Source organism: Lytechinus pictus, chromosome 12, assembly GCF_037042905.1.
Source record: "Lytechinus pictus isolate F3 Inbred chromosome 12, Lp3.0, whole genome shotgun sequence".
Taxonomy (NCBI): domain Eukaryota; kingdom Metazoa; phylum Echinodermata; class Echinoidea; order Temnopleuroida; family Toxopneustidae; genus Lytechinus; species Lytechinus pictus.
The window spans coordinates 15,633,659-15,705,747 of record NC_087256.1 but is presented as its reverse complement, the minus strand read 5'-3'; the positions used below and the strand labels follow the sequence as shown (position 1 = coordinate 15,705,747).

Here is a 72,089-nt window from a genome sequence, read left to right as displayed (position 1 = left end):
GAAATGTGTTTTGGGGTCAGTTTTTCTTTCGTACTCTGACATTATTAGCCAGAGGTATGTTGGTCATCCATTGCATGGGAGATTGACTTTGATTGGAGCGTAAAAGAGCTAGACTGAAGAGGCCAGAGTTGGCTTTTGAGTTTTTGAGACATGATTAATGACATATGGTGGGAACCCAGCCTGCATGTATCTGAATAGGTCAGAATCATTTCATGTTTTTGTTATGGAAGCTAATGGTCGAGCAGGGGAGGAGGGGGGGGGGGGGACTTCCCCTAAAATTTTGCATTTACATACCTCCATTTTATGTATACTATATTGACAAAATATGGGAATTCTTTCAGCCCAAATAGAAAGGTGAGGGAGGAGCAACTACTGTTTATACACAAAATATTCAATCTTTTTCCCAAAATAAGACTTACTTTCCACTGAGGCCGGAAGCAGGACCCTTATTGTATGAGTTAAAAGAATGGTTTGCATAGTCATCTGCCATGGGGTGCCAGTTATCCATTACAAATGTAGGTTGTATTGGTGCTGCTCTGTTAGAATATCAATAAATTCACATCATCAATCATAAAAAGCAAAGAGGCAAAGTGTAGCTCTGGGACTAGTGGGTGCATACATGTATGTTCATGTGAACTTGATAAATTGAATGTAGAATCAATTCCTCTCATATTAAGCACTATGAGCTCTAGAAAATCTATAATCATGAACAATACAAACTGCATCCAGATCTCTAATACATTCTTATTGGAATATTAGGATTATAAGAAATATACTATAATCATAATTGAAAAGACTTTGGGATTGATAATATTCAGATTTTTCATTCATTACATAGCTGTCAACATTAAGAAATTAAAATCTGGACAACCAATGGCCGGGGTCCAGGTGACGACCAAGCCCCTGCGGGGTTCAGGGGCGGAGCCCCATGTGGGGGTCAAGAAGGCAGAGACCCCTGAAGCTCCTGGATTTGAGAAACTTTAACCCTAAAAGGACTGGGCTCTTTGACATGTATCGAGGACTGGGGCATGAAATATTCTATGGCAATTTTTCCCACATTTTTTGTCCACACAAAATTTCAGTAATCAGGATGTCTTGATTTTGATGTTTTTTAACTTAAGAATAAAGGGGGGGGGGGCGAGGAGTGTACAATGAAAGAACTGACATTTTTTTCTTTTGATATACATTTGGGCAAGTCCAAGCAAAATAATTAGTGCTTCGATGCCTTGACTGCAGCCACATGCCGGGTATAGTGTAGGTTAGGGCAGACAAATTTTTTCACACGAGACTTGAGCAAAAGAGGGAAATAACAAAACAGATTTCTATGCACAAAGAAAATAGAATAGAACAAAAATGATCCCCATCCTTTCTGATTTTTCAATGTGGACAATTGCCTCTTTGGAATAATCTTGGACCACAGTAATAAAGAATTGCATGCAAGTACGTAATCAGGAAGTATTTTCTTTTATAGCCTGAAGATAAAACTGAAATACATGTAGAAAATATGTCAAGTCAATACCAAACTGAAAATTAAAAAAGTGATTTAAAGAACTAGTAATATGTGAAATATTCTTTTAGAAAAAAAGGAAAATTAAAAAAAAAATATAGGCCCTTTCATGTATTGCCGTCTAACAATACCTGTATAAAAATAAGTGTTTACTTTTGTTAAGACTTTATAGATGTTGCCAGGCGGTGCTGCCAAATGGTGCTACAGTATGTTGGAAATTTGCAGCCGCCTGACACCACAGATAAATTGTCCAAGATAGGTGGCAAAGATCTATATTGTGGGATGGCAGTACGTAACAGGGCCTAATAAAATCTTTTTTTTTTAATGAGACAATCTCAAGATGAAATTCCATGATCTGGCAAGCCCGACAGACCTGCACAAATCACCAGTGCTAATTTCATACAGCTGAGACTGAAGGATTGTATTTGAGAAAATAAATATTTTACAACCATCAACACTGGAACAAAAGAAAAAAGAAAAAAATTATAAATGTTGTTGAACTAGTCTTCATGAAATAAAACTTGCAGTAAAGAAAAGGAATAATTTGGCATTCAAATTTTAGTACATAATTACTCCAAGTGGAGATCATGACAATCTGAAAGAAACACAAAAACAAATTTAATTAATTTGTAATTTGGGCAATCCTGCTGGTAATCAAAATGTCAATACGTGGAAATGGAAAGTTACAGCATATTTTGAGACATCTACAATACATGTAGCTTTTTCATTCCTAAAGGCCCATGCCTGATGTCTTTACTTATTCTATGCTTTCCTACTGACAAGACCACTCTCTGGCAGCTCCCACTTTTTATTTCAAGAAACAAGAAAAAATGTATTATCCAACAAACTTGTATGAGAAAATGTGGCGAATCTGAGAATCATAATCATGATTCCCCAACATAGATAGGACTTTGACCAAACTGAATAGAAAAGTTTCTTTTTTTTAATGGCACTAAACGATTGGAGTAAAATATGTCATGATCATGTTGGAGAAAAGCAATTCCCATGTATGTACTCTCAAGGCCTTTGTGACGAGTGTCAACATCAACATTTTGCAATTTTCATAGAATGCTTTATAGCCTGCTTCACTGAAGTTCAAATGGCTAATCTGACTGCACCAACAACAGGTTATAAGATATACTCGTTTAGCTGTCCCAATTCTCCAGATAATGCACATTATCCTTACATGTGTATGCATGTTGCTTCCCTTAGAAACCTTGCATAGTTGCAGACACGTACTTATTTCACCACGTATCTCACAGCCTCAGATCAAGTGAAGAGAAGCAAAATGGCCAAGTCCCCTCCTTTTTTGAGGACCTCTATTTTGCTTGTCAAATAATAATGTAGACTGGAAAATGTCTCAGATTTTGGTGAGCTTCAACCTTTATTTTTTGCTATTCATAAAATTTACCCCCCCCCCCTTTTTGCAATCTGTCCACCCCAGCTTAGCATGTGATTGCACATCCCATTCACAAACAAATGGAAATTTTATGGGACCCACGGAGCTCTCTGCACTGTTCTGCTTAATGGGGGAACAAATCACATACAGTAGGCCCTAACTATCTGCCTCTTGGTTTCAGATACATATTTGTGCTTTATCTACATGATGACAGTGAATATGATAAAATAAGTAGGGACAGTGACTTTCCTTGATCGCGGAAAACGGACAGAATTCACGGAAACAGCCTTTTGACACGAAAAGTGGTTTTTCAAACAGAAAATCACGGAAAACGTATTTGTCCTCAAAATGCCCAGTGCATCAAAGTAATAGTTGCAAAATTTACATTGTTTACCGTATTTTTGACAGACTTTCCATTTCAGCGAAACTCAATTTGGCAGGAAACAAGAAACAGCTGGCCACGCAATGCATGGGGTTAATATGATGAAGTCAGCGACCGATACGTGCATGTATACAGCCATGTACATGTACCTATCAGTGCTGTTATGATCAGACAATGTTTGGTCGCTTTACACTGAAATAAGCGACCAAACATCATTTGATTATAACAGCACTGATCGGTTTATATAATAATCCTCGAATCCAAAATGTCAGATACGCGAAAATCGTCAACTGCTTTAAACTATGTCCAAAAAGCTCCCCAAATTATCGATAAAATGTCTTTCAACCCTAAAATCATGCTAATTATGTGAAAAGTGAAGATGAATTCATGTTAAATGCTTTTCAAAAAAAAAATTTTGTGCTCGTAGATCTCTTCGATTAGAGTGGATTCTAAAGTGTCGTTTGTACAGTGGCAGATACAAAGTTTGCCCAGCACAAGTATTCTGACATCGCTACTCAATGCATAATATTTGTATTGATCTCTATGTAAAAGGAACTGTCACTTTTTCATGTACAAAAAGTGTATGGAGAAATGGAATTCCATTTTCAGACATGCTGAAATGGAATTTAAGATTTTATGAAACGGAAAATCACTGTCACTAAGAAAGACGAAGCTTTCTTCAAACATATAACAAAATGGGATGTTTGTTTAATAACGTGCAAAATGTCAATCAATGCTTGAAAATCTCTAAAATATCAAATTTTGTACTTTTTAGTAGAAACATTTGGATACTCTAAAAATCATCAATGTTGAAACAAAGTAATATTTTCCAAAATTGGATTAAGAAAAGTAAAATCGTAAAAAAAGTAATAAATGAAGATACGATTGTTATCAGTTACAATGAATTAGTGATGCAATATGGGTGCAACGATCCCTACCTCATAACTTTCAATAATTGAATAAAATCCATTTGGCTTCTTGCATCCATTGGACTTTATCTGTGAGATCATCAAAATTATTTCCAACATATTTTTCAAAGGCAATCAAGTGAATGTACAAATTACATAGGAAATGATGGGTAAGCATAGAGTATTTCAACTGAGCATATTAAAGTTAATTTCCTTAAACTACTCAAGTTATATTTTCACACCAAATCATTCATAACATGTGTTTTTAGTTTTCTATTTTCAATTCTTATTTGTCCCCAAGTCAAAGGATTTCTATGACCTCAATCAGATAGAATTACTTGTATTTAGTTTACATGTAGCATGACTGAATAAGAAAAAAAATTGATGTTAATTTTCAAATGAGATGATTATTATTCCATCCATGGAACAAAGTGATGTAAGTTCTTTTACGCCAGTAAAATCCATGAAAGAGAAATGACCATCTAACGAAATAATTACAATGAAAGGGCACATTGAACAAGGCTGATCCATCAGTTGTGAGCAACAATAGTTTCGCTTATTTTTCACAAAACAGTTATGCACAGCTCAGTGATATGCAAACAAAGAGTCCATGATGTCCCTCACTATTTCTTTTTTCATTGTTTGAATTACAATTACTAACTACCTCATAGATTCGCTCATTTCCAATTATTTAAGGAAACATCACTGAGAATCACGAAAGTTTCTCTTTTCTTGCCTCCCCCCTTCTCAATGGTCCACATCCTCTACCATCTTGATCTTTTATCTTTAAAGGAAACCAAAACCCAAGAAGAGAAGCAATCTTTTTAAAATTGTTCCTCTCATTTTACTCTTCCCAAGATTGCTTCTCTTCTTAGGTTTTGGTTTCCTTAAAAATAATCTGCACTGACACTCGGGCAACTGTGTACTCTACCTACCAACAGATTCGAGCACAGGATTTTCCTGAATACACTCACCACAGGTGTCCCCTTCATATCCTACTGGAAACAGCTTATCACCAAATACAGCTTGCCCACCAGCCTCTCTGGCTCTGAGCATCAACTACCCGACCTGGAAAAGACTGTGTCACCACACGACTTTCAAGAAACAAGACACTGACCTAGCTGATGCCATCCAGGAAAAGCACACTCTTGCTTTTTTGAAAATTTGTTCAATTCTCCCAAGCCCAAGCAGACTGTTCGCCCCTGGACTACCTTCACACCTATTGCAGCAAGACTCCGTTCCCAACTCCTGACAGGCACCTACCCAATACAACACAGGCTGAATTTCAGGCAAGTCTCCAAATTCATCATATTCGTTTAGACAAACTCCCAAGTCAATAACCAACCTTCGGATAACCGCTGATCTTCAAAGATCAGGGAAACAACAGGAGATGAGATGAGATTTCATGAAGTGAAAATGGTGGAAATATCATCAGACATATTTCATGGCATGTTGATTGACTTTGCCTAGCCCTAGTGTTTGTTTCTTTAATGCTTTTGCTCTGGCTTTTCTCACCATCTCATATGAACGATGGTGGGAAGGAATTGGTGCTAATGCAGGTTAGCACCAGCCGACTGCGAGCAAATTTCCCCCACCAGAAATTGTTTGTAAATGTCATGGCAAGCCTCTCAGTCACATTTTGATGTCAATAAACAATATATGCCCACCAGTTTCCCACATATCGCGATCGGGATCACTGTATTTCGGCTTCAATCTTGACATTATCCTTCAAATTCTAAGTCAGACATTGCTTCACTTGGCTTCGCCGTATAAATTTTGATATGGACGTGCAAGTTAGCGACCAAAAGATTTACCTGCAGCAGCTCACCAGTTTATTCGAATGATTTTGGTCTCTAACTTCAGTCCAAGTCCAAATTACAGCAAGCCCAGCGAGGTGCTCACTTAGAATTTGAACGATGACGTCGAGATCAACTTTAGGCAAAGCCGAAAAGGCGATATGACCGGGGGGGCCTTACATATTGGTGGTACGGGGACGTGCCGCTTTGATGACCCCCTTTTCAGACCTAATATTAAGTTCTCAAGTTACTCCTAATGACAAAAGTTCAGTTCAGAAGCTGCCCAGCCCCGCTCGCAAGACCCCTGTTACGAAACATCTCAGTTCCCCAGCCTTGCCAAAAATTGTCAAGCGCGAGAACAGTAAAGACTGAAAGAGATGCACGTACGGCTTCGCAACTTCCTCCATATAACTACTGCTTTTCACACCGTCCGGTATATATTCAGTTCCAAAGACCCCGCGTACTTTACCCTTGTACAGTAGTCAGTTCCTTAGATCCCCTTTTCAGAGTTTTGTGAGGCACACCCCCATCAAAAAATAGTTTGAGAGCTGAGATTTGAGACATTCGTATTTATTTCGATCACATGCTCTTGTGTCTGAAATAAAAATGGATTATATCAGGATTAATTCTCGAACATCGTCATAACTCATATTCCACAATCTTTCCTAACAATCGTTATATCAGCATTGAATACCAATTTAAATGACGATCCAGAGAAAATTACGTATTTATTCCCATCAATTTGGAGCTCATTTTGGATCCAAATACACAATCTCAGGCAAGTTACAGTGCTCTCCGCTGGTTGCACTTGTTTGCTGGCGCTGGCAAGCACGCCTGTCGTTTCAGGAGAGGGTACGGGGCTGCGGACAGGGCTGGTGTGTGCGAGTCTGGACTGCGAATGCTAGTTGGCTCTGCGTGATTCATGTCTTTAATATTGTTTCATTTTAAACTTATATGTTGTCATCTGCAAATATCATTGTTGAAGATATTTTGGGAAGAATTCCGCTTTGGTCCCCGGCCTTTTTTGTGTTTTGTGATCATGGAAACTACAAACGAACTTTGCTCTGTCATCTGCTTGTGCAACGCTCACCCGGCCAGCGCATACCGTCAGTGCATGCAGTGCGTGAATAGCGCATCAACGCGACGGCCGGAGCAAAAAAAAATTGACTCGATTTCCCTGCCTTCAAAATTCAATGTATCGAGCGAATTAAAGCTGACGAACACCGGTTTTCAAAATAATTGATACGACTCGGGCTTAAATACAGCCATTCGCAATATATGGAAAAGCGGTGGGCATTTGGACCTAGGCCTTTACTAAAAATGTGAATGAGTCAGAGACTTGCCATCCATGGCACGAGGCATGACTGATCTGGGAACAATTTCTGAGGGGAAATTTGCTTGAAATTGATAGTGCCAACTGCCAAGGCAAGTAACTTACTCAACCCACTCATCCTACGAACGAGGTTATAATATAACCTCGTTCTCGGCTGTATACCTCTCTATTGTTAAAATATACATTGGTCATTTTCCCCCCATCTGTTGCCCAAAGCATCGCGAATCAGTTCATACTTGAACTGATCCGTTGATGTAAACTGTTATTTTGACAGATATGACTTTAAATTAATAAATATGATATAAAAAATGAATAAAAACTCACCGATTTCTCAACGTGAACCTCATCCAACTGCCTCCATTACGTCTATTGTGTTCGACAGTGACAAATCGAAAAAGAAAAAAGAACTCACGAAACCATAGAGGCTCATCAACCCGTTTGGACCACTGACCATTGATGTTTCGACGAAACTTTGCTTGTAATGAATTCTGGTAAGGAAGTCTTGATAGCCTCAATCAAGACAAATTTGCAATTTTGTTTCATGTTTATACAAAGTCAAAAGTGATACTAGTAGTTGTGAAAGTGGAATGAAATAAGACATTTTTGTATGAAATAAAAAAAAATTAAGGAGAAATTCAGTTGTTTCGATTTTGTTAATTTTCTGTTATGGGACTCTTGATGAAAAAGCCCCTTATTCTTTTCTAATTAATGAACCTGACGATAGAAATACTTTTCACAAAGTTAGGCATTAATTTCCAAATTATTATGTAACAGAAATTCAGAATAACAAACTTTACTGTGGGTCTAATCAGGGGAGAATCCAGGATTTTCCAAAGGGGGAGGGGGTGGTTTCTTTTACAGAAAAAAATAACAAGCTCCCCCCCCCCCCCCCGTGAAGGAGATTTATGTAACGAATAATTTCACAATTATGATTTGATTTTGATTTATTTGATTTAGTTATTTATTTATTATGATAACAGCTCCTCGCTATACAGTATGAAGTTTCAAGTTTGTTTTCATTGATTTAAAATCCTAACCTAAAGGATTTTCATTAAGAAATAAATAAAATAAAAAATCACTTACCACAAAGGCCTATTTAGGGGTAGATCACAATTTTCAAGGGGAGGGCGGGAAAGTTTCAAGTTAATTTAATTGATTTCAAATCCAAACATAAAGGATTACAATCAAATGAAATTAACAGTACAAATTATCAAACAAAATGGATACAAAATAAATGTGTTCTATAGGCTTTCGAGGGGGTGGGCACGAGCCTGATGTGCTCCCCATCCTGGATAAATAAAAGAAACTCATTAAAAAGAATTGGAACGTAATTATGTTCTGTTTTATCACTTTGTCTTGAGTTTCTTGCCCCTTCCATTCTTTTCACATTTCAGCCTTTACCCATATTAATTTCAGGATGGTACAAAATGTTGGCTTACAAAAGTGATATGATGATGAATATTCCATAATAATATGAAAAATAATAGAAAACCAAAATAATAATATTAATAATTAACCCTTACAATGATAGTACTCAATAAAAGAGAGGCATCGGGGATCGAGAAAAGAAGCAATAACCCCCCCCCCCCAAAAAAAAAGGCATCATATTTCCTTTCAGCATACGACAAGATACAGTTCATTATAGAATAAACTAAGCTGATGGCGCTAAAATTATTCTGATGTATAAAATAATAAAAATAAAATATTGTGTGTCAGGGGAGAAAGAGACTACTATCGCTGGATCTTGGATTTCCGAAATAGAAGCATCACCGGAAACAGGTATCTGTGGTGAGAAGCATTTTTATACAGCTTTGTAGAGGACAGTGGTGTGGTCGCTTCCGTTAGCTTTCTTTAATTGAGCACAAGAGGGCGCGTTACATCCTCTACGTAGAAGTCTATGCGCTGCTGAGGATCATGACAAATTTCATCATACATTCTGACGATTTACCGAAGAGTCCTCGAATAATTGACAAGATATCGTTGAGTCCAAGATAAATTCCAGCAACAACGGAAGGAAGATCAACGTTTGGTTCGGGGGGAAAGACTGGTAAGTCAAACTCTCTTACTTTTACATTTTTTATCACAAATTTTGTCTATGAGTACGCCTCACATACCTCTAGTCCCATCCCTAGACCAAAAGCTTCGGTCTCTGTTATGTTGGTTGTTCAGCTGAACTCCGTTGGCTTCACTCACCAAATACAGAGACCGAAGTTCTAGCGCGATCTGTACAGGGGACTCAATGGCCATATGTTTATGTAGTTAAGATCGGATAAAACGGGGAAGTGAATTTGCACGACAGCCGAGGTAAGTCACTGTTTTTGTTCCTTTTAACTTGATTTTTCTCTGTTTTTTGGCAATTAATGCCAAGAGGGAATATTAATTTGCATTTTGGTCGCGTTAATTTTCAAAATTTTTATTCATTAAAGACAAAAATTGAAGAGCCCCGACGGGGGGATTTTGCATTGCAAGTCCCCTAATGGTGGCTGCACGCTAGCGAGCCGTCTGTGTATGAGGAGAAATTACAAAAAAAAAAAAGTTAAAAAACTCCTCGAAACAGACGGCTGCCAGCTGTCTAGTCCCATCCCCTACCTTTTGCTGTTTGGCAAATGGTCGGGGATGACGAGTGACTCAACCCATGGCATGAGCCATGCCCATGGTGGTCATTCTTTATTTTTATTTTAGTCTTGTCTCGTCTTTACTAAAGACAAGTTCTGTCGTAGCCTAATGTTACTGTTAGTTACTTAGAAGTTAGATCCTAGGCCCTAATAATTGTCAAAAAGTTTTGGAGCGATCTTACGTTAGACCTCGACCTAATTAAATTCAAGTAGGCCCTACAATTAAGTTATTTTTAATAATAAACAACAGTTTTCAGACACTGTCAGAAAATCAGCCATGTGCTTGGCCTATGCCTGGCAAATATCAGTCCGATTATCACATACTATCAGGAATACACACTATTATACTATAGTCTAGCTACATTGCACACACTCATTTGACACACGACGTGTTGTTGACTTTATGTGCACGAGCACGTGGCCTACATACAGACTTGTCAACAACAGCACATTCGCACACAGTCACAGACTCACAGACACAGGCTCAAAAAACATCGTGCGATCATAACCTGGTGACATGGCATAACCATTTGCATACATTTCAAGACATGACAGCTACCAATCATGATTGCACAGCTCACAATAATCAAATCATTGAAAACCTGAAAAAATATAGGCTTTCCAGCCTCTAAAAATGCATTATTCGGCATAATTATTAAGTTCACATACGGTACCTTGCCGTTGGTGATCGGTATACAGCTGCATAGAGATGTATACTAATTACGTTATTAGTATATATCTCTATGCCGCGCCTATGGTATACAGTGATTTACAGCCGCCGCAAAACTCAATTCGTTGAATTGAACGAGCGCGCGCGCGATAGCCGTGCCGTCAAAATTCCGACCCGTTCTTCATAGCCAAGTCGACCCAGTCAAATCATCTGGATTGGGTGTCGAATAGCTAAGGGGGCCGGAGTAAATCTTTAATTAGAAAAAAAAAACCAGGGGATCGTTTCAGTAACATTTTCGTCCTACAAGTTGTCAGGTCTGACAACTTTTCCTGGGGGGGGGGGGGTAATCAATCTTTTATTAGAAAAAAAAAAACAGGGGAGCGTTTTATTCTCATTAACATTTTTCATTTCCGCCCTACAACTGAGTACAAGTTGTCAGCAGTTCTGACAACTTTCCTAGATTTTAATTGGTTGACAACTGTCGGATAAAGTGCCATGCTCCCCCGATGGATGAGTGGGAAAGGTAAACCCAGAAAAAATAAGTAGTCTCGATAAATACTGGTATAATGTAAAGATGGGGTTGACCACCAAATAATTTGACAAAGAAAAAAATAAAGGAGAAAAGGCGGAACCAAATGGAGAGCGAAAGGGGTTAAATGTGATATATTCTAAACTATTTTGTCAAAATCTGTCACAAGATTAGATATTTGTTTTAAAAGGGTCATCACTTTCGCTCGCTGTATATGCAACACGGGATGCAACACTGGGCCCTCATTTTTAAAAATATTTTTAAATGCATTATTAAGCCATTGAAATGGACAATGCCACACGGTGGTGGAAAGACGTGCCAACAACACACAATTTTTAGTACTGTATAGGCCTAGCTATATACGACAGTCTACGCTCTTGTGCACTATATTCCACAAGTTAAAACGATATAAATATCTGTTAAAAGCTGGTTTGTTTTCTCTCAAATCAAACTCCAGTGTATCGGTCAATGGAAGTATAAGAAAAGGAAACCTATGATGGGCAGAAGCGCAATGAGTTCCGAAAATGAGAATGCACGACAAGGCAGAAATGAGGCTGCTCTATTTGAAATATCGCGACAATTTTACAAACATTACCTTCTTAAAAAAATATTTTAGATTGTGACATAGTCCTAATATTAAAAAATATTTCCTGTTTCCTCGAAGACAAATAAACTTCTGCTGCAGATATTACCATCGGGAATACAGATCGGAGCTCTTTGTTACCAAGATTGAAGAGCGCCACTGCACTATACGGTAGAGAAAGGGGAGTTCAACGTGACCATATATTAACATGAGCAGAAAAATACAGAATGATATTAGTGAAGGTTTAATGAAAATTCATCAAATAATATAAGAGAGTCATGAAATTTCATTTTTGTTTTGTTTTGTGTTTGTGATGTCATATGCGAGCAATTTCCCAATTAGATCATGTAGGCCTAATATAAATTTCATAAATTCTATGTTTTTAATGGAACGTGATGAATAAAGCAATCTTCGTATACATGTTGGAGAAAATTGACTCAATTTAAAATCACTTTCAAGTGTTTCTTCAAAGGACAAGTCCACCCCAACAATTTGACCAAAATCGGATGTAAAATAAGAGAGTTATGGCAATTTAAAGTTTCGCTTGATTTCACATAAAACAGTTATACGCACATCCTGGTCGGTATGCAAATGAGGAGACTGATAACGTCATCCAATCACTATTTCTTTTGTATTTTATTATATGAAATATGAAATACTCTAATTTTCTCCTCATTGTCAAGTGAAACAACGATTAATTCCTCCTCAACATGTGGAATTAGCATTACTTAATACTATATGGTTCAGCCAAGTTGGTCCTTCTTGTCAAATATGTAAAAAAATGAAATATTGTATAATTCAAACAATAAAAAACAAAAGAAATAGTGAGTGAAGGACATCATTGGCTGTCTCATTTGCATGTCACTGAATATTGTGCATATCACTGTTCTGTGAAACATAGCGAAACTTCAAAATGTCATACCTTTCTTATTTTATACCCGATTTTGATGAAATTTTCAGCGTTATGCTAGTTTGATTTTTCTGTAATTATTCGAATCAAAATCTTTTTTGGGTGGACTTGACCTTTAAGACTTGAATTTATTTTCAAAAAACATATAGTAGGCCCTACTACACGACATGTATAGAGGGGCTGTTCGTCTGTGACGTCATGAAATCAAAAGTTCAAAACTCCTTTATTATTTGAAGGATTTTCATTAAAAGCCAGTATTTTCCCCTAAATTTGTTTTTTATCAAAACCAACTTATCATTACATAAGGGTGTCTCTTCAAAATCAGCCAAACTATACGATCATGATTATTGCGCGCGTCATAAATGATTGAAATACAAGAGCTATTGTTACGTCAGAAGCTGAAGTTATTGGCATGGTAGGTACGTTTGTTGTCACTTGTCATGTCCTCGTCGCGTCATATCCGATATCCCAACAAGATTGTTTTTATTTTATTTCTTCAGAATTCGGGGCCCGGAGTAAGTGAGTGCGGACGGTTACTTTAATTTTGCGATACACAGGTAAAGTCGCGGTTTCACATTATCAAGCAAAACCAACGACAAACATATAATTTAATACATTGATTTTGTAAGAAAAAAAACAGGAATATATATATATATATTTTTTTAAAGAGATTTTTATTTTAAAATGAATAATGAAACAACCTTGGTGCTTTAGTAACACATTAATTCCCCTGATTTTATTAATTTTTCTTTTACAGGACTATTATTATTATAGTGCTTCATTAAAAAATTGTTATAAAATTTGTATATAATTTCACATGATCAAGAACGTGACGTCTTGATGATTGGTTAAGCCTTTTCTATTCGTATTTGGTAAAAAAAAAAAAAGGGCCCTTCATGTGAAAACCTGTATTACTTTGACAATTGTATTGAGTTTCCCCGGCCAATAATTTCTTCAAGAAAAGAAAAATTGCAATAGGCCTATAAAGCATAAGCCTATGGTTGGAATTGCTTCCTAGGGGTCACAGGGATCAGAAACTTTTATTTACAAAATATTTTGGTTGTTTGATATGTTAATATAAACGCGAAACTTAAAGCTTGATATCATTATCTGCTCGTTCGCCTACGATGATATTTTTTCCTTTTACAACGACGAAATGTCGCCATAAAAATTCCATTCTGTTTTGCATAATTACAAAACATATTTTTTATTAACAAAAGAGTATAATACTCTTTTGTTAATTAGAATTTACGTCATGTCGATTGTGATTTTTTTCCTACAAAATTTATATTGCCCTATTTTTTTCTTATATAGAGTTGATTAAAAAAATATCTATTGAATTTTATTTTGTATCTATTTTTTTTTTTTTTTTTTGGGGGGGGGATTTTTGTGCATAATAGTCATGAGGACGAGGGGCGAGACACCTTGATCGTATCCATGGTATAACGGAAACGAAAGTTTGATGTCCATCTTGTTGTGCGAGACTTTTTATACCTTATTTCGATTTCGGGAGGCATGATGCGATGATGTCACAAAATACCCTTTTTTAAATACAGCACTTTTAATCGGGCATTTTAGCAATCACTTCGCACTACGCAGATATTTTTTTGTCAAAAGCCCTTGATAGCTTAAAGCAGCCTTTGTCGATATCGGTGAATCAAAACACCATGCAGTGTCGTCCTGGGCCCTGGGGAGCGTTTCATCAATATTTTCATCCGACAAGTTGTCTGATCTGACATCTTTCCATGATTTTGATTGGCAGAGAGGCACTGTTCCTATGGTAACTGTCGGATAAAATGGGACTTGTCGGATAAAACGTCCGACAAGTCCTTTCATGAAACGGGCCCCAGGACTCTGGACAAACGGCGAGCAAACTGTCCGGTCCGGATTTTATGACGATGTGCTGTCCCGGCCGGTCCACCAAATTTCGACAATGACCTCTAATCTGTCCATTATGATTTGATGGGTATTGCAGAAAGGGTATGCGAAGTGGATACTAAGCTGCAACTCTAATACCATATCTTCTCGGCGGCGCGGAGCACGATGAATACATCCACAACCAAAGTGATGGGAATCTGTCTAGGCCCTATAACAGGGGGGGGGGGGGGAGATGTCACTCTATATGAATACCAAAGAGATGATGAATACGCCCATGCAGTGTAAATTTGCTTGGTCCAAGCAGTTATGATTTCCACTGATATCGATGGGACCTATTTCATTTTGCCAAACCTTAAGCAAATTGTGTGTAAAGGACTTTGTCATGCTCTATCCATCATCTCGTTAGAGGTGATGTCTCCTTGCTCTATCACAATATGGTCATGAAAAACAGAAAATTGATGACGTCACACTGGTAATATCCTACCTGAAAGGTAGAAAACGTATATGAATTTCGTCATAATCATCTCGCGTCATAAGGAATTTTCAATTGATCGATAATCAATAATGGCTTTCTATAGAATTATTTGCAAACTTTATTGAAAACTTATATTTTTTCTTAGAACAAATACATAAACTCATAAACATATTTCATTTAACTCTGAGAATTTTTTTAAATCAGCTTCTCACAAAGTTAAACGATCCCTTTAAGCATGCAAATTGCCAAAGTTAGTTGCCCGTCAGCCCGGGCCAATCTCCCTGTTGTCAAAGCTAAAATTGATAACATCTATCGCAGATTCTTTTATCACCCGGTTTTATCCGAAGGTTTATTTTATATTCTTCGACATTGAAACATTGTTTCGATTGTCAGAATGTTTCCGAAAGTGAAAAAACAGTTTCGTTATTCCGAATAGTCTGGGAATTGTATCCTGTATTTTCGTACTATTGTACCAAAAATTGTACCTTTATCATTTCATTTTAAGTAATTTTCAGACTATCGAATTTTCGGATTAACCAACTTTGTTTTATTTTCTGACTACCTTTCAAAGCATTATCGGATTAGGGATTCTCCGGAATAACAAACCCTACTTTCTTTTCGGAATAACAAACCGTCGGAATAAAAGGGGGAATAAAACAATGCACAAACATTTTCCGCAAATTTCGAGCAAAGAAAATAAGTTCATAAGTTTATAAAAATTTATTTCCACATTCGTATACATAAAAAGATGTCAAAGACACCAGTACATAGAAAACTTACATAATACATCAGAATACAAAGCAGACAAATGGACAAAACAAAAAAATAGTAATATATGTCTAGAATGTGGGGGAGCAACAAAGGTCAAATACCTATCAAAGTTGCTCCCAGAGTCATATGGTTAAAAAAAGATAGATATAAACAAAGACAAAAAACAAAAATAAAAACAATCACAAATAAATACTTAAAAGAAAGGACCCCCCCCCAAGCAGGCATTCTAAGTTGTAAATGTGAATCTTTTCAGAATAAATAATTTATAATTACGTTTAAATGATGCAAGTGTGTTACAAGCTTTCAAGTTGTATGGTACACTGTTCCAACATTTAGGTCCTGAATATTTTATAGTTGTATGAGAAAAGTTATATCTAAATAGGAGACGCATACTACATGTAATAGATGACCTAGTTTCATATCTGCGGGTCAAGTTTTCAGATAAAAATATATCATTGAAAGTGTCAGGCAAAGATTTTTTGAAGTATAGAAACATAAAACTTGCTGTTTGGATTTCACATATTTCTGTTACTCTCAAAATTCTATATAAATGGTCAGATGATAAAATGACAGAGGTAAAAAAAAAATGACAGGGGTAGCTAGGCCCTATACACGCACATTGTAATCACTATGCAAAACCCGTGAATATAAAGTGTCTGATTTGAATTTTACCTATCTCATTTTTACCTGGCGCCGTGTGTAATTTGTGTGTTTCGGAATAATGAATATTCGGATTAAAGAGCTCCGAAAGAGCCTTTCTGAAAATGATGCATGAACTGGGCCTGCGTATCAGACTAGCTATTCAGCGATTCACGTGGGAGCTCGCGTGCAGGGGATAGAATTGTGATCCAATCAATTGTTATTTCAGCTACGCACCAGTGATCATTGGGGATGACTTTAATATGCTTTGCCCAAGACGTCGGTGTTTCTTTATATTGTCACATAAAATTCACATTACGTCAATTGAGTTGAATTCCATATGAAAACACAGAATATATAGATACGAAAGTGGATGTTGGATTTAAAGATATCAAAATCATAGTTGCAGTTCAGGTATTTTAGAGAAATTAGTCTGGAAGGTGGACGTTGATCTTTTATATTTACCCGCCGTTTTCTTTGAAAAAAATCTTAATCGTTCTCTTGTTCTTTTAAATAAGTTATAACATATACTACGTTAAGTAGAGAAGTAGCCGTCCGTCATCGTCATGATACACCCATCATCACCACCCCGGCCCCAGAACCAAAAGCCATATTACCGGGGCCATATAATTGAACTTCTGAAATATCGAGTGAATTGAAGACTGCGAAAATAGACTACTCTTCTACCTTCGATGACAGTCGACTTCACTGCATGTGTTGACGGACATAGTATCTGCATCCCTCACGTCATCTTGTGTGGACGTTTGGCTTCCATCCTACATGACCATATGAAACTCATCCGTGTATTTTTCATATTTCTATCTCCTCGTTGCTTGTATGCATGTCTGGCTCATCACTTTAGTGGCTCTGTTAATCTTCAGGTTTGTAAATTGACAAATTATTAAATATGGATTGGTCAGAAGATGTGTTTACTTTGCCGAATACACTGTATCGATCCTAATACTAATAGTATAGTACGTCAACGCGTCGATAACTATTATTTTGTTATAATTTAGTATCTTCTAGAGTTTTGGTCAAATGTTACTTCTTTTTCCAATTCGGTAGGACAAACAAACAGGATTTATCCATTGTTGATAAATCCCTTTCAAGGGTCTATTACTTATTTTCGTACATACTTAATTGTAAATTTTACAGGTCTACTCTGTACTTGCGTAGCTAGCAGTAGCAAGGTCTATCTCGACTCTAGCTCATATGTGCCCGCAGATCAGTCATCAAAATTGTTGAAACTCAAGATTTTGATGGCATTGCTGCATAGAATAGAAATATGCCTAATTTTAAATCTGATAATAGATTAATAAGTGTCATTCATTCTTAATCGGAGCTCGAGAGCGTGTTATTATTTCCGCATTGAGTGAAATCTTCAGTGTGTACATTCTCCAGTGACTTGTGTATAATCATTTGCTAGTAGGTCCATGGTATAATGCAGACAGACGTACAGCTATGTAAACCTGGACTGTATATCCTGGCTTGTTCGTGTATAATCCTTTGTTTTTGGCTCATTCATCCTAATTCTGGCTCAAGTTCCAACCTACACTGACAATGTCAATGTCATTCCAAGAATTATGATTTAGGCTTATACAGTATAATATTACCATCCTGTATTTTCGTTCTCACACAGCTAGACGAGCTACCCGCAACTGGCGCAAGCAAGACATATGCAGTAGCAGCTAGCAGTATACATCTGAACTGGTACATTCCGACCTACTGCATTTCACCGGCAGGAATAACGAAACTTAAAATCATTAATCTTGCCTTTATATATACTAACCAAAGATGTCGACCGAAGAGGTTGAAATGGAGAAGAAACTCGATCTTGCCAATGGCGCGGAGTTGCATAAAAATGGAGAAAAGAACGCACACACGGCAGAAAATGGTGGCTTACCCCCTGTCGAAGTCAAAGGTAAGAATATTCAAATTATCAAATAAAAACCCCAATATAAATCTTTCGAATTGTAATTGTGAACTTTCCTATATTCGATCCATTCCGTTTTATACCAACATCATCGAATAAGCACAGGGCATGGAAGTATCAAGTTGAAGTTAACTTGAACAAAAGCTGTTTTCACTTTTACCTTGTGCACATATGATCCTAGTTAATCAAAGGACAAGTCCACCCCATCAAAAACCTGATTTCAATAAAAAGAGAAAAATCCAACGAGCACAAATCTGAACATTTCATCAAAATCGGATGTAAAGTAAGACACGACATTTTTAAGTTTCGCTTAATTTCACAAAACAGTTATATTCACATCCTGTTCGGTATGCAAATGAGGTGACTGATGACATCATTCACTCACTATTTTGTATTTTCTCCCCGTTGTCCTGTGAAACAAAGTTTTATTCCTCCCTGGACATGTGGTATTACCATTGTTTTAACATTTTAAGGTTCAGTCAAGTTGGTCCTTATTGTCGAATCTGTAAGAATTGAAATATTGTATAATTCAAACAATGAAAAACAAAATAAATAATGGGGGACATCATCGACTCTCTCATTTTGCATGTCACCGAGTTGTGCATATAAATGTTTTGTGAAAAATTCTAGTAAGCGAAACTTTAAATTGTCGTGTATATCTTTCTTATTTTACATCCGAGTTTGATGAAATTTTCATCGTTATGCTTGTTTGAATTTTGAATTTTCTCAAATAACTTTTTTTCTGGGGTGGACTTGACCTACAACATGTCAGGAAATGGTTATTTAACTTACTTACATTGAAAAATTACTCAGACCTGTTGTTTTACTTTCGATCCAACCGTGATTTGTTAATTATTATTATATGCCAACTTTGTCAGCAATAGCATGACACTCCTTTCATCGTATCATGTTCATGCAGTAACTTATTGTTAGTGATGGAGATTTATCTTAATTTTGGCATGTATATAGCTGGTATGATTTATTATTTATTAATAATAATTCCATTTATCACCCAAACAGCAAAACCGACCTTTTCTGGTGGCCTTTCTTGCATAAACACAAAATGAACTTAAATATCTTATAATCCATCATATATGATTTGTAAAAATAAAAACATGTCTGAGGGCAAATTCAATCCATCATGGATGTCAATCGGAGGCATGTGTGAGCTAAAAAAAGCATCTGCAATCAATAGCAATAACTTATGTTGTACTTTATATACATTCTTGTAAATTGTCGCGCATATTGCATGTTTAGTGAAAAAGAAATATTTTTATCTTCAAGATGTTTGGTTAATAAGAACATTGTAAACGGTGATAGCAGACTATATAGATCGTATAATAGTCCTTGTCCTCTATTTGAAGTATCGCTCAAATCAATTATTACGTAATACTTTATCTTTTTCTCTATTATGGTGTATTGTAGAGGGATTCCTCTATAAGGTATTATAATCCGCGGTATATATAGGCGACGATTTTGGTACATTGACTTCACGTGCAGTGCATGGTGACTCTTAAAGTTGAAAACAAAAATGAATGGAAAGATAAACGTATAGTAGCCTTTGAAACAAGATAGCTTGTGTCAATACAGAAAAATCAAAGAAACTTAAGATCAACGAAATATGACCATTTGAAGTGACATCACACATCTTAATTTGTCGCATTGCCAATTAGAGGATCTTCATAGAATTCGTGATCGCAATATTCAAATGGTCATAACCTTTTCATTATTTGTCCGATTTTTCTCAAACTTTCTTTGATCTTATTCTTTGGTTTTTCTGTTTCCACACAAGTCCGGATTCTTGTTTCAAAGGTAAGATGATTTCTCCCTATGAGAACGAAGTCTGAGAAAATGAAATACCGTTGATAGAAAGAATAGATAAATGATGGAGAATGGAGCTAATATAGTGTTGAATTTCTGAAGTGTTATTGGTCCAAACACGGAGAAGTGTGTGTGCAGCGCTACTGGCTTGGATTTGATAATTTCGATTGGATTATGCTTTGTGTTGAAATTGATTTGTTGAATGCGGTTCATGCTGCACCCATTCGGAACAATAATACTAAGACTTTGGTAAATCCTTTATTATTATTGTTTTTTTTTGGAGGGTAGGATATTATATTTTAAAAGTAAATTGAAAGTCACATTTCTACAGCATGATTGGAACATAAAATTAAGAACTTCATAAGTTCATATTCGTGCATGTGAAATATACAGTTTGTTGCCAGCATACATGTTAATGACAGTGTCGCTATAGCTTCGGCCCATAGTTTACGTCCTTCTCCCTTTTGACATCGTCATGCAATAAGTTGGCCTAAACCCAAAATGTTGCAAACAATCGATGTTAACTATTAACTTATCGAAATACGGAAAGGACTTGACGATGATTATTGATCAGAATGATCCTCGATCCACTTTATGAAAATTTTGTTTAGTTCATTCACGATGTTCAGATTGTCATATCAATTATCAATATTGTATATAAAAAAAAAAGGGGGGGGGGGCACACGATATGATGGGCTGTGCAGTCAGTGTAATTTTAAATGTATTTTTTTACGGGGAAATAAAGAAGTAAGGCATTAAGACAAGGCTGGGTATTATTAATCACCCGAGCTTTTGCTGGTCAATAAGTTAATAATTAATGAAGATGCTGATAATCACCTCTCATCTCATATCCTCGGTTTATTTAGGATGAGTATGCAGGACGTACATGTAAACGGGTAACCTTGCATGCAAAGAAGAAGGGGAGAATAAAAATCGGTGAATATAAACCATGCTATAAATAATAATGATAGTAATAACGCAGTTCTTGTATATAGCGCATATCACATTATGTCATAACGTCCCTATATGCGCTTCCAAAGGACTTGGATATTATTAACCTGGCATTAGACCCGCAGTCTTTTACAGCGCGGCATTTCAACGAATAAATTCCTGCCAGGTACCCATTCATCTCACCTGGGTTAAGTGCAGCATAATGTGGATGAATTTCTTGCTGAAGGAAATTACGCCATGCATGGCCGGGATTCGAACCCACGACCCTCTGTTTCAAAGTCAGAAGACTAATCCACTGGGCCACAACGCTCCACACAATAAACTATATTAATGGTGAATAAAATGATATATGGTCGAAGGACAATCAATGTACAGTACATGTATGTCATCTTTTGTATACCGATTTTACTCTAAAATTCTCCATATGAAAGTGCGCATCTGTTATACGCTCTTCCTATATAGTTCATATTCCTGCCTTTTCAGCAAATAAAATCTATTCAACAGTTACACCATAGTTATGTTGAAATTCAGACATAATTTGATAGAAACTTCACATCTATTTCTCTGCTATTAATGTTATTATTATTTTTTCAATTAGAGATGAAATTACAATTAACAGCTGAGCATTAAGACATTTTGTTATATTTTTATCCTTATTTGTACATTCTGCTTTAAATTTCTGAGCAAATATAATACGAGCATTATTTCAAAATAGAAAAATGGTCAGAAGAGTAGAAGTTTAGTACAGTAAGTGGGTCCATAAACTGTCTTTCCGTCTACTGTCTACTGCTATTACTAAGTACTACTACTACTACTACTACTACGTCTACTACTACTACTTCTGCTACTATACTACTACTACGACTACTACTACTACTACTACTACTACTACTACTACTACTACTACTACTACTACTACTACTACTACTACTACTACTACTACTAGTACTACTATACTACTACTATTACTACTACTACTACTACTACTACTACTACTACTACTACTACTACTACTACTACTACTACTACTACTACTACTACTACTACTACTACTACAGTACAGTTAGTGGGTCTATATGGATGCTATATACTACCGCTACAACTACTATACTACCACTATACTACCACTATACTACCGCTACTACTACTGCTACTACTACTGCTACTACTACTACTACTACTACTACTACTACTACTACTACTACTACTACTACTACTACTACTCATACTACTATATAATACTACTACTACTACTACTACTGCTGCTACTCCTACTACTATAATACTACTACTACTACTACTACTACTACTACTACTACTACTACTACAACTACAACTACTTCTACTACTACTACTACTACTACTATTACTACTACTACTACTACTATTACTTCTACTACTACTACTACTACGTCTACTACTTCTGCTACTATACTACTACTACTACTACTACTACTACTACTACTACTACTACTACTACTACTATACTACTACTATTACTACTACTACTACTACTACTACTACTACTACTACTACTACTACTACTACTACTACTACTACTACTACTACTACTACTACAGTACAGTTAGTGGGTCCATAAACTGTCTTTCCGAATTAACAAAATTAGTCGACATTCGAGTAATTTTTTGTCTCGCCTGCATAGCAGAGCGAGACTATAGGCGCCGCTTTTCCGACGGCGACGGCGGCGGCGGCGGCGTCAACATCAAATCTTAACCTAAGGTTAAGTTTTTGAAATGACATCATAACTTAGAAAGTATATGGACCTAGTTCATGAAACTTGGACATAAGGTTAATCAAGTATTACTGAACATCCTGCCTGAGTTTTAGGTCACATGACCAAGGTCAAAGGTCATTTAGGGTCAATGAACTTAGACCATGTTGGGAAAATTATTTTCAAAATCTTAACCGAAGGTTAAGTTTTTGAAATGACATCATAACTTAAAAAGTATATGGACCTAGTTCATGAAACTTGGGCATAATGTTAATCAAGTATTAGTGAACATCCTGCTCGAGTCTCAGGTCACGTGACCAAGGTCAAAGGTCATTTAGGGTCAATGAACTTTGGTCAAGTTGGGGGCATTTGTTGAATTACTATCATAACTTTGAAAATTTATGGATCTAGTCCATGAAACTTGGACATAAGGTTAATCAAGTACCACTGAATATCCTGTGTGAGTTTCAGGTCACATGACCATGGTCAATGGTCATTTAAGGTCAATGAACTTTGGCCGTGTTGGGCGTATATGTTAAATTACCATCCTAACTCTGAAAGTTTATGGATCTAGTTCATAAAACTTGGACATAAGAGTAATCAAGTATCACTGAACATCCTGTACGAGTTTCAGGTCACATGACCATGGTCAAAGGTCATTAAAGGTCAATGAACTTTGGCCGTGTTGGGGGTATTTGTTGAATTACCATCCTAACTCTGAAAGTTTATGGATCTAGTTCATAAAACTTGGGATATAAGAGTAATCAAGCTTCACTGAACATCCCCTATGAGTTTCAGGTCACAAAACCAAGTCAAAGGTCAGTTAAGGTCAATAAACTTAGGCCATGTTGGGGTAATTGTTGAAGTGCCATCATAACTTTGAAAGTTTATGGATAGAGAATGAATGAAATGTGGACATGGGTCTTAAGTCACCGTTCAAATGTCATCTATGGTCAATGAACGTGGTATTATATCATTATATGAATGGTGTTTTTGTGAATGATTATTTTATAGTAGTTTTCAAAGTTAGCACTGCTGCTATGTTAAATTGCGTAATGCAGGCGAGACTGCCAGAGGCGTTCCACTTGTTTATCAATGATTTGGCTGATTTTAACAATTTTTTACCTCGGTCGGGCATATTTTTAATTTTACCACCAACAGATTGGTTAATATGACCAATTGGCTTTTTGTTTTTAGATGATCTTATATGGTCGACCCATTTGCGGATCGGGGAGGGGGAAGGGGGGCATTTCCAGCCTGTACCCCCAATTGATAACTTTATAAAGTATTTGTAGTGGAAATATCTGACACAATCAAGTGAGGAAGTTAAAAAAAATCTTTTTGTTCTTTTTTGTTATTTTTCATTTGCTTGCCATTATTTTTGTGACATAAATATATAAATCACCTTTATTCGGGAGGGAATCCCCCTTTTTTGCTTGTCAGATTATTCGGAACAAAAATGTACCCTCATCGACAACATCAAGAGAATATGTTTGTTAAATTTGTGGAACAAATTATTAACATCTCCCTCAGAAAACTACAATTGTTTACTTATGCAATGAAGAAATGGAAAATGACCTACTTTTTTCACGATTGCTTACCCTCCCATGCATGAAGCCCTGCCCTATAATGATGGATGACGATGAATTTTTCATTCAAACTTTGGAATGGAAATACGACGCTATTCAAACATAAACAAATGTACTGCAAATAACTCTCTTTGTTTCCCCACACCCCATGTCCAGCAAAATCTGTGTCGAGTTCGTGTCTTTCAGAGCAGAGTGAGAGAGAGAGAGAGGGAGAGAGAGAGCGAGGCCCAGGGGGATTTTCGATGATTTAATTTTTATTTAATTATCATTCAACCTTTTATAAATCAATATTTGGTGTCATAATAGCTTTCCCCATAAAATCGTGAACTTTGCTCTGTCAATCGCTGGTTTCATAACTGAGGAAGTAGTCTTTTCTGCAGCCGCTTAAATCCGATTGGATCGCAGGAGCTACATATATATATATATATATATATATTATACAGATATTGCCTACCTAGAGTTTGAATATAACATTTCCTCTCCCCGACGGAGTTATATTTTTCCCAAGGGATCATATTTTGCCCGAAGCGCGCAGCGCTGAGGGAAAATATTATCCCGAGGGAAAAATATAGCTTCGGAGGGGAGTTGAAATGTTATTTATTAAAACGATAGACCAGGCAATATCTGTTATATTATATAGTCTATGTGGATTCGCCATCAGAAATTGCATTCATCATCTGGCTCAAACCCGAAATTCTTGCTACAGCTCTGATCCATCTACGTCATAATAGATTTTGTTTTAAATACATCAAGCGCGTTCTTCATGCAATCGACGCGTTAACATTAGCGCGTACATTAAATAAACTACCTTGTTACGCAACTTGTATGCAGCGAGTGACGTCACCTTAGTGAATATAACGCCGCAATTGAAAATACAACGCAGTATATTCCCTGAAGTGACGTCAAAACCTAGAATATAACAAATGCGATCCTCGCAGCTATGGTCACGTGATGGCGTATTGACCTATCACTGATTCGAATCTACATAACCTATGTAATATATATATATATACAGTATATTGGCCTCGCCTCATCTCATTATATATACAGTATATATATATATATATACTGTATATGAAGAGCTCAGTTGCAAAAGGGGTTAGGTCCATTTTTCATCAATTTTTTTTTTGTCTCAATGTATAGATTTTTAGTAGCTCTAAGATGATACCAAAGAAAAGATAAATTCCCATTAAAAAGTAAATAAAAATGGCAAAGAAAAATCACCTTTTTTTCAAAAGGGGTTAGGTCCATTTCAGAATACTTTCAAAAATATGAAGACAGGTAGATTTCTTTTATACCCAATTTTATGTTCACATGGTAGGGTATCATGAAAATTTAGTTTCGCATAAGAATATTGCAATACATGTACGGGAGAATAAAAAAAATGATTTTCTGGGAATGGGCCTAACCCCTTTTGCAACCAAACTCTTCTGAAGAGCTAATTTGTCAAAAGGGGTGAGGTCCATTTTTCATAATTGTTTATAGTTTTCTGTCTCAAAATCTATAGATCTTTAGTCGCTCTGATGATACTAAACAAAATTTGAAATTCACATTAAAACGTGAATAAAAGTGGCAAAGAAAAATCACCTTTTTTATTCAAAAGAGATTGGATTCATTTCAGTTTGCTTGCAAAAGGGGTTAGGTCCACAATGATAATTTTGAAAAAATATATAGAAAAAAAATGGAGACAGGTAGATTTCTGTTATACCAAATTATATGTTCACATGATAGGGTAGTACATCATGACAATTTAGTTTCTCATAAATTACAATAAGTGAGAATTACACGACTTTTCTCGGAATGGTCCAAAGTGGACCTAAGCCCTTTTGCAACCAAACTCTTCATATACATAACAAAAAGTAAGTCCCCCCTTAAACAAACATCCATAATATCCGAACCACTGGGAGTTTTTAATATTTTTTTTTTACATGAGCGTTTAGGTAATTTTATAAGCTACACTCTGAAGGAGTGTTCCGGACGTATTTTATGTCATGCTTCAGTGAGCACCGCCAGAAGGCAAACTTAGTCACAACTCACAAGCCAAATATCATGACTTTGATTCCACTTTATTGGAACGAATTCCACATTCTCATCATTAAAAAGAGTCGGAAGGCTTGTAAAAGGTACTATCTGAAAGACGATACAACTTCTTTTGCTAGATTTCACGGTTGTATAAACACAAATCAAAATTTGCTATAATTGGATTTTTTACACATTTCTATCGATAGAAATGATCAAATATTATGACAGTTATTTTGGGAAGAGTATCTTCAACAATATTCATCATTTCACGGTTCAATGAACATTTAATGAAAACAAAAAATACGATTTTCAAATATCATAGGCAAGTATATTGTTTCATTTTGGTAACTGAATTATCTTTCCTCACCTTTCTCAATTATGTTCATGACCAATTAACATGCAAAGGCGTTTAATTAAACACTCACACTTGAATGAACATGTGGAATGTAAATACTGTAGCTCTTTTTAAGGCCCGGTGTCACATGGGGCGTATCCTCAATACAACAGCGTTCTCACTTAGCCCCAGCTCGCGGATCAGACTCGCCTCGCGAGTAGTAGTAGCAGTAGAAGTAGTATAGTAGTAGAAGTAGTATACTACTACTACTTATACTACTATACTGCTACTGCATGCTACTGCTACTGCTGCTACTACTGCTACTACTACTACTACTACTACTACTACTTCTACTACTACTACTACTACTACTACTACTACTACTACTACTACTACTACTACTACTACTACTACTACTACTACTACTACTATACTACTATATATTATCACTACGGAGTCATATGATGGGGGAGGGGAAACAACTTGAAGATGCATGGCCCAGACCTTCTTTTTGTCTCTGAAATATACTCTTCTTTCTTCCCCATTTTCCCTGCGACCCCCCCTCCCCTCCTCTGCCCCCACCAGGCCCACTGCTACTACAATTTCATGCATTATCTGTTTGCGCACGTGCATGTTAAGTGACACCCTAACCAAAAACACAGGTGTCATGACAATTACCGAAAAAGATTAATCGATGACTCGGTACGTGCACGTTGGCTCATTTTAATTCTAATGGCAACTCCATCTAACTGGATTGTTCGTTCAAGATTTGTAATAAGCGATGGTAAGTCACTGATCCTATATTTATTGCAATACTTTTGGTTGATAAAACAGTTCCCGTGACCATTAGTGGCTGTCCCCATAATATCTATTGACAGATTGGGGTCAGTGGTAACTCGAAATCTTCTAAAATATTCTACTGCAAAATTGCACGTAAAACTGCGCTGCCATATTCCTGTGAGGTGACCTTCCTTTTCTATTGACATACTCGATCATTTGAAACAAAGCATTGTTGTATCATGGAGCTATTACTCCATGGTTGTATCATTATAGCCTATAGATTTTAATGGCTGTCTACGTGACAGATACAGGGTGGTTTCCTAGCTGAACTTGCCAACCTGATACCCCCACGATGGATACCTCACGTATGATAAATGGACGCATTTCAAGTATATGCTGCATTGTGACATAAGATCCATATTTCATCTGTTTGCATGATGATCAGAGAAGATGCATGGAGGATCATCGTCCTCATGTGCTGAGTTGAACTTCAAGCTCAGCCTGCATGTAGATTAAACAATTTTTAAAAAGTCTGATGTTTTCCGCTGTAATTTGTGCACCTGTGGAGCTTGTTATCGGCAACATATTTATCATGAGCAAACGATTTTTGAGGGGCTTTTTTAGTAGTAGTAGGAATTTGTTTATATTGATCAATCTCCTGGCGAAGATAAAATCGACATTATTTGTTGTATTAATATTATACATGCACCTGTCAACTTTTAGAAATGTAAAATCAGGACAACCAATGGCTGCATGGGGTCCATGGGCAAAGCCCCATGCGGGGGCCAAGAAGGCAGAACCCACCTGAAGCTCGTGAATTTGAAAACTTTAACCCTAAAAGGACTTGACTATAATTTGAGATGTATTGATGGCTGGTGCGGGAGGGGGGGGGGGGCATTAATGGGTCGATCAATAGAGATCCCCCTTATTAAACACTGCAAACTTTTTCAACCTAATCAGAATAAGTGATCTTTCATTATTATGATTGGGGCGCATAACTGTTAATTATATTTCTCTTGCTTGCTTTCTTTATTCAGATACATGTATGTCCTGAACCTTTTAATGTTAATATGTGATGTTTGTCGAATATACTGACGAATTATGTACATACAACATGACAGTGGCATAATGGGCCTATAATTGAGGGGGCACAACATGGCTTAGGCCTTCGTGGGAAAACTTCTTTAAAAGAGTTGCGAGAAAGAGAAGCGATCGAGCTAAAATGTTTCAATTTCTTTATGAAACCTATTTTTAGGACACATTTGACAGAGTAAATATTCAAACCCCTTTATCATTCCCTTTCTTTCTTTTCCTCTTTCTTTTTTACCTTTTCCTGGTCATATATATATATTTTTGTGTGTGTGGGGGGGGGGGGGGCAGGGCCAAGCAAGGCTCCCATCTTCAGCTTTACGTGACATCACCGGGCCCGCCGGTTCGGCTCTCTTTCTCTCTCTCCTTTGCATCCGAATGGGGCGTATTTTTTTCTCTTCCCTTTTTTTTTAAATTCAAGTAAACTTATTACGAGACATGCCTTTAGATAATTAATGTTTAGTTGTAATGTTTTAAGATAACCCCGGAAACTTTTCGATGAAGAACAGAACAACGAAGACCTATAAATCTATATAACCTATATAAATTTCTCATTTTATGACTGCATTAACTTGAAAAATTCAACATACCTTTGGTTTTAATAGTCATGATAGTCACTCATGGCTATAGTACGTATAGGTCCAGGTCTACTGTGTTAGCAATAAAAGCATTTAAATCATGGATTTGGCGTTGGGGGGGGGGGGAGGGGGAGGGTTGGTTCATTACAAATTTCAATGAACTAGGGCTTGCAGAATAAGGATGAGAGTCGGTGCAAATAAGGGAAATTTCTTGTTAATTACATGTAGAATTTCAGATGGCAATAATAAGCGACATTTAAATACAATAACTTTATTACTTTACATCGGATTTTGATCTATAATTTCTATGTGCATGTTTTTTTTAATTTATTCAAATCAAACTTCTCTGGGGATTTTTTGTTAGGGGTGACATTGACCTTTAAATTGCGATGTAAAGAATTAAAAAGTTTTCATGATTACTTCTCTGAATTTGAAGAAATAAAAAAAGAAAGAAAAGAAAACTAACCCTCTACGAAAAGTAATTGGTCAAAACGAAGAGTTCACCAAATAATTAAAATGTACAAGTGAACTGGCCCTTTACCATGATATATCAAAGGTAATTGGTTAAAATCGAAAAGTAAATAGTCAGTTTGCTCAAAACGATGCAAAAAAAAAGGAGAGGAAAAAAACCGGTAGTGTACACGAGTAGAGCAATACGCCCCCTCCCCCGTGGCAGACCCTGGGATGTGAACGTCCCACAATATCTCCATGCTTAAACGTTGGAAATAAAGTGAATAACAAAGAGAAAAAAATTTGAGCGAGTAAAAGCTATCCCCAACATGCCCAAGGTGGCAAATATTGGGTAAAAGTGCTCCATGAGGGTAATTATGTGTCCAACCAACATTGGGAATTTCTTTTGGGAATTTTCATTTATCCAGTGTGATGAAAATTTTACCCATTCTAAAGTAATTGCTGCTTTTTTCTCTCTTTTTTTCCCTACTGGCCAATATGCTTCTCGCATTGGGTAAAATACTGCCCCAAATCGGTTGGACACATAATTATCCTCGTGGTGGTAAAAAATTTACCCAATATTTTTTACAGTGCATATACCCTCTATTCAACATGACTGTGATTGAAAGGGGTAATTTTTTAGTTGTTCCCCCCTGCAATATATCCTCATATATTAGATTTTTGTATTTATTTTCATTTATCTATTTTTATTTTTTTAATATAGATTTCGCCAATGTTGTATATTACTGCAATTTATGAACATAATTATTAAAGGACAAATAATCTGTCAATATGTTGCCCCTTGCATAATTTCATAGAGTTTGAAACACCACTTATTATTTTGACATTAATTTTTCATGTTTTTTTTTCATTTTAATATCCTTCCATCGTGTTTATTACATGAGGCATGCAGCTATGACCTCGCGTTGCTACCAAATTCTACAAAACTATATGCAATGCCGCATTAATTATACCAGATATAATTACAAATCAGTAAATATGGCCACTCAACGATCGAATAACTTGTGAAACGAATATGTCTCTTTATTACGCAGCGTGGAGGGGGGGGGGGGGGGGAGATGTGCCTATTGAAAAACATGTCGTTTAAATTCCAGCTAACGGAAAACTGTGCAAAGGTCGCGATCATAAATTAACCACATCACATACCTGTTATGACATTGGACTTTCACAACCGGTTTGCCAAGTACATGTACGTGTCAGATTGTACGCTTCGTGCTATAGACTGCATCATTAGGAGGCATGTATGTTGTTCCTTTGGAAATATGAACTTATCGTGTATATTGCCTGCATCATGGAGGCGTGAACGTTATGGATACGGTACTTGTATACTTTGCTAAGTTATAATTTCTTTAGTTTTGCTTTTCTTTTGTAAAATATATCAATCAAATTTGTTTCAGTTTCTATTTTTTTCCTCATAATGTACTCATTGTCTGTTTTTGTTTTCAGAACTGGGTTTGTTACTGTTGTTTTTCATATTTTCTTTTTCTCTTTTCTTTTAAAATATTTCCTCGTTGCTCTTTCTCTTTTCTCCCTATCCCTTTAAGTACGCCTATATGTCTCTTCCATTCAAGTGTTCTCCACGTATTCATGCACTTGCGTCACTATGTAGTCCAGATATAGTTCAACTCATTAATTTCTATGTCATAGAATTTATTGTGCACGCGATGAAGCTTGCATGTATTTCAATCATTATTCGAAGTATTTGAGCAATTTTTTGTTTCTCGAAAAGCATTAGCTTAGACCTATGGGGTGGTAACGTTGGGGATATTGATTAAGTTGACCTCTTTTAATACGATAGAAACTGCTGTTGAACTCTCCTCATTCCCTTTTTATTATCTTAAAAAAAGTAATATGAGATGTACATCATTTGAATTGATATGTATATTGTATCTCTGTATCTCGTCTGATTGATTTTCATTATTTTTTTTCCGGGGGATGAGCAGGGGCGGATCCAGGAGGGGGCCGAGCCGGCCCCGGCCCCCCCTATTTTTTGACAACCTGCAGAAAAAGTGTACTATAGGAAAAACACTAAAGAAAAGTAGGAAAGAGGTGTCATACCCAGGATGTGTAATTTACAACCTCGTAATGGCCGGCCCGACCCCGAAAGGAAACAAGAAAAGGGTGAGGGGAAGAATTGGAAAAATAACTTTATATAAAAAATTTCGCTCGCGCTTCGCGCTCGCATTGCCTGTGCCAATGAATCCCATTCAAGAGGATTAAATGACACTTATATATCCAGATCTGAAATCAATTTGCACACAATATTTTAGCTCGCACATCAAGCTTTAATTATTTTGTTTGTTTTACACAAATTGTTTATATCAATATTTTCAGCTCGCGCTGCGCGCTCGCATTGTTTGATTCATGAGTTACCTATCCTCTTTGGAAATTCTTACCAAAATTTGTCAAAATGCTCCTTTATCATGTCAGTATATAAAAAAATTGAGCTTGTGCTTCGCGCTCGCATTTAATTGTTTGAGACACACAGCTTTTTCTGTATTTAAATAAAAACGCGCTTAGACTGTCCAGTTTTCAGGTCGGAATATAAAAAAATTTGAGCTCGCGCTTCGCACTCTCATTATTTAATTGGTGATACTTGTATCCTCTTCATTAATCACTAAAAACAGTCCTAATTGAGTCCCTTTTCACGTTACTATGATAAAATTTCAGCTCGCGCTTCGCCCTCGCATTGTTTAGTTGGATACTTATCTTTTTCATGATTATAAAATCTCCTCAGAATCTTCAGGTCTAAGGACATAAAATATCAAAGAATTTGAGCTCGCGCTTCGCGCTCGCATTATATATTAAGACCACATGAGATACCTTATCTTGTTTATAACAATACAAACTAACATATACTTAAAACTTCAGTCTCTAGTTAGGACTACCCCCTGAACCCCCCCCCCACAAAAAAAATCAGATTATAGCGGCCAATCGAGAAAAATGTTGATGAAAATATATTTCGGCCCCCCTATTGGCGAAAGCTGGATCCGCCCCTGATGAGAGCCCCTTTCCTTCACAGACATTCCTCAAAACTCTGGCACTGTTTATAAAATATGTTATTGATTTTAAGCAGTATTTGATTTATTTGAGAGTGAATCTCTTGCAAATATTTTTTCTAGGATTTTGATTTCAGGATTTGTTATTACTTCATGTAAGCCATTATGAATCCGGATCCTGAACTTTATTCGTATAGGATGTGAACATCCTCTCCTTCAACTTTAATGGTAACGAAAATTTCCTGTTAAAACTCTATATTCGCTTTTTCATTTCTATAAAAAAAAAAATGCAGACACCTATACCCATGGCCGGCGGAGCAGATGATTATCTTTTGTGCATGGGGGGGGGGGGGGGGGGGGGGAGTCGGGACATATCTTTGCCCCCATGCCTATTAATACCACAAAACCTCCCCTGCGATATCCGGCCTTTGGACAGGACATGCGTATAGGGGGCGGGGAGACTGTTTTTTAGTTTTAAGGCCTGATTATTTTATATTTTCAACCAGTGAATACAAACATAAACTGGCTTCATAAATTTCATAACTTCATAAAATATGATGCATCATAATAACTTCATAAATAATACATCAGGGTACCGGTAAATAAGTAATTCATAAACATATACATATACATTTATAAATTAATCCATTTATTTTCCAATTCACTGATAGAAATTAAGAAGTATAATACAGAAAAAAATAATAATTAACACACCCGGGGAGCGTTTCATCAACATTATTTTCTGTCCGACAAGTTGTCAGATCTGACAACTTTCCTTGATTTTGATTGGCTGACAAGCACTGTTACTATGGTAACTGTCGGATAAAACGTCTGACAAGTGCTTTCATGAAACGCTCCCCTGGACATCCCACACACAAAAAATAATGAATCCTTGTCCTTCAGGTCCCCTCCTTCCCCACCCCCCTCCCCGGCCCCGCCGTCAGCCGCCTCCCCTCCCTAAGACCATGGACCCAGATAAGCCCCCGCAAAGTACATGAGGAACTTACAAAAAAATATAAAAACCGAAACTTTAGAATCTGCAGAAAACAAATGACACAACACAAACCTATATTCTCCTATCCCCTAAGCATATTGCTTCCCCTGTAATACTTAAATATTACCCCCCCCCAAAAAAAAAAAAAAAACGGACAAGAATAAAAAAAAAACTGGAGGAAAGAGGAAAGAAGAAATAGTTACATAGTTATGGGGGTATCAAGGTATCCAGTTCAGAAATAAAAGGTTTGCGCCTTACCCCCCTATCAAAATACTTTTCAGTCTAGTTCTGTTAAAAACAGTCGCATCAACTCTATCTATTGAATTATCATTATTTTGTCTTTCAGATACGATTGATAAAACAGGACAGAATGGAGTTAAATCTCATGAACCTTTCGAGGCCACACCTCTGTACAAGAAACAGGTAACTATATTACTTTTCATGTATGAAATATCGGGAGACTATACACACATCCCTATAATTAAAAGAGGACGATTGGAGAAGAATGAAGAAAATATAAAAAGAGGAGCATTTACAGCAATGAACTTGGTCACACAACCTTTTTGTGTAAACAAAAATAATCAAATTTTCAAATTCAGAGAGAAAAACTTTGTCGCACTAAGATCACATTCCGCTCTTTCACACTGTAATTTTTTTTTCGTGATTTAAATGATTCCAGTGAAAAAAATAATGCTAATGATGAATTTTTAGCACGTGTGAATCCAAACTAGAATCACGAAAGCTATAATCACAATCACGAATTCAAATTCTACTCCAGAGGTGACTTCCACTTAAGTTGAACTCAAATTACGTTACGAATTTTCCATGTGAAAGGTCCGATGATCCTAAAAACGAATTCCAATCATCACTACAATGGGCCTTTTTCACACGTGAATTTTGAATCATCATTGTAATGATGATTGCTATTGTAATCGTGACTGATTAGCGTTCGTGATTCTAATCATGTTCTAGTTTGGTTTCACACGTGCTAAATATTCGTCAGTAGCCTTATTTTTCACTGGAATCATTCAAATTACGTTTTTTTTACCGTGTGAAAGGTCGGTAAGATGATTCAAGATTTACGTGTGAAAAGGCCCATTGTATAGATACCTATTACTGTACCTATTAAATTACATACTTAATTGTTGTTAGTTCTCTATTTCATTAATCATCTTTTAGATGCAAATATCCAATTGTGATTCCTTTTTAAATGCAAAATTATGAAATTGAGTGTGTATTCCAATTGACTGTAAATTTGTTCTTTATCTTTCGTATTGACATAACAAATATTCACCTATTTTTTCTTGAGAGGAGAGATAAAAACACTTCAAGTTGATTGTCCGTTCACTCTAATTGATTATCACCTTTCATGATAACTTGATGATATAAGAGGGAGAGAGAGAGAGAGAGAGACAGAGAGAGAGAGAGAGAGAGAGAGAGAGAGGGAGAGAGAGAGGGGGGAGACTCCCTTACACCATATGACCCGACCGAATTTATTTTTTCTGTTTTTTTTTTCTTCCTCATAGCAGAGCGAGACTTTAGGCGCCGCTTTTCCGACGGTGGCGGCGTCAACATTGAAATCTTTAAATGCCTCCTTAACTTAGAAAGTATATGGACCTAGTTCATAAAACTTGGACATAAGGGTAACCAAATATTACTGAAGATCCTACCCGAGGTTTAGGTAACATGACCTAGGTCATAGGTCATTTAGGGTCAGTAAACTTTGGCCATGTCGGGGGTATTTGTTAAATTGCCATCATAACTTTGAAAGTTTATGGATCTAGTTCATGAAACTTAGACATAATAGTAATCAAGTATCACATCGCTGAATACCCTGTGCGTGTTTCAGGTCACATGACCAAGGTCACATGTCATTTAGGGTCAATGAACGTAGTAGGCCTATTGCTCATTTACTATGTTATGAATGTGATTTTTTTGTGTGTGATTCATTATTCTGTAGTCGTTTTCAAAGTCGGCACTGCTGCTATATAGAATCGCGTAATGCAGGCGAGACTGCCCGTGGCGTTCCACTCCTTCCTCCATAGGCGGATCCAGGGGGGGAGCCCGCCCCTCCCCTATTGGCGGAGCAAAAAAAAGAAAAAAGGGGGAAAGAAAGAAAAAGAAGGGGAAAGAAAGGAGGAAAAAGAAGAGGAAAAATAAGAGGAGGGAGACGAGTGAATAAGATAAGGCCAGGGGAAGACTTTGAAAATGATTTTAAAATACATGTTTCATGTCACTTTATTAAATTTTCGGAAAGGAATATCGTCAAGTTTCATATCGCGCTTAGGAAGAGGAATGGGAAGATAGTCATCATTTTCATATGTGCTTTCCACATACACTTCACAATTTCCCTATACACAGTGCTTTAAATAGTGCTTAAATTTACCCTTTTCATACCGGAATATCAAATGTATTCAGAATGCCCATATTCTGTCTAACTCTAAAACACGCGCACACATGTTTTTTGAGATATGCAGCTTGATCTTTATTCAAAACGTGCTGAAATTATCCATTTTGCGCTCGCTTTATTAATGTAGGAAGATACCAAATTACCCATCCTTTTTCATGATTTACAAAACATGAATAGTGTCCCATTTTTAGGTCTGAAATCTCAAATTTTTTCTGCTCGTGCTTCGCGCTCACATCAATTGTTTAGTTTTATACCGTTTATTTCAAAAAGTGCTTAGAATGTCAATTTTTAAGGACGCGATGTCAAAAAATTTTCAGCTCGCGCTTCGCGCTCGCATTATCTAAAAGTTGAAATATCATGTGTATCGTCTTAATGGCAAACTGCAAATTGTCCTTAACAGGTCCCTTTTTGATCAAGCCAGAACCCATTAAAAATTTCTGCTCGCGCTTGTAGTATTAGTATACGAATCTTGTTCAGGTTCATAGAAATTGCCCAGAATATTCAATTTTCAGGAAAAAATACATGTAATTCCAAAAATTTTAAGCTTGCGCTTCGCGCTCGCACTGTTCAAATAGGGCTTATGAAATTATTACATTTTTAAAAGTTGTTTTATAACAATAAAGTTAAAATATGACTGTTAGGACATCGGCGTTTTGGGGAGAAAAGAAAAAGGAAAGTGTGAAATATAGGCCTAAAATTTTTTTAATGTGATGTCAAAATCTATCACAAACTTTGATTTTGTTAATGTCAAAAATTTTGCTCGCTCGCAACTTCTTATTAATTTTACGCGATATGTCGTATCGAACCCCCTCAAAATTTTTGGCTCATTACGCCACTTAGACAACCCCTTCAAATAAACAAACAAAAATCAACTTTGAGCGGCCGATCGGGGAAAATATGGGTGAAATTTTTTTCGGCCCCCCTATTGGCGGGAGCTGGATCCGCCCCTGTTCCTCTTCTTGTTATCATTATTAATAATACATTTATTAATAATATTATTATTATTATCTTCATGATAATTGTCATCATCATCATCAGTCATTTTCCTCCTTACCATTACCATCTTCATCAATGTTAATAGGAATATTTGTTCTACATGATCTAGAAACATTGTACTGAGTAGGAGAAATAGTAGATATAATAGGAATGTTTAAAAGAGGAGAGGGAAGAGAAGCAGCTATTGCAGCTGAAGCAAAATTACGTCGATTTCTGAAAGGCGTTAGATTAAATTTCAGTCTTTTAAATTAATGTAAATGGAATCCTCAATTTTCTATTTTTGTTTGTCTAACTTTGCAGGCCTCATCTAGCGGATTCCGTTGGGACGTAATAGGATGGTTGATAGGCATCGTATTCATCACCGCCCTATTGCTTGCCATGATGTTCATAGGGAAATCCAGGGGCTGGGATGCCGATGCTGGCTACTGCCACAACGAGAGTGAGTCATCACAGGAACGCTTCTTGCCAGAACCTTACATCGAAGAACCTGGCGTTCCAGGAAGATATGGATCTGGAGCCTCGGCAAGATGGTACTACTGGCAGATACCTCCCGAAGAAGTCACAGCTTTGACCAGAGGCATCATGTGGCTATGTTACGTGACCCATCAGTTATTTGTATGGGGCTGCATCTACTATGCGCAAAGGTTTAAGACGGTCTATCCCAATCCTCTAGATGCCAAGTACTCCACCGACATGAAGAATTTTAATTGGATACCACTGATAGGCAACATGGTGTTCCATCTCTTTCATCTGGGACAGACCCATTGGACGTACGACGCTCTTGCCCAGGACGTGTCAGAAGCTAGCTCTCAAGGTTCTGTTATAATGCTGCTTGTGTTCGTCTTAATGATAGAGTACCGGAATCGTGGGATGGCATTTGGTTGGCCTTCCAAAGATGACACCAACAACATCAGCAACAAGCTCCGACTTCCTTGGGGTCCACAGGAACTCATACGTCGTTACCATGGATATGCTTTCTCCTGGGCGGCCATCTACACATTCTGGTATCATCCTATGGAGAACACAGTCGGTCATGCCCTAGGGTTCACACATACCTGGTTGTTCATGCTTCAGGGAAGTCTCATGTATACGCAGTTCCATCTAAACCGATACTGGCGTCTTCTCCTTGAAGCATGGGTCATAATCCATGGTTCTGTGGTCGCTTGGCAAACCGGAGGTCCAGCTCTGAATGGCACATCGCTGTATCCAATGTTCATGTTTGGTTTCCTGTGGATCTTCACGATGACCCAACTCTTTGGTCTTCCAATCTTCAAATACATTCCCCGTCTGCTTTGGTTTCTTCCATTCGTCGCCTATATGGCCGTGGGGATCTACATCTATGGTTGGGTCTTTGTTGATAAAGAAGGTCGCTACTGGATTCGCATGAATGAGATGATCCGCATCCCTGCAACGGAGTACCTTTGCGTGATCATCGCCTGGCTTGTCATGTGGTTCTTCCTCTGGATTGAAAAGAAAGTGAAAGCAGACAAGATCAACGAGCCTTTCCAACCACCTAGTATAGTCAAAGAGATCATGTACCTTTCAGGGGTAGTCTTCACCTACGCAATCATGGTCACAGTCGCCATTCTCATCCAAGCCTTGGACGTCAAAATGGACTTGATAGCCCTCATGGTCATATTCGTCATCATTTTCACGGTCGGTGTTGCCGTGACCTGTATGCTGCTTAAACAAATCATGCCACCTTATGCCGGGGACTTGACAGACACAAGCAACAATTCAAGAGTTTCTCCTACGTTTGACAATCCTGGTTTCAAAGTGGATGAGAAGAAGTTTTGAGATACATGTACCTTTTGACATAGTTTATAGACTCATGTTCAAGTTTGCAATTGCAATATTTCGTGTTATCATAGTGTGTTCAAGATTAAAATCAACCATATCAGACATCGATCTGAACAATTTCATTTTTATATTTTATTGACCCACTTCGACAAGAAAGAACAGTCCAGAAATAGGTTCATTGACCATTGACCAATGTCAATTGGATTTTGCATGTAAATAGCAGGCAATAGACACTGATATGTTACAAATTGGCTTGCTCATTCTAATAATTTGCCCTTTGTAATTTATTAATTTCAATTCCGCTCTATACACGTCTGAATTTGTTGGTAATATGGTATATTATGGACTGCCTTATAGCTGGAGACACAATCATGGGTGTCGATTTGTGTTTAATATATATATATACATAAGTAAATTCAGAGAGAAAAACAAATTGGTCATTGTGCGTATTAAGGCCACCGCACACCTTACGACTGTTCGCGATCCGATTTTGGAGCAAATCGCATTTTGCTCATTCTCTGAAAATGTGAATGGAACATATCATTTTATTTGAGGTTAAAATTAATTGAAAGAATAGTAATATGACCATTTTGAAAGATTGCAAGCCTTTATTTTGGAGTAAATGCCAAATTAGTTTCAAATCGTAGCCAATCGTACGACTGCTATGGCGTCATTACGACTAGGTATTAAATTTGCTTTTATTCTAAGAAGGATGATAGCATAGTCACAGATTTGAACATAGGTATTCGTACGATGATTTAGAACATTACACAGTAAGATATTCCAAGTCTCAATATTAACATCAAATTCTACTACATTTTATTCTGAAATCGGGTCGCAGTGTGCGGACACCTTTATACGACAATCAATGTTACCATTGGTAACATACGCCATTCCCCCACCTTAAATCTGGAGATTATATCCCCCACCCCATGATCGAAACCCTCATTGAATGGATGATAACACACCTGAAATATTGGGGGCGATATATACCCCACCCCCTCCCCGGATCGACACCCATGGACACAACATAATATTGTCCTGAGTAGACTCGTATGATAAAATATTGCCCTCGTCCCGACTCTGAGCAAAATTGTACGGATGAATCTCTCAATGCTCTTCCATATTAAATTATGATAGAATAATTTATTATAGTAATCGCTATTTATGATGACAAAAATACCTCATTATATGACAGAAATGTATTTTACACATATTTTAATGATTGATTCGGTTATGGCGATCCTGGTAAATACGACGATGCTGGTGTATTGTTTGTAATAATCATTGTCTTTACGTCAGGTTTTCACCGATGGTGCGCTTTTTGTTGATGAAGTGATTATTTAGCCTTATTTTTCTATCACTTACCGATTTGAATACTACTTCATGAAAAATATGCAAATATGATCACTATTGTGTTTTGGTTGAGATTACAATAATTGTCTTTCATGATAGTCTTGCTACAATATTTTTATCAATTTGAAAATGTATATATTTAATTTAAGATGATAATATTAAACAAAGAGTCATTATTATACACATTATCAGTGTATTAATTCTCTTCATTCTGCATAGAGACTGTAGAGCTATAATTGTAATACATCTACTGCAGTGGCGTAGCTAGGATTTTTTTCCTGGGGGGGGCACTGGGGGGTCCTTGCTTTTTCAGGGGGGGCACCATTTTTTCCGTTGTGTGTGTATGTGTCACAAGGGCGGATCCGACTTTCGCCAAAAGGGGACGGGGGCCGAAATTATCTTCACCTATATTTTCCCCGATCAGTCACTTCTTAGTTTTATTCTTATAAAACAACATAACTTGATATAATCTCATAAGCCTTATAAAAAGTGCGAGCGCGAAGCGCGAGCGATTTTTTTTTGTTACTTTCATGTATTTTGTCCTGAAAATTTAATATTCTTGGCAATGTTATGTGTGATCCTGAACAAAATTCGTATGTAACAAGATGGTTACTGCGAACGCCAAGCGTGAGCAGAAATTTTTATTAACTGTTGTAGCATTATCGAAAATGGACCTGTTAAGGACTGCTTACAGTTACCCACGAAGACGGTATATATTTCAATAATGCGAGCGCGAAGCGCGAGCAAATTTTTTTGACATTCCGACCTAAAAAATTGTCATTCTAAGCACTTTTTGTATTAATAAATGGGATAGCTATGTAACTAAACAATTGATGCGAGCGCGAAGTGCGAGAGGAAGAAAATTGAGATTTTAGACCTAAAAGCGAGACACTATTTATATTTTGTAAATCATAAATAGGATATAGTTAATTGGGTATCATTAATTATGCGATCGTGAAGCGTGAGCAGACAATTATTGATATTCTGATGTGAAACTGGATAATTTAAGTACATTTGATATAAAGAACATGCAGGCTATCGGGCATGTTTTAGATTTAGACCTAGAATCTGGGCAGTCTGAATACATTTGACCACGCAGCGTGAGCTTAAAAATGCTGATATGTAGACTATAAAAGGGACATTTTACAGCTAGAGCACTTAAATTTGTTAATGAAAAAATGATGAAAGCTCGATGTCCGAGCTAAAATATATTTTGTATATTGACATCAAAACTTGCTCCATATCAGCCTATTGAGCAAGATATGAATCTCATCGAACATGCAATTCTGGCGCGAAGCGCAAGCAAAAGTTTTATATAGTAACATGAAAGATTTGTTTTTTTTTGCAAGTCTTCCCTTCACATTATTTCATCCACTCGTCTTCCTCCTCTTATTTTCCTCTTCTTTTTTTTCTTCTGTCTTTCTTCTTCTTTTCCTTTTTTCTTTTCTTCTTTCTCCCTTTTTTTTTTGCTCTGCCAATTTTTTTCAGGGGGGGCACCTGGGGGGGGGGGGGGGGGGGCACGTGCCCCCCCAGGCCCCCCGTAGCTACGCCACTGATCTACTGGGGACCAGGAACGATTTTTGAAGAGGGGGTGCTGGATTAAAAAAATGACAAACCAAAACAAATAAACCAACAACAACAAAATAAAAGGGTTTTCCACAAAAAATGAAGGCGATACTGGTCACACACAAAAAAAAGAAAATGGCAAGCAAAATAAGGAAAATGGGGAAAGAGCACCCCGCTTCCCATGGCCTTGTAGGCCTAAATCAATGCTGTTATACATTAAAACTTTAAGCACTGCACTCGATTGAGTTTGGTGGTGCATGATTGGTTCAAACGAGAGAGTGATTCATAAAGATTTCTTTCAGTGATTTTCAACGACAAAAGTTATAAGCTAATGGGAATCCCTACATCTACTTCGGCTATATATATAGGTACATAATTATAATCTGACCCCAAAATCTGACACAACTTCATGAAATGCTTTCCAGGTAAACGTTGCTTTTCAGGACTTGCCATATTATAGACAAATTCCACGCTGACACCTCGAGTTTGATATCAAATTACTCATAGGCTCAAAATATAGTTTAGGCTGAGTGATAACTGTATACTAAGGAAGAGAGCTAGATCAGGGAAAGAACGAGACAGTAAAGCTATATGACTAGGAGAAGGGCACTAGCGTCATATTGTTCAGAGGGGAGGGGGGGGGGTGGTGTTATATTGTTCCATCCCCCACTTGAATATTAGATTAATTGAATTAATTAATCAATCAATTAATTGATTAATTAATTTATTGATTAATTCATTAATTAATTAATTGATTGATTGATTAATTAATTGATTAATTAATCAATCAATTCAATCATTCCTTCCTTTTCTCCTTCCTTCCTTCTTTCCTTCTTTTCTAAGTAATAAATTACATATCTATACGTTAAACAAGGTATTAATCACTTGTTTGGGCAGATTGTGCCAGTTTTTAGCCGAGATTGTTGTGCAAGGCCAAGGGCAGTGATTTTGTACCCACCGTATCCAAATATTCGGATACGGATACATTTCCTTTTTTATTTGTTCGGAAATCTATCCGAACTTCTTATCCGACGTCGGCGACCGAAATTCGTTCACAAATTCTTCGAGTTCGACGCAAAGTCAGATCGTCCTGTATTCATGTTATAGGGTGTCGAATATCAGTTTGGCACAAACTTGTATTTCTGATGTATGCCAATAAAGTAAGTAATGACTGAATTAATTTTACTTTTCACTTAGATTATGCTTGGAAACTTTAAACTTTGTTTTTGTCTTGCGAGACACTGCAATTATTAATATGAGCCGTTGTCCCACCCATTGAAAATCGTGTATGTATTGACTATTGTTGTATGACGGGGGACTTAAGTTATGATTCATAATGAATACTACTAGTCTAAAGTAAAGCGGACCTACGCACTTTGTAACGTTAGACAGGAATAACCGTTGTTTCTTGGGATTTATTTAACAATTTGGCCTTATCCTGAAATAAGTCGCCTCAGGCTCAGCTTCTCGTGTATGTCAGTGTGTGTGCTCTCGTTAACAAAGTCAGTGTCCAGTGCAGTGACAATGCAATGGGTGATTTCAAGTTCGGTGTTCGGTGTTGGTGTTGGTGTTGAGAGCGTAAAAAGGCCGCTGAACCGAGCTCCAACACCGTGCTGGGTTCAGAGGAATGATACCGATTGCGTTATCGATAGCACATGACGTCACGCCTCTGCGCTGCGCTGCTAAATCATCTCAACTTCAGTCTTCACGCGAGAAGGCTCGACGACGAAAATGTAATCGGAGAGAAATGCATTAAATTCTCATCGTACAGAATACCAATGTTTTAATTAATTCAAGAATTCGAAAGAGTGAACATTATTCTTCATCAAAATATATACAACTCAAATGATTTGTACTCATCTTAACTGTAAAAGCTAATTTTACGGGGATGTTTCATCGTGTTCGCCGCCTGTTCACGAGCTTGAGATTGCCAACACCAACACCAACACCGAACTTGAAATCATGATTTTCCCAATCCCTGGGGGTTGGTGTTGGTGAATGGGGAAATTGCACGTAGATCGTCAACACCAGCCGCAGTGCTGGGTTCAGCAGACGACATTTAACACCAGCATTCAACACGAACTGCCGGAAATACGTCATATTTTCCGAGGTCAATCCCAACACCAGCCTGATTTCAAGTACGGTGTTGTGGCTGGTGTTGGTGTTGTCACAACACCAACACCAGATTTCAACACCGTACTTGAAATCACCCAATGCCAAATGGGAGAGGAAAGAAGTCACCACCGCTGTCGCTGACGAAATACGGCAGTAAATGGAGTGGTGACTTAAACCAGGATAATGCCAACAATTTCTGACATTTTACTATAAATCCCCATTCACTGACGGTTGTGCATCAGTGCGAGCCCGCATCAGTAGAGGCGCACGGCCAATATGGGAGACCCTCCAATAGGGGAGACAATCTCCCAAATTGGAGACTTGCTTTGCAAAAGGACAAAAGAAACAACACCAACAAAAGCATGTTTTTTTCCACCCAATATTTTGTCTCACTGAGGTCAGAAGCCCGTTTGTTTTGTGTGTGATTGACAACAAAAATCCTTATCAAAACAAAAGTAGACGATGAATTTTTAAAGTAGATGGTGAAAAGGGGTAATTTTGCACGAGGAATCTGCTTATCACATTTATATTTGCCGCCAGGGTAATCCTTTTGCAGCAAATGTAAATAAAGGAAATTGGTCTCCAAAACTGGAGACTGTCTCTGAAATCGGATACCCAAATTCTTTACAAAAGTCTCTGATATTGGAGATAATCTCCCACATTGGAGACAGTCTCCAATATTGGCCGTGCGCCTCTACTGCGCATGTGTCGCCCAATTCCACCCATGGCTACATCTCTGCCGCCGACTACAGAATAATTGAAGGCACGGCGCATTCAATAAATAACGTTACTTTATGAAAAATGAATACGAGGACTTAAAGAATGAAGTCCTCCTACGAAACTTACCAAACGATGTGAAGTCAATTCCTCATAATTTGATGAATATCCCTCAAAATGCGTCATTTAAGCGTTGATTTTTCTTCTCGTTGACAAAATACGAAAGCCACCTTTCTAGCTCTCAAATTTTTCGTGTAATGAGCGAAAGAGGGCGCGCGATTTATCTTCATATCAAAGACACTACAATTAAAAGACTAGACACAAAAATTATCTTACACGTAAATCGATGCAAAGCGGTTATGCGAAGTCGGCGAAGTGTTCAATCTTTTTACTGTAAAGACTTTGGTGGAACGTTAATTGACAAACGAACGGTAGCACTTGCAGGGCTTCGTTCAAGGTACATAGAATTTTCTATATTTTTTGTTTAATTTGTCATCGTTTTGAATATTTTCCAAAAAGTATCGTCAGCAAAAATAATAAAAAAGTACGTTTTTTAAGTTATTGCATTTATTGGGGTCTCTATTTTATCAAACAATTATTGGAATTGCGCATACAATGAATCATGAATCTAGTTTGAAAAATACCACCAAGCTGAATTAAGGTTGTGAACTGTATTAGCGCCACCAACGACCTTCCTTTTATTTCCGTGGAAGAGACGTGCGAAGCCACTTTCCAGGCGGAGGTAAGCGATTTTGCTCTTTTTTGTGTCCTTTTTAAATTAAAAAAAATGTAAAAAATTGAAAATGGAATGCTTTCTATCAGAAAAAGCCCTGGTGAGTAGCGGAATGGGTTTCGGCTAACATCATTCACGTTATGAAGCGATGTTAACGACAACTCTAAAATCCACTACAAAAACATGTTGGTTGTGCGAGGTTCGTATAGCATATACTAACCTCGCAATAGTGTGAGTGGCCCAATTCAATTCGGGCCTAACAGTAACACACTCATCCAGGATTCCAGGAAAGCGAACGATGGCCAATGCGTCTCAAGCCGATGCATTTTAAGAATTTTTTAAATGAGATATGTAACTGTAAGTTGCAAATGAACATTACAATTATAAATATACAATATATTCAACAAACATTTGTGCAAAATTGCAAATGTGAATTACCGGTAGTAAAAAGAGAGATTAGAACAAAATATATTGCAGAAAAGCTGAACATGTCAAAATAGTCTAATCTTGGGCATTCTACTGTACACAGTAATTGGAAAGAGAGTTTATTTGGCTTTTAATTGTATTTTTGTCCAAAACCAGAAGCCAATGCGAACCATTCTTCAGTTCAGACGTCTTTATTGTACCAACAGCAGCAGCAAGGCTAAAAGCAAATTCATTTTGTTTGCTGGAAGGAGAAGAGGTCAGTTTAATACAGGATCACTTTTGTAAAAGACGTTTTGTGTTAAACCACTTTGATTGGAGAAAATATCAGCAAGAGAATGTGATATGTTATCAAATGCATAAAACTAATTCCTTTCATGATGACGATGATCCTCCCTTTAACATAGACCTATTGCTCCTCATAAAATAGATAATTCGGAAAATAATGGGACCATAGTTTTTGTTTTATCAGGACAAGAATGTGTGTGTGTGTATTTGAGTTTTGTCAGACGTGTATCAATCAGATGTGATTATTTAACGTCTGGGACCGACCTTTAACGTCACCATCCGAAAGACATGACCAGGGCTTGAACCTCTGCATCAATTTGTAACTTCCCCACAGCTTGGATTACAGGCTCACGCCACAACGCCCAGGGCATTGGTTGTTGAATAAAGTTTATAAAGGATATTTCACTTAGCAAATTACCATGAATCAGTTGTTTCCATGTTTCAGATATTTATTTTTCCTTCCCTTTTTAGTTCAAATTGCGGCTCTGACCACAGTTGCTGTTGGGTAAGTCAAATTGTGAAAAAATTATAAATTCATCGCCAATAATGCAAGTGGTAGATAGATCATATTATTATATGCCATGATAGTGTGGTTTAAAGATTTTAAAGTTTTCTCCAATTCTTTGTTTTATCCTCAAGACTTGTAATCCACATGATGGTTGTTTGATAAAAATCTAGTGCTCTATTTTATATGAAATGTGTACTACTTATGTTGAAGTTTTTTTAAGTATTTGCAAACATATTTTTGAAATGTATGTTTATCCCATATTTCTTTATTTTTAGGAGTGGCCTTCTGTACATTGAATGGCTAACCTTAGATAGGGCTGTCCATTATAAACCAGATGCAGTCCTACCAGAGAGAGGCAGTGAGTACATCTATGTCAATGCAGCAGTAGATCGAGGTAATAAATATTCAAGTTATTGTAAGTTATTTGTTCTGCTCATGTTTATAAAACAGTTAATTTCATAATGTAGCAATATTAATTCCACATGTTTTCATACATTGCTGATTACATTACGTTTTCTTTTTCTTATATCTATGATAAGTATTTGGATACGTACCAGGGCTCAATGGACAGCATGGTCAGAGTTGTGGTGGTTGAAATATATTTTTTTCTGAATTTAATTTTCCTGTGCAAATCTATAATTTGCTTTTCATCTCTATTCTCTATAAGTTTATTATTACCATAGCCGCTGCTATGTAATCTGCACTTAATTTGCTTGTTTTCAATTATCTGTATCCTTGCAGAGTTCTTCTTTGTTGATGTTCATTAAAAGGCAGTTTCATCTCAGTTTGCGGTGTCCACCTATTTTTGGGAGTCTCTACTATCCACAACATAAAGCACAGAGCTCTATTCCCTTAAATTACTCCCATGAATATTTATTTGAATAATTGTTATGTGACTCTGAATTACTGCTTTCCTGCCAAAAATATGCAGACTACCCCATTAACAGACTAATTTGCATCATTCAAGTATGGATTACACAATGGGTCAACTCGTCCCGAGATTGTGCTTGAAAATATGCAAGTGCTAGGATGTGCCCACTTTTCTATGTCATTAGCTCACAATATAGTAATTACTGTGCAAAAATTCGAGTATTACTTGAGCTTAATTCATATACCTTTTCGGCTGGCTATGAATAATAAAGCTCAATTCCATGCTCTTTTTTATTTTCCAGATGACCTTGTTAAACAAGTCAAGAATAAAGTACATTGGAGAATCAAGGCTTTGGAATACATTTTAGAAGATAAAGAAACAGAGAATGGTGAGTATGTCCTTTAAAGTAAACACCAAACTTAAAGGGTAGTGGTCTTTATAGGCTGATGGTCATGACAGTCAGAAGCCATGTAGTAATCATCCTCTTTTTAACCCTAAAAGGGGGGGGGGGGCGGATTCCGCCCCCTCTACATTTTTCACGTTAAATCTTCCTTGCGAAATTTTTCAACCGCGCCACTCGCTGACTTTTTGCTTTTAAATCTCGCACAACTTTTGAGACCAAATTTGCGATGCCTGGGTATGCGGTTACGAAATCATTATGCAAGTGCATGTCAGACCCAAAATTACTCAAAAATGTGAATTCATGTACAAATCCAATGCAAATTGTGTATTTATCCAAACTTCTTAAATGGATCATTATTTCTACTTTTACTGATTAAACTTAATTAATTTGTCTTGTTTATGATCAGAATTAAGTCTGCATTAATTTCCATCGAAAAAACAGTAAAAAACAAAAAGTCGAAAAACACAGAAATACATAAAAAATTTCAAAGCAATAAAATACATAAGAAAAAAATTGCGATACCAAATTTTTTTTGAAGTACATTTGATCAGGTTCCTACAAAGAGTATGTGAATAAAAAATTAGCAGTTTTGGGGCCGTTTGATAGTTGATTAGAGCAAATGTTTCATTTCATGCATAAATTAGCATAATTAATTCAATAAATGAAAAATAATTTCAAAATAATTAACCAGGCAGCCTTTTAGATCTTACTGCACACTACCACTGTGCAAATTTTGGCAGCGATCGAAGGCCGAATTTGATCTTTTTATAGTTTTATAAATTATTCCATGGGTAACGCGCATGCCAATTTTGGTAAGAATCGCGTGATTGACGGCGTCTTACGCGTCAAAATAGCACAGTCTATTTAGGGTTAAGTAATTATTGAAGTTGAAGAAATATGATTTTGTGGTTATCATGACGAAAACCTCCATTTGAGAACACTATACCCCAATTTCCCTCAATCAATTCAATTCTCCAAGTACAACAAACCCACTGCCCCAAGTTTAAGTATCAAAACACCTGTTTCTTGACCTCGGTCCGAAGATAACACAACAGCCCGAGCGCAAACCATGCTGCCATTTTATTTACTTACTTTCCTTATTTCAAGGTCGATTTTCTTCGTTTGAAATTGAAAATGGACTAACATTGGATTTCTGAATACAATATGCCTTTGAAAACGTGATTAAATATCGAATACAATAATTTCATTCCGAAGGTCCTACTACAGGCAGAGAAGTCTTACGTAATAGCACAGCTGTTGTTTATCATTTCGTCCTTGGCTCAACGCTCATTTACTGGCCTGTGGAGGTTAAAATTGAGACAACAGGGATTTCCTGGCCAAGAAGGGTTTATCGGGGCTTGGAAATATTATTGAGATTTTCAAATGAAAATTGGGGTAGAGAACCGCAGTTTGCAATCTGAACTGCGGTCTTTCTCCAAACGGGGGTTTGACGTAATGATTTTCTCCATTAATTCAAATTCTCTGACAGTGCTGCCATTTCGTGTGCCAAAGTTTATCTCAGGAGAGAAGAGCCATGTGTGGAAGGACCCAAAGTCACTGTTGAAGAAAGCTCAATCAGGTGACAGACTGGAACGACTTTTAGGAGTCGCTGCCCTCTCAAAGAAACACACGTCTTGGCATGGTAAGGTCACTATTGCTATACTGCATCATTTGGTGTACAGAAATTTAATTAGGTTTAGGTCTATGCATTTTTTCAGCATATATCATGTAGGTTATACATTATATATGTAAAGTAAAGTTGTGCAAAGTCTGGCGAATTTTACGTCAAAGAATTAGGGAAAATTTCTGAAACCACCAATATTTCTGCCAGTTTGATTATTTATAATAGAAAAAATGTAAATTTATGAGTGGAAAAATTCCCGACAGATTATAAGTAATTTCCTCTTTGTCTAATTTACTTTTTTGATACATGTTAATAAGAACTCAATTACAACAATGAGAAATGATAATTGATAATAATGGGAATGCCACTGTTACAAAGGGCAAAACCATAATTTGTTGTTATATACTCTTTTGCATATGGTCATGTTAGTGAATACAGACTTCAATTAATCCTAAGAGTTTCCTTCCATCATTTTTGGTACATAGATGCGGACTACCGAGCTATTGCACAAGCATGTGATTCGAGGACCCTGATTGGCTTAGCTAGATCACCTGACTGTGATCCAAGATTCTTCTTGCCCCCTCCTCCTTTGTGTAAAGAGCAAGATCAAAAGGTGACATGAATTCAGTGTCGGTGCAAAATTATAATATTAATAATAGGTCCATTTATATAGCACAGTTACTATGTGCATAGTAAGTTTTGATATCATATTATTACCCCGGCCGTAGCTGAGCTGCCATATTGGTGCTAAAGCATCGAGAAATAAATCCTACCAGGTACCCATTCACCTCACCTACACATCTAAATTATGAATAAAGTCCCAATTTATTTTCAAGATACTTTATACTTACGCTAATTGATTCTGATTTTTTTTTGGGGGGAGGGGGTTTGTTAAAATGTTTTTCTATAATATTCTTTTAAATTTGGTACTAATTTTGTACTCTGTAATTTTAATTGTTAAAAAATTATCACAATATAGAGCCATATAGCAATCAAGTACTATTCTTGCCTTTAATCAGATATGCAATGAAATTATTATCAATGGTAATGATTATGGTCTTGTGCTCATTTTCATCACATGGAGCTGGCCTGTGGTGGCTTGCCCAATTGACCAATGTTCATAGTTGTGTTTTTGACGTTCATACTTTACATAACTTTTTATTAAGCCATTTATTTTTCTCTGCCCAGGTTTCTATAGAGGCAGCTTTTACAAAGCTGTTAGCCTCTCTTCCCAGGAGTAATGTCGATAGATGCACTCAGTACTTCACAATGGCTGCTATGCAGCAAAGTAAAAAAGCCTTGGCAGAAGACCAGGTCAGTACATTTCAGTGAAATACATTGAAACAATAGATGTGAACAGTGAAAGAATTGTTTGGTTTAGGAGTTTTATTTCATCCATTAATCAAACTCCATGGGCCAAATGCCTGTAGAAATCCCTTGTTAAATCGTTGGCGTAACAGTGGGGAGCGTTTAATAATAAGACTTGTCAGACGTTTTATCCGACAAATTCAGTAATATCTGATAGTTACCAAAGTAACAGTCAGACGCCTTTGCTACTTGGCCAATCAGTGACAACTATCAAGGATAGTTGTCATTTGATAGTTTTCATTTATCAGATCTGACTTGTAAGCTCCTCATAAGTCTCCATATAATATAAATATAATAAAAAATTCTGGCTAAACCATTTTTCAATATTAGGGGCTACTTTTCACAAGCTACTGCCTTAATCTGCAACATTGGATAAGCTTTAACATTGCAGCGAGTGTGGATTTTACTGGGCTCTTTTTAAATTTTATTTTCCAGGGCTCTATTGAGCAGTTTTGGGGGCGATTTTGCACCCAAGCCCCCATGCAATTTCCCTGTAAAAATTTAAGGTAAATCCAATTTTATTGTAATTATGTTAACCGATTTGAACATGTTTATTTTATTGCAGACTGGTTCTATTGTATTTGGAGGCAATGCACTCTCCTTTGTTGCTACCTTGAGTAAGATACCGGAGGAAGCCCTGGACCAGGTCTATCTTTTGGCCCTCATCAGTCATTCAGAGGTAGGTCTAATGTTACCAGTCTTCTATTTCCTAAACAAACGGCACATTGCATGTTCCAGTCGTGTTCTGAAAATATAATTATGAAATTTTGTTTAGGTCCTCTCTATGATAAACAAAAAACTCTATTTATAATTGGTATTAAATTCATTATTTCTATTCAGTAACAAAAAGAAGGATGAGAAGAAGCAATGTATTTAGTTTGATTAATGGCTTAATCAAATTTACTTCTCATGATAAGACACAAACAGCACAGAATCAATACAGTCAAAACAATGAAATGCAAAAAAAAAAAAAGGGAAAAAAAATGAGTAATGGCATGTGAAATATGGGGAAACCAGATAGCTGTAGAGAGCTTGGATACGGCTCATTTCAGTATGTCGTAATGATGCTTGAAGAAATGAAAATAATTCACAAAGTTGCAAAAATGAGGAGATTGTATAGCTCATGTGAAAAAATACTGCACAAAGTAGTATGACTTTTGTAGCTCCTAGCGATACTCTAAGAAAATCGATTCAATTTAATTTGGTTCTCAGAGATTAATGTCTGTATTTATATTCACATCATTTGCAGCAATTGTGACTGTCCCATGTGAAAATCTGATATACTGTATGTTGGTACAATCATATTTCCTTTTGCATATTTCATGTTTTCTGATATGAAGAAATGTCAATACTTGTAATTTGCAATACAAGAATACCAAGATGTTTGTCAATTTCACTCTGTTATGTGACCTCACCTTAGAATTTTGTAATGTACATCTGTCCTGGGTTAAAACCTGTTGTATTATTGTAATCGGTCAGAATTGATTTTATCATTGTTGTTGACAAGGTAAGCAGCCATTGTGAGGAGATTGTAAAGCTAGGAGGTCTTCAGCTTCTGATGAGGGTCTATCAAGCCAGGGAGAACAGTCCAAAGATCCTCTCACATGTCGCTCAAATCATTGCTAATCTTGCCACCAATCAATCCGTCCATGACAAAATCATTCAAGCAGGTCAGTTATGTAGTAGAGGATTTCATCTTGATAATCTCTTCTTTTTGTTGAGTTATTAGTGATATGCATGCTTGTTGTTTTGAAAAGAAAATCATGAAATGAAATATCTCTTGCATGTTTTATTCACATTATCAAGTTGCCAATCAAATTGTCTGCTTGTGGTTCTGGATTTAATTCAGAAAATCACTTCTTCAATTTCTTTCCTTTTCTTTTTGCAGATTGATGAAGGAATGTGTTAAGAGAAATGTTTATATTTCCTTAAAGACATGGAATTGAATTGATTGAATCGGATTTGTTGTTTGCTCTCAATTAACTCAGTGAGCGTAGAGAAAGACCAAAATTGTATTATATACAGTACAGTTCTATCATTTACCAATATAATATATATTATCAGATTGAAAGAAGTGCTTCTATCGCATTCCTGTAAACAATTGAAACACAAACAAATTCTTGCTACGGGGAAAGATTATTTTTTCAAGATTGAAATGATTTTTTTAATGATTTTTTTATATATTCTCTTCTCATAAGAGCTTAGATCTTGAAATTATACTGTCGTAGTTCTTCTTCATTTTGCATCTCTATTATCACTCTTTTGTAGGTTGGGTTTCTGTCCTTGCCAAGTGGATTAAGTCTAAACACCTCCCTCTATCAGCCCAAGCCAGCAGAGCACTGGCAAACTTAGACAGGGACTGGTCCTCTGAAACGTTTGGTAATGGAGTCTATGTCCTACACCCCAAAGGCAGGTCAAGGTAAGGTTAAAGGGGAAAGGTCCACCCTGACATCAAGTTAGCTTAAATCAAGCATGATAATTATTATATCCAGTACATGTAAATTAATTTTAGGGAAAATTACGCCAAAATGCATGAATTGGTATGAGTTGTTAAAGAATTCATTCTGTGACATTTTGTCTCAAGTCATTTTGAATGCATAGATAAAATCACAATAAACAGAACGAGCATATGACCTATTAGGGGTGCCGCTCACTTGTGACGTCACATTATTGCAAATCTTTCCTCATTCTTCTCTTTCTCTTTCTTTTGTTCTCTTTATCCTTTTCTCTTTTTTCACTCTCCTATTGCTATTGCTTTCTCTTTCTGTTTTTTCTTCCCTCTTGCCTTCTTCTTCTTCTCATGTTTAAATCGTTATTTACATTTGACTGATATCCCATTAAAGCGAGCCAATCCTTGCTGATGTTGTCTTCGTTCATGGGTTGAGTGGCGGAGCTTTCTACACATGGAGACAAGGGCAGCCTACCAATGATGATGTGTTACCAGAGCAACCGCAGCATCCGTCACAACCACCTTCTCCTACCGAGGATACTGACGGGCAGAAGGATGTGGAGGAGAAGAAAAAAGATAATTTTGTGTGGTGCTGGCCCAAGGTGAGTACTGAAAAAAAAGGACAAGACAATCCATCCAGCAAGCAAACCTGAAATATTTCTAGAAAGGCACATTCACTATGGGTCCTTGAATTTGAGACTTCATGCTTGATTCATGACTGAAAAGGGGAATGCCAATATATCGCCATGAATGCTTGGTGTTCCAGACTGCTGGGGTGGTGTTTTGAAAATTGTCATAACTTTTCTTGTAGCTCAGCACGATAACAGCTTGCTAAAATAATCTCAAATTGGTATTCTGAAAATTGTCTTATCTCTGTAAGGACATCCTGTATTTTTATCTTTGACATGCCAGTATTTTATCATCAACCAATTATTTAAGTTTATATATGCTTAGGTCAAGCAAAAGAAGCCTCTCTTTGGCATAAAATTAAGCGCATTGTTGACATGAGGCATAATTACCCTCACAAGCCTTCCATGATTAGACATAAATGTTGCACAAATTGTATGCGTAGAAGATAATAAAGCACTTAAATCCTGGAAACCAAATGTGCAGTTCTGGTTTACAAATGCTAATCTTACTTCAATGGGTTTTATTTTGGAAAATGTATGCATATTTAAAGATGTAGGCTGAAATGAGATTGATTGTTTATAATTTATAATCACACATTTGAAGATTTCCTCATAATGTCCCAGAGAAACATGGCACATAATATGTATGGGACGTGTCTCTCTCGTTGTTATTAAAGCCATTATGAGTGTGCAGAAGCATGCAAATAGATAATAAAATTTTTTTTTCACAAAAATCGTCTGCTTCAAAATGTCGCTGTTCCAAATCTGAAGCATGTTGATTGAAAGGTATATTCTGATACAGGACATCAGCCAACAAACGCCAATACTAGGAAAAAGATTCCTTTGTAAAAGATCACATATGCCTTGGTAGCCACTATTGTCAAAACACCTGTATGTTATCATTAATATGCACATAATCAGGATATGGTGGCTACGATTGCATCGTAAGAATGCTCACGTTAATTGTCCATTTTATTACAGGTTCATGATGTGACAATCAATTATTCCATTTGCACAGAATAAAAGACCATGGCCATTGATTGATCCTTTATTGCCATCCTTTTGAGTAAAAAGCTGGTATTGAACTGATAATACTCTTCCTACAATAACCCTTCACTGAATAAGTCAATTCAAATAATACAGTTATGAATCATTGGAATGTTTTGAAATCTTTAAGTCTCTGAACATTATGGTGATTTGGAATGAAAACTCATTTATTTTCCATACAATTCATTTTCTATCTCAATAACATAATGATGTGACCGGTATGAAGTAAGGACATCAAGTAATTTTTGTCATAATTTTTTTTTTCATGACATACAAATAGTGTTAAAATGATGATGGAAAAAGTGTGAGCTGTTGAATCACGAATATTAGATCTACACTGATTTTTTTTAGTATGGAAAAGTGAGTATTTTATCAAAAGAAGAGGATCCTTTGACCCAATCAACATTGCTGGTCTTATAATTGTCCCTAATTATCTTGACAGAGTTGGCTTGCACGAGACTGCCCCCACATGAGAATCGTCACCGTCTCCTATGATACACAGATAACTGATTGGGCTTCAAAATGTCCCTTTGAAGGAGAAAAGTAAGCTAATATCAAAGTATTTTTGTTTTTCATTATCTTCTCACTGCCTGAAGTTATTGTGAGATACAGGAATGTTCTAAGATTTTTAAGAGAGGAGAAATGCTTACTGATTTCCTTCACTCGTGGGCTTTTATTTCAAGCATTTTAATATTAATCCATGAGTTTAAATCAGTTACATCATGGGTAGTGAAATGAATATAATATGTATAGTAGTCAATAATATTGAATGAAATACATACCTAATTTACATATGTCTTCCCCCCAAAAAAAATTTATTGGGAATTCATTTTCAGCTGTAACTCAATCTATAGACTATAAATATCCTGGAGTTGCTGTTTTTAAATATCCTTTAAATATTAAAATGAGTAGTGATAGCTATTTCACATATAAGGTCTCACATTATCTAATTCCTTGAAAATATTGAAAATAACTATTTGAAATATCATTTATTCCCTCTCATGTTGTTTGGTAACATAATTGTGGAACAATTCAAATGATCACATATCAATAATCACAGTCTAGAAGTTGTTACAGACAATTATGTGGGTAGCCTCATGCATATATGTGTATGCATGAACGGAAGTCTTATTGATTCTACACATTGGTGGTCTTCATATGAAACCCACTTTAAAAGCTTTGATCAGTCACATTGATTGAATGAAAGGACATTTCAATTCACCTAATTTAGATCACTGATGATCACACTGTGCGAGGTGTGTTTAACATAATGTGTATGTTTTTTTTTTATTATAGACCTTCTTTTACTTCTTCTTTGTTTTGATTATGCGTGCATTTAATATTATCCTTTTATCGTAAATATCAGGGGTGTGAGAGTTCAGATTTTTATCTGATTTCAGATTTTTTTGTTTTTATTTTCAGCTGAATTTCAGCTTTTTTGGGGCCTTCCTCTGTACAAAAAGTATGGGAGCTCTTTCTATATCAGACTTTTACAACACTCTTCAGCTTTTTTCAGATCTTTTTATTTGTTACCACTCACACCCCTGAAATATGGTTTAATATGCAGTAGTATGTTATTAATTGCATTCAGTCTGTGATAAACGTGTACTTTTAACTATGTAAATAATACCACTGTTATGAAACTGTACATCTTTTAATATATTGTATATCCATGTGAATGAATACCATACCAAACCATACATGTATTTCACCTCTTTTTAGGCATTCATTAGCACAGCGTAGTGGTGAGATGCTACGAAAGTTACACGATGCTGGAGTAGGGCAAAGACCTATCATATGGGTGACCCACTCCATGGGAGGTAAGAGTCTGATTTATCTGGGTCATCATCAGCGTTACCATCCTCCTCCTCCTCATCATCATTATGATCATTCTTATTATTTTTCATCTTTCTATTATTTGTTCTTAATCTTTTTATTGATCTTTGTATTTTCTTTTATTTTCTTCTTCCTCCTCGTCCTTTTATTTCTCCTTTTTTTTTGCTTTTATGCATGTTGTACTGTGAGTTTTCATTCATTTGTTTTTGTTTAAAAAAGAAAGAATGCTGAACTTTTTAAGAAGCTTATTTCTGTATAAAATGCTTATGACATTTTTCTTTAAATATAATGGTTAAAAATTTACGGAAAATACCTCAACCTTATTAAAGAAAATGAAAGCCTACATAACATACAATATTATATTCATGTTTTTATACATTTACATTTCCAAGGTCTTTTAGTGAAACAGATGCTGATTGATGCAAGCCAGAGTGAAACCATGGCGATGGTGATGGGAGAGACGAAGGGCGTGGTCTTCTACAGTACCCCTCACCATGGTTCATCCCTTGCTGCTTACTCTCAACAAGCCAAGTACCTTCTATATCCTTCAACTGAGGTCAAGGAACTATCACAAGGTAACAGTGGAAGGGAGGGGGGATTGAAAGGTAAAGAACATTCAAAGCAAGAAATAGTGCTAATAATATACAGGATTTAAAATGCTGCATCTCATTATCCTAACTTTAATAGCAAAGCTGCCCTGATCAGACAATCGATTATTCAAAGATGTATCATCATACAAATTTACTGCTTCAGTGGCATTTGAACCCCATACCCTCTAGTTCAAAGTCTAGTGATTATCCTTTCATCCAGAAACACCCATTCTTCAAATTAAGACTTTGATTAGGGTATTCACTAGGATCAACAACAAGAAAGAGGCTTCTACATTTGAATAATACTTTCGATCAGGTATGATAGCGTTTGTTTTTATATGATGTAGAACAGCATTACATTTGATAATGCCTTTACACAGGACAGCTCAGTTTTACCCTTGCTAAGTAATCAATATGATTACTACTTTCTTTTTTTTTGCAGATTCTCCAGTATTGAGGAATCTACATGGTCGTTTCCGTGCCTTGGTCCAGACGCATCAGCTTCCAGTGCTAACCTTTGGTGAATCCCTTCCTACTAATATAGGACTGTCAGTCAAGACTTTAGTGGTTCCTCCGCTCTCCTCCAGTGAGTCATCCCCATATTAAATATCACTTTGTCTATTTGCAGTTGCAGTCATGGTGGGGAGTGTTGAAATTAACATGTGGGCAATTCCACGCTGTGTCATACAGGCCATTTTGACAACAGTGTACAACTGTTGGCATAAAAATAAAGAATATTTTCATGATTGATGGTAATCCTCTAGTAGTACCAGAAGGGGAAAAAAACCAAGACTAACTTGACTTGATTACACATACTTTACAATTTAAATGAAAAATAGTACCGTGTCATACGGGACACACAAGTAACAGCAAAAACAAAGAAAGAAAAACAACAAAATCATCGAATCATATGATGCCTAGTTTTGATACAGGACATGCATGAACGCATGCAAACATGTATAGTTATTGGTATTCATCCCCTAATCTGTCTCTCACAAAAGGAATTGATATTTTAAATGCTTAAGTTGCTTATCACTCTTATGCCATCATTATATTATTTTCCATTTAGATCCTGGATGTGGTGAGTTCCATGAGATGCCTATGGATCATCAGAATATCTGTAAGCCTCACAGTCGTAACTCACTCCTCTACCAGCTCACCTTGAGGTTCATCCAACGGAACATCACCTTGCCCCTGTCTGTCGCCCTCTCTGAGAAACTGGACGAACTCCTGCAGGATCCTGAAGAAGAGGAAGTCTTTTATCCTCTTGGGATGTCATTTGGAGAGTAGACATATGAAGGATTTCAAAGATTTTATCGGTTGCAATCAGCACTTATGTTACCACAAATACTTCTGTCTGTTACCCTCTTGGAGTAACTGGACAAACCTCTTCAGGATCCTGAAGAAGAGGAAGTCTTCTATCCTCTTGGAATGTCATTCGGAGAGTAGACATATGAAGGATTTCAAAGTTTCTATCGGTTGCAATCAGCACTTATGTTACAACTTACCGGCTTGCCTCTGTCTGTTACCCTCTTGGAGAAACTGGACAAACTCCTGCAGGATCCTGAAGAAGAGGAGGTCTTCTATCCTCTTGGAATGTCATTCGGAGAGTAGACATATGAAGGTTTTCAAAGATTTTATCGGTTGCAATCAGCACTTATGTTACCACTTATCGCTTTGCTTCTGTCTGCTACCCTCTTGGAGAAACTGGACAAACTCCTTCAGGATCCTGAAGAAGAGGAGGTCTTCTGTCCTCTTGGGATGTCATTCGGAGAGTAGAAAATCAAAGAGAATAAAGTTTCTATTGGCTAGTGTCAGAAAAGGCTCATAATTTACTTGTTCAAAACTGCAATACTAGGAAGGGAATTTATAATACTGAAAAGAAATCAGATGTATGATTCCAAGTGAAAATTCTTGTGAAAGGATAAATGTATCTGTCTTTCATAGATTTCGGAGTGGCTATCTTCATAACTGATGACAATGAACAGTTTGGAAACACAAATTTTTAGTTGCACTTTTACTCAAATTGGGATATCTACAACTTTGCCACTTTTTCATTTACCATTATAGAGCAAATAATTGTTATGGTAAACACCAGGAAATAGATGTATCGATCAAGATTTAAAACTGTGGAATATGATCTTCTCACAGTCTTCCACAGAATGAAACACATAAAGGGGATGCATCAATGTTCATTATTATGTCCATTAAAGTTTATGCAAGTAGGTCTAATGCCCCTTTCAGGGACATTAGGCCTGTACATCATTATATTTCCACCGCCAATAAAATGTTATGGTTATGGTTTGGGGGCAGTTCTGCACAATAATTCTGATATTTGCATATGGACTTCAAATTAACTGACTTTGAAATATTGGAAAATGTTCAAGATTTATTTGTAACACTTGTTTTGGCCTACATTTCATACCAATAGTATTAGAGAATTAAAGATTGTGCTATGCAGTTCAGTTTGTTGTTTTCAAGCAAATATTAGTCACATGTCTGTACATACATATTTGAATATACGTCTCATATGTGCACATATTCTTCGGGGGTGTTGTAGGAAGAGCTGCGTTTAAGTGCAACTTCAAAAGTCAATTGCAAATGTTTAATATGCACGTTCCATTGGATGAATATCAAGTTGCAATTGATTTTATGAGTTGTGTTTAATCGCAACTCTTTCTGTAAAGGGTCCCTGATCAACATATTATTGACCCAGAACATTTACATGTTTTTATTTTCTTTAAATAATATGTTACTTGACACTATTCCAGCCTTCATTTCATACCAGCAGTATTAGAGAACAAAACAAAATGTGCTGTGCAGTTCAGTTTGTTGTTCTCAAGCAAATATTAGTCACATGGCAGTATGTTCATATTTGAGTATACGTCTCTTGTGTGCATAATTTATACCTGGGGGTTTTGTATTTCATGATAGATATTTTGTATAATCCACTGATTACAAGCTGTTTAAACATGTTTGTATGCATATATTTTAGCAAAAATACAGTAAGAGCAGCTGCATTTCTAGATTCAATTCAAATCAATTCAATTCTTTATTCCATTTCAATTCAAAACATAATACAAAGTAATATAAAGTAAATTACTTTAAGTAATACAAATCAAATACAATTTTACAGACGAGCATTCATACAGTATAATAAACAGTATAATATTGAGCATAAATGGAAATGAATAAACTGAATAAAGTCTAAAGAATTCAGTCATTAGAAAGCTGCAATGAAGAAATTAAATCAGATCATTTTATCTTATTTTGTTCATGCTGTGTTCATTTTTTTACCAGGATGCCTTTAAAAAAATACATATTATGCATGTATTAAAGCTCATTGTATGTCATTGTCATTGATAAGTCATTCTATGTACATCATTCCAAAATGTATCTATTTATTTATTTATACCATTGCACAAATATTTTGTTTATATCAAACATAAACATTTATTCATTATTACTCTTATATTATTGTAGGACTTAATCATACAGAAATAGATGGTCACCTGTTAATCAATATTAATGATGAACTGCCATTTCATTTTGATATTACCCCAAAGCACCCTCTCCATATGTTTGTATTTTTCTGTCACCAAATGTGCCAAGATTTCAGCCATTTTGCGTTTCTCTTCATGGTGCTAATTGGAACAGGTTTTTTTTTTGTTAATTGAATTTCTGCTTCTCACTGCAAGTCTTTATAACAAGGGGTGCTGTTCTTTCAATTTTGCATTTGATCACGTAATCCTTTGGGCTCTGATGTCTTTCTTCTGGTTGAATATCAAACAATGTGAGGCTATCATCAATCAGTTTCTCTTGTCTTTTTGCCATTACAACATACTACTGGAGCCGGGCCGTCCCTGTGTAAAGCCATAGGATATAATAGAATCCAGGGCACTGTCTTACAAAGAGTTATGATTGATCTAATCATTCTCAACTGTATGGAAATCCATCCATACCATTACTTTTTCTCCTGGAAATTTGCACAAATTCCATTTTAAACAGAGAATTGTGCTGAATCTTCATGAGAACGATGAATTTATGAATATATATCATATATAGAAAATACTTTGAACAAATTTGCATGTTAGATGTTGATGTTGCTGGCTTTCCATAGTTGAGGTTGATTGGATCAATGGCAGCTCTTTGTAAGACGGGACCCAGTAGTCAAGAGGTTAAGATTGATCTCCTGTGTATATGGTTAGATTGATGTACATGTACATTATGTGGGGGAAGAATTACCGGTGTATACAGAGTATGCTCACTCTAACTGCATAAACATTGGTTTCCCATTCATGTTTGTGTTTAAGAAGTACATTGGTAGCGACTACCATCTAAAAACCACATGTATGTGGGTGATATTGAATTAGCAAGTGGGCGAAATCAAAATGGCAATTGGCTGGAGTTTTCATTGGGGGATCTGAGAATGTTTACCCGGAGTGTAGTAATGCAATTTGAATTGATGTCCTCTTTGATGATTGGCTGCAATTTGTTTTGATACATGTCAGTTGGAAAACATTTCTCAATGACAATTTATTATTACTAATGATGGAATGATTTATAACTTCAATCATATGTTTTTGACATGCGTGTGCACCAGCTACACCATCCCATACTACATTGAACTCGCACCAATTATTAGCTCCTTAGAATGGGGGGGGGGGGTAACTTGTCGTTTTAGCCCCCTAGTGACATACATCATGATTGATGCACAACTAACTGATGCCTCAAGTCTATACTATCTTTAAAACAAACTTCATAATTTAGAGACACCCCAAAATACATGTATGTAGACTCCCCCCTTTGTATTGTTATTTTGTTTTTCTACACCTTTGTATGGGAACAAATTTTCAAATGAAAATCACTTATAACCTTGTGCCCCCACCTTTCATTACTTTACAAACATAATCTCGTTCTGTGATACAGTATAACTGTACATCTTGAAATGGAATTTTAGTAATGGGGATTTTTAGTGGGATATAGACATGCAGTGAATCAAATTATTTTGTACTTTTGTTGATTTAAGTTCTTGATTATTCAGTTCTTGATTATTCAGTTTTGTTTATTTAAACATGTTGCCTTATTTTGTTTCAAAGGAATTGGAAAAGTCCTTTTCAATATTACAGTGTGTGTGAGAGACAAGGTTGTAATGAGCATCATACAGTACTCGCCAATTGATGTCATGAAATGACTTAAAGTTTTATGGTGTGTGAAGCATGATTTTTTTTTATGTTTCAGTACATGAGTTTTTTTGTCTGTTTTTATCTTGTTATGCTGTTTTATATTTGATATAAACACAATACGAAATTATTTTATTGGACAGAAAATCAACTCGCCTAATTATCTGTTTGCCTTATTAACTCATGTATACAGAGTGTATTGCATATCATGTGCTTATGTTTTGTATGGCAGTGTATTTCATTAAAATGCAGTTCAAGTGTAAATAGAAACATTACAGATGTACGATATGTATTGTTTAAACATTTTTAAAGCAACTGTTGCTGATTTCTCTTTCAGAATGTAAAAAAATGTGAAAAACATGAAACAGATTATATATGAATATATATCAGGAGAAAAAAAAATGATATTAAAATTCTTGTTTGAAAGTCTCATTCATGAATAAAAATTATTAAAAAGAAGAGAACGAAAGTTGTTAAGTATGACATTTAATATATTTTGTTTGTCTCTTGTTTGAGTTTCATTTCAATTATGAAATGGAAGTCTATTATGGATGCGCTGCTGGTGTGAGCACAGTGAAGTTATGCTTGTTTTATTGCAAATAGTTGTGGCGAGAGGAATGGGAGATAGGCATGGAAGGATGACAACAGAAGCTGATACAGAGACGAAGAGAGAGAGAGAGAGAGGGGGGGGGGGCTAGAGAGGGACTGGAATGGGACAGAGAGAGAAATGGAGAGATAGAAAGAAACAACAAAATAAGTAAATAATGTCAAAATAATTTGACTTGATAATTTTTAGACTCATTGCCAAACTGCTGTTTAAAAATCTCAAAATTTTGGGACGCACCAGTGAATTTGCGTAAAAAAAATAATATTCAGCTATCAGAAGTCACGGGGTTTATTTCTTAACAAAAATAACATTTGGGACCAGATGAACATATCTAAATTGAGCCATTTGACAGTTACAAAGTTTAAAAAGATGTGAGGTTATGATATTATGTTCTTTGTATATTTCTTGATTTTAATTGTATATTGGTGGCAGTATTTGATAAAGACTCAAATGTTTTCCAAGTCGTCTCCACATTCTATTTATTATATTTCTACTTTGTAATTGTTTTCAATTTTAAATGAAATAAAATTGAAATGGAATTGAATTGAAAAGAAATCTAATAAGAATTGCGAATAATCACCAAAATTATGGATCACAAATTCCTCGAAGTGAAACTGCTTTTGAAAAGTGAAACTTAACAAAAAATCTAAACTGTTTTCACTCGTGCAAGACTTGATATACTAGTTTCACTTTGACACAGAAGTTAACGAGCGCAGCAACAATTATGCAAAAATAATTTTTACCTCAGAAACCGTTACGTAAAGGTAGTAATAGAATTTGCAAATGAATGAACGATGACAAGAAGGATGAATAGGAGAAGGATTAGAAACAATAAAAACAGGAGGAGTGAGGAGAAGAAGAAAAAAAGAGGACGATGAAGAGAAAGGGAAAACGAGGAGAAGAAAATTTGAAAAAATCAAGTCGAGGAGAAATTATGAAAATTAAAAAAAATATGATGAAGAAAATACAGACAAGCGGTTGTACAGGTTTTTCGTATAAAATTATTCATGAAGATACTAAACTCGTGTATAACATACAGAGTTAATATCTTCATGAATAATTCGAGCAAACGGTACGAAATCACCCCAATTTCATATTTATTATTTACACATGATTTATGAACTATGAAGTATGTTAAATGAACACCCATTCATTTATTCAAGTATTTCCCATAAAAAATACAATTTTTAATAACTTTGATTTAAACAGAGGCGCTGTTAGAAATGCTACACCCCAGGGATTGTTATTTTAAGTACACTGAGAGTTTGCAGGGTATAATAAATCAAAAACATTGCAATCCAATCAACTATTTATTTCTACCAACATGGTTATTGCTTCGAAAGGTGACTGGCATGTAGGTGTAGCAAGGTTTTGAGACCGGAAACAATATTTGTTTTTTCTTTCTTTGTTAAACTTAAGAATCAATGTTGCTATGCGTTATGTTAAGGTCTGATAATAGGTTTCTTGTACATTGTTTCCCAAAGTACTTCTGTAATTTAATAATAGTTCAATATATCTTTGCAAATATTGGTATTCAAATCGACCAATACGGTCATTTGTGATTGACTAAAGAATTCTATTCTACGGTTCTTTAAAATATGGTTATTTATAATTAGTATTTAGTTAACAGTAGTTAGTAAATGAAGTACCCGTACGTTCAATTTTAATGACTTCAAAAATAAAAAAGAAACAAAATGCAACCAACCAATCAAGCAAACTAAAAAAAACAAGCAATATACTCTCGAATGGGAAAATGATTTAAAGTTAGTTGAAATTTTATACAATGGCAAGACCAACATTTGTAGAAATAATGTGAATTGTAAACGAAACAGCAGGTGTAGAAATGGTGAAATGGACATGGATTGGGATTAAAATAAGAAAGGATGCCGCTATAATATGAAAAAACTTTTTTGTTCATCACCATTATAGTCATCATCGATAAATCATCTTCTTCATTATTATCTCAGTCTTCATCGTGGTCAACATCGTCTTTTGATAAAAAAAATCAGTCCTGTTGATTCGATTAAAATGTTGACTACATTCATCGTTTCATTACACATAAAAAACTTAAATAAAAAAAGGAAAATGGCCACTCCTATAGTAGACAACAGGTTGTATTGTCCGGTGACCAACGGTTGAGGAGCGCTTCTTGTTAGGCCATAGTTAGGAGTTGCTAAATTCAGGATTGTATTACAAAGCTGTGACGTCATAGTTTTTTTCTTTGCATTTCAACGTTTGGATGACAACATTTCGGTCCCGAACTCCACATATCAAGTTTGACACGAATGGACATGGCCCTTTGAAGGGGGGGGGGGGGGTGCGGGGTGCCTTTTTAACCAACCAGCAACCCCCATTTCAAAATCGTTTCCAGGACCCTGGGTTCATGGTGGCTCGAAGCATGACCAAATGGATACCTTATTATCCACATTGAAATCAGTTCAGATTGACCTGATTAACAACTGATGTCATGAGGGCTCTGTATGTACATGCGACCACATATCGGTTTCGCAAAACCAGCCGATCACTATAATATTTGGAAATATTTTTTTTCATCATACAGAATCGATACGTTGTATCATATATATCCTGGGTTCGATCCCCGGCCGCGGCACCTATGCCCATGAGCAAGGTATTTAATCTACATTGTTCTTTTATCCTGCATTCAAATAAATGAAAATGCTATACGCATTCTTGGTAACTAGGTGTTCACTTGTTTAAAAAAAAAGCCAAAATGATCTAAAATGTGTTTTTGTGACATCATTCACGACATAACTTTATCTATTGCAGGCCTATACTTAAAAAAAAAGCTTGGAAAGAAACACAAAACTACCCTCGTTTTCTTTATCGCTCTTCTCCTCATGGGGAGTGTTTCATGAAAGGACGGTTTATCTTGTTTATACAGTCCTGTTTTATCCGACCGTTGTCATAGTAACAGTGCCTCTCAGCCAATAATTTTTTTTTTTTTTGGGGGGGGGGGCTTGGCAACTTATCGGAAGGAAAATGTTGATGCTTCCCCGATTATGATTATAAGTTATGATCATACTTCTGATTAAAATTATTATTTTAGAAAAAGATCATGATTTGATTTTATGTATGATTATGAGTGACGATTGATATTGTGAATGTGTTTCATGTTTTGATTGCGGTTAGAGGTTGGTCCTGATTATTATCATACTTATTCACAGTAAAAACGCTATTTATTTATTTTTTACAACGCTGTTTACTATAATGAGCTTTCCAGTAGTTGTTTAACAATTTAAACAATTTTTTAAATATTCTAAATCACAAAGTTTATATTTTTTCGATATCTATTCTTCGATCAATAAAGCATGGTTGTTTGAACTGTTACAGAACCAGTGTGAAGTTAATATAGTAAACAGCATTGTATAAATTATTCTTAACAGCGTTTATACTGCATGCGTATACCACTGTGATTATTCTCCTGTGCCCCGTCTTACAAAGAGTTGCAATTGATCCGATCAATCGCAGCTATGGACGGCCAGCAACATAAACATATAAAATGCTTGTTTGTTCAAATTTTTTTCTAGATATGAATGTATATCCGTAATTCATTGATTTCTTGACGATTTGGTGTGTTCTCCTTTGTTTACAAAGGAAATTTTTACAAATTTCCTGTAGGAGAAATTATAACACTGATGGATTTCGTAACTCTTTGTAAGATAGGGCCCTGTGCTCCATAACACAAAGGTTTGCGATGAATTGCAAATATTAAAGAACCGTATACTGATTCTCGGTTCTCGGTCAGTATTTTAAACAGAATGCGCATGCAACGCTGATCTTGATTGGTCATTGGTATTCAGCGATTAACTGCAAACCTTCGTGTTACACTCTAAATGTCAAAATAAATCCAGATCAGATGCGAATAGTGCATGACCAGCCGAATATCAGATTTAGATTTAAACCTTGTGGATTTGAATATAAACCTAATAGATTTGAAGTTAAATATTTTGAGATTTAAAATTTAATCCTTAAGATTTGAAATAAATTCAAAATTCGGCTGGTCACTATTCACAGCCGATCTGGATTTATTTTAAATCCTTGACATTTATAGTGTAAACGGAGCCCTGATTACGAAATGATTCTGTTTCTGATTTTGACTCTGATTTGATTATGATGATAATTGTAACGATTGTGTTTGTGAATGTGTTTCATGTTTTGGTTTAAATTTGGTTGCGACTATGGTTAGTCCGGTGGTTGTGTTTGCGGTTTATGATCATAACCATGATTGTGATTGCTGTAAACCTACTTCAATAAAGCGTTTGACATCTGTGTTAGCACCTCTTCGTGATTAAAAATACCATCCATTCTCTTTCTGAAATCCCATCCTCTGCAATCAAATTAATATATGAATACTTGAATACTTTATTCATTTTGGCCTACTCCTTATGAATTGCCTTTGACACTACCTATGGAATCATATGCCTATCCTTTATTCCTTCTAATACCCAGTATCGCATCCATGGCATAATATATATTTTATATGTTCCGATCAGTATGCATATATACAAAATTAATAGTTTCCAGGGTACATATTATATTTCATTCAGTATCAGTACATTTCTCCCTCGTTTTTCTGAGGGGCGGTGCACACAAAGAGCTAGATAATTAGCCCCTCTCCTCTTTCCCACATCTCTCTTCTTTCATTTGTCTCTCTCTTTCTTTTTAATTGATATGTACCTGGAAATCCAGATAGTGTGGTCGCCTCTGCTTGGTCTCTCACATCCCATCTCATCACCTTAAAAACTATCTACATGTGCTTTGAAAAAAGGTAATTTCTTTCCCCTTTCTTTCTTTCTTTCTTCACCCCATCATATGTAAAGAACACTTCTCCACCCAAGTTTAAATCCACTTTGAAAACATATTTATTAAAAAAGACTTTTAAATGATTTATTGCCACAATTTCCAGCAAATTTCTCATTTTTTCTTTGCCTTTTCTGTCTCCTGTGTTTGCCATTATGGTGGAACATTGTTTGTCTAAGTATTAGCCACGCATCAAAGCTTATTATTCATTGTCCATGATATGAAATGTGATGAAAGACAAGCTCCGTCTTAATGGTGCAATATGATTGGAATAGAAAAAATCTCTTTCTGTTTTAAAATATAGTTAACAAGTTCTCGGAAAAATGGACCGGATTTACCCGTTCAATCAATAAGTGAAATCATATTCAGGCTGCGCACAGATAGAGAAATTTCTTTGAATTCTCTTTAATCTCCTAGAGGCCTTTTCAGCAATTGCAGTTTCAGTTTTTAGTTTCAGTTTTATTTTTCTCATTTCCAAAAAACAGTAGACAAAATCCATCATAAATACAGTTCTAACAATTGAAATGTAATAAAGAAGTATATATATATATATGTATATATATATATATATATATATTGTAAAGAAATGGATGAAGAGAACAATGGTAGGCGTAGCTTAAATCAAGGTTCCCCAGAGCTATCTACCCTGTGGAAAAATTGGTGATGCCGAAAAAATGTCTCTGCCGGGAATCGAATATATATATATATTTGAAACTTAATATGGATCAATATATATATATATATATATATATATATATATATATATATATATATACATATATATTTGAAACTTAATATGGATCACTAAATATTTGTAGCTGAAAATAACATGCTAGAAATGGAGAGGTCCACTGTGAAGCTGTGCTTGTAAATCATGGACCCCTCAAATCAAATTATTCATTTATATTAAATTACATAATTAGAATAATGATAGTGGCCAAAAGAGGGGAAGAAAAATGTGAAATAAACAAGTCTATGCCTGGTTGAGAAGTAGTGACGAGTTCTTCGGATACCAACAATAATAACAATGACAGTAATAATAGAGATGATAATAATGTTAATGATATTGATATTCACAAGAAAAATAGTAATCATGATACTAATAACAAAAATAATTATGATAATAGTGATAATATTGACAATACAAGAAGGGAAATCTAAGTAGAACAAGGAGAGCTAGGTTTTATACTCAGCCAATAAAAATGTCTTAAGTTTTCTTTTGAAGACTGCGAGTGAAGGGGAGTTTTTTAAATCTATGCGCAGTCAGATCCCTGCGTCAAAATCTCACACTTTTTATGACTAGGTATATATAATTCAGTCTTACATTCTCATTCTCTAATCTGATTTCCTATATTCCCCTTGTCGACCAAGGATAAAGAATGCGAATATGATTGAAAGAAGGGGGGGGGACGATTTGAGCTCTTTATATTCACCAGGGCCGTCGGATTAAATTCACCCTGGGTAGAGCTTGAAGGGAGAAAAAACCTCCGAACTCCAATTTCAGCATGCAATCTTATCCCGTAGACTCCCAATCAATTAACCGTCATGGTATCGTCTTTGCCTCTCTATTCTCCCTCGTCACAAGCTCTTTCTGCGCAAGCGCACTGCGTGCTCATGACCGACCCAAGTGCAGCATCACATCGATATTTTGTCAGACGATGATGAGTGCGAGAGAGAGATAGAGCTCGCTACACTTGTCTATTCGATGTTTGGTAGCCATATATGAGAACATCATGCCCGCCTCTCATAACAACCTGCTCATCGCTTGATATCACATCAAAATCGATATTTTAGCATCAAACTGCTCAAGGCTCATATTAATCCACGCTGACGGGCTCAGGAAAGCGAGAAGGGTTGTCGTTTGGGAGACCACCGTTAAGACAGGAATCTAATCCTTTTAATCGGAAGATTGAAACTCTTCTCAGATTCTCTTTGAATTAAACAAAACTTTATTCTACCAACGCTTACCAAACCTTTTCTTTCTTCTAAAAAAGAAAGATAAACAAAGTGGGCATTAGAACAAATGATTTGCACGTACGCTCAGTGACGTCCAGTAATTATTATCAAAATAATATATTCGTGACTCTGCATATCTTATTCAGTTGTGTGATTCATAAAGCGCAAATAGAGATAGCCATCATGAATCGGTAATTCGATTAAAGTGATCTACCAGTAAAAGTCCAGCAGCTAACAAGATCAACTACGACCTCTGTTATACGGACATGACAGGACTGGATGGCTGCTAAACATGCGATACGTAACATCGACGATTGTAGATGAACAAATTTAACCAAATACGGACTATATACACTAATAACAAAATCGTTGCATCATTTCCAGTTTTTTCAGCCTGATTCATCAGTTTCTTAATTCAAGAAGGGTCGATAAAATGGCTCTACGTGATTGCATCGCTCTTTTGCTGATTACTGTCATTGTCGTCAGTGGTAAGTTAAAACGAGTGAATTTGATAGAGCAATCATTATACTAGTCTATGTGCTCTTTTGAAGCAATTTGTGTAGTCATGTACTGTGATGATCTGGGTTTTTTTTTTTTTTTTTTTTTTTTTTTTTGGGGGGTCTCCTATGATAAATAATTTTCGAATCAACCTGGCTGGTAGTTTGAATTAGATCAGTAAAGTGATTCTAATGGAGGCGAAATATCCTAAGAATAATAGATTTAACCACTGTGCGATGCAAATGATGCAATCAAAATGAAAAATCAGTTATTATGTCTATTGCGTTTAAGAAACTAAAGAAAATTGGTGAAAAGAATAAAAATTGGTAACAGAATATTAAAGAGATGAATAGAAGTCATAAAAGATTAAGAAAAATCCCTTCTACTTCTATGATGTTTATGATTCCGAGGCTGAGCTAAAAGAGTAAAAGGGACGATAAGAAAGTCTTTCTAACCATCCACCCAGGGCCCTGTGAACGTTTGTTTTTGACTGGAGGTGCTGATTTCAATTTGACAAGCAACTAAAAAAAAAAGGGGAAAAAATGGTTTCACTCCAAAATGAAGGTCATTTTCGTGACAAGAAATTTGACAAGCAAAAAGGTGAACACTGTCACACTGTCCAAAATTCCTGGGAAATTATTCACGCAGCACCCCAAGGAATATCTCTTGGGGGTGCTTCAGCGCCCCCGCTTCCCTGGGCAATGCCTCCACCACTACATCCTCTAAACATGCAATTTTGTTTTATATATCATTATTCTCAAATTAGTTATTTGATGAATTGATTATTTTACAAGAAATTTGTACATCCTTCTTTATCCGATATTTTCTCTGGTTTGCACAAAAGATGACCCTTTTAGAATCCTACAACCTCTTCTGTGCCGTAAGAATGGTAAAATAATGCTACTTTCTCATTCATATTATTTTGTGGAGGCAAAGCTGCATTTTTTTTTTTTAGAGTTGGGGGGAGGGGGGTAAATTGAATCTTGTTGACCATGTTGACGATAAAACGGTTAACAGTGGAGGTAGAATGGGTCGACATTTCCATCCCCCAATTTACAAACCATCTCCAATAAAAAAAAGGAATGAACCCCAAACATTTTTTCCTAGAGAAAAATAGAAAGCCCCAACGATAACCATAAATATATCATTAGATTTCCCACAAATCCGTCTTATCTATTTGTTAAAATCTTTTAAGGGTGGAAATCCGAACACCCGTTTGTATGGCCATGTAGAGTGTGAAAAAGTCAAATGTTTTGTGAATTATTCAGAAATACGACTTCATTGACATCCATTCTATACGTTTCATACTTGTTATGATTTCGGAAATCAAGCAAACAGTAATCACAAAATAATAGAAATTAAAAAAAATGTATCAATCTTAATATTTGCTTTTATGGGTGAATCTACAAATGAAATCATCAAGCTTTTTCGTTTGACTTTTTGTTTTAATGCAAATATGAAACACTTATTACATATTTTTAATACACTGCTTGACTATACTTAGAAAAAAAAAGATCAGGGAAAATCCTGAAACTATAATTAATTCAGGAAAGTAACTATTGCAAAACAGACAAATCATCTTTTCAATCAGATATGATTCTTGAATT

General features: G+C 36.1%; 3 protein-coding genes across 4 annotated transcripts in view; 2 read left to right on the top strand and 1 right to left on the bottom strand.

Moving 5' to 3' along the window:
- The window catches only part of LOC129273598 (tudor domain-containing protein 1-like), a 25,160-nt gene extending 24,627 nt beyond the window's left edge, over positions 1-533 (bottom strand). The window contains exon 1 of the mRNA XM_054910654.2: positions 420-533. Coding sequence (XP_054766629.2) covers positions 420-508 — 89 coding nt within the window. The 5' untranslated portion in view covers positions 509-533. The remainder of the gene's footprint in view (positions 1-419) is intronic.
- Positions 534-27,434: 26,901 nt separating this feature from the next.
- LOC129272969 (uncharacterized) lies at positions 27,435-41,851 on the top strand. Of its 2 annotated transcripts, none has more exons than XM_064107460.1 (3): positions 27,435-27,561; positions 34,035-34,111; positions 37,395-41,851. In XM_064107460.1, the coding sequence occupies exons 1-3, from the start codon at positions 27,510-27,512 to the stop codon at positions 38,889-38,891; spliced, it is 1,626 nt and encodes a 541-aa protein (XP_063963530.1). In that variant the 5' UTR covers positions 27,435-27,509; the 3' UTR covers positions 38,892-41,851. The 2 variants fall into 2 exon arrangements, with proteins under 2 accessions (XP_063963530.1, XP_054766017.2); XM_054910042.2 differs by lacking the exon at positions 27,435-27,561 and adding an exon at positions 30,855-31,012.
- A 978-nt stretch (positions 41,852-42,829) lies between these two features.
- On the top strand, positions 42,830-62,114 carry LOC129273600 (protein SERAC1-like). Its single transcript, XM_064107504.1, has 17 exons — positions 42,830-42,976; positions 45,964-46,063; positions 46,564-46,597; positions 46,876-46,994; positions 47,773-47,859; positions 49,364-49,516; positions 49,984-50,111; positions 50,687-50,812; positions 51,432-51,545; positions 52,374-52,536; positions 53,135-53,285; positions 53,710-53,917; positions 55,434-55,534; positions 56,714-56,811; positions 57,220-57,402; positions 57,860-58,003; positions 58,487-62,114. The coding sequence occupies exons 1-17, from the start codon at positions 42,962-42,964 to the stop codon at positions 58,705-58,707; spliced, it is 2,145 nt and encodes a 714-aa protein (XP_063963574.1). The 5' UTR covers positions 42,830-42,961; the 3' UTR covers positions 58,708-62,114.
- Positions 62,115-72,089: the final 9,975 nt, after the last annotated feature.

Excerpts from the sequence above, each read along its gene's own strand:
- LOC129273600 (XM_064107504.1), top strand. Across the intron at positions 53,286-53,709 it reads CACCCCAAAGGCAGGTCAAG|CGAGCCAATCCTTGCTGATG; the intron begins GTAAGGTTAAAG and ends ATCCCATTAAAG. Across the intron at positions 56,812-57,219 it reads GGTGACCCACTCCATGGGAG|GTCTTTTAGTGAAACAGATG; the intron begins GTAAGAGTCTGA and ends TACATTTCCAAG.
- LOC129272969 (XM_054910042.2), top strand. The coding sequence starts at position 30,883 with ATGTACGTGTCAGATTGTACGCTTCGTGCTATAGACTGCATCATTAGG. Across the intron at positions 31,013-34,034 it reads GCGTGAACGTTATGGATACG|ATACGATTGATAAAACAGGA; the intron begins GTACTTGTATAC and ends TTTGTCTTTCAG. Across the intron at positions 34,112-37,394 it reads CACCTCTGTACAAGAAACAG|GCCTCATCTAGCGGATTCCG; the intron begins GTAACTATATTA and ends CTAACTTTGCAG.